This window comes from Culex pipiens, chromosome 3 (genome assembly GCF_016801865.2).
Source record: "Culex pipiens pallens isolate TS chromosome 3, TS_CPP_V2, whole genome shotgun sequence".
NCBI classification, from domain to species: domain Eukaryota; kingdom Metazoa; phylum Arthropoda; class Insecta; order Diptera; family Culicidae; genus Culex; species Culex pipiens.
In genome coordinates this window covers 178,806,729-178,878,817 of record NC_068939.1, presented here as the reverse complement: position 1 = coordinate 178,878,817, position 72,089 = coordinate 178,806,729, and the positions used below count along the sequence as shown (strand labels likewise).

Genomic DNA, 72,089 nt, shown 5'->3' with positions numbered 1-72,089 from the left:
CTGAACTTTTCAGCTTTCAAATGGATGCTGAAAAGAACTGTTATTTTTGGCGAAGAAAAGTAGGCCATTTTGTCATTCAGAAGGAGTTATTTTCTACGTTCTTGCAAATCAACTTTTCTTTGTTTTTTTTTATTTCGACGAAACTTTGTGCCCTATGTGCAAAGGGATTTTCTATCGATTCGGTGTTTTCGGCAAAGTTGTAAGTTATGATTGGGAATTTTCAGGAAAAATAGATTAACGGAAATAAACCCTATTTTTTAGACTTTTTATCACTAGAAGTAAAATTCCGAAAATACGTGTTTTTTTTAATTTCAAAATAGTTTTTTTTATGTTTTAGGTATCTTTTGCGGTTGAATTTAGGAAATATGATTCTTTCGGAAAGGGGTGATTTTTGGAGAAGAAAAACGAAAATGTTGTCAAAACCAAATTTTTGGGGGCAAATCAAATTTGCAGTCGAAAATGACGTTATACATTTTTTGATAATTTTTTTCAAGTTGTAGAAAAAAGCACCACAAATTTTTTTTTCAAACTCAATTTTCCTACCATTTTCTTTTGTTGACTTTTGTTGATCGGACTACTGGAGTAAAAATTTTGTGAAAAATTAGTCCTCATTCTCGGAAACTATTGGTTTGATTTTCAATGATGAATAATTTTAATTTTCTGCTCTTAAATTTTTTTCCGAAATTTTATAATCAAGAGTAACTTTTTTAAAGGGCCAAAAACACTTTTTTTTTCAAATGTACAGCATGTTTGTCCATTTCTTAAAATATTTTCCAAAAAGCGAAAAAAAAAGTCTAAAAAAAAATCTCAATACAGTCCAGACTCGATTATCCGAAGTTTCGATTATCCGAAGTTAGATTATCCGAAGGTTTGTATGGGACTTCGGGTATTTTTGCCTTCCTCACCTTACTGAGGAAAGGCTATAAAATCACTCGAAAACTGAACTTCTCAATTAGACCTGCTAGACCCACCTTCATGTATACCTATCGACTCAGAATCAAATTCTGAGCAAATGTCTGTGTGTGTGGTGGGATGTTGATCAAAAAATTGTCACTCGATTATCTCGACATTGGGTGAACCGATTTTGTCCGTTTTGGCGTCATTCTATCCGTTTTGGGGTCCCATAAGTGGTTATTGAAAATTATGCAGTTTAGTTAAGTACTTCAAAAGTTATGGTAAAAAACGATTTTAGCAAAAGTCCGGAAGATAGTAAAAAGGGTGGTTTTTGTAAGAAACCCCGTCATGTTATACATAACCGGCTCCGTGGCTTAATGGTTACGGCTTCTGCCTTACAAGCAGAAGGGTCAGGGATCAAATCCCGGTCGGTACCTTGGAAATTTGGAATCAGAAATTTGAACTTTGAATATGAACAAAAACGAAAATGAATCTGGTGGGATTCGAACTCACGCCTTTGGATTGGTGGTCTGGGACGCTAAGCAGTCGGCCATCAGAAGATTTACATTCTAGCAGTGAAATGATCCGTAGTGTTGAAACATATTATCTTCTCATATTAAATACGCGCTGATCCCTGATTTGCCTGGGGGATTGGAAGTCTAAATATAGATCGAGTTTCCTTCAGATGCTTGCTTCTATGTTTAGGCGGGGCCGAACAATGCCCAGCGACCTCGGAATTGGACCGCAAGGAGCTCTGTCATTCTTAAACGGGTCGTTGGAAGCAGCGCGAGGGCTATCACCACCTAATACCCGGGACTGAGATAAGTTGTATCAGCATTCGGCATATACACAGTCTGATACAAATTATACTTTCCCATAATTTCGCTACCGGTTAGCGGGTATTGGATTGGACCACACACACTCACACACACACACAAACCCCGTCATGTTATACATTTTTAGAAAGGCATTTCAATGACCTTTCAAACGGGACCAAAACATTGAAGATCTGACAACCCTATCAAAAGTTATTAGCACTTAAGTGTTATTTATGCACTTTTTGGAAGCCCGATCTCAGATATCATGATGAAAACGTTGTCCGGATCTATCATGCAACCCGTCGTTGAACAGGTAATCAAAAGACCTTTCCAACGCGTCCAAAACATTGAAGATCTGACAACTCTATCAAAAGTTATATGCACTTAAGTGTTATTTATACACTTTTTGGAGGCAAGATCTCAGATATTTTGATGAAAACGTTGTCCAAATATATCATGCGACCTATCTTTGGATAGGTAATTAAAAGACGACCTTCCCACGAGCGTGTTTGGATGGCATTACCCTTCAAATGAGAGGAAGGTACCAACCACCTAAGGGTGGATTAAGTAACGTTTTTTTTTAATTTTCTTACTTCAAACATCAAATTTGAGTTCTGTGACCCCATTTTAGTCAAATTCAAATGGTATATTGCCTGTAAAATAAAAAAAAAGGATTTTTTAATATTTCATCATCGCCATTTTGGCCGCCGTCTTGGATTAAAAAATTGTAAATCACATTAGAGTAGTTTGAGGGTCATAGCTTAACAATCAAAAATAAGACAGGGAAATTTTTTTTTTCGTGATTCGATTATCCGAAGTGAAATTTTGCCAAGGCCTTCGGATAATCGAGTCTGGACTGTAATTATTGTTTTCTAAAACTTTGGGAATCGGACATTTAGTTACTGAATAACCTTGCAAACAATTAAAATTGAGAAAATTGAGCTGTCACATTTGAAAAGCTTGATTTGTGATATTAGCAGAACAGATCTAAGACAAATCTGTCAAATTCTTGGTATATTATATAACATTATTAATTTTGATATATTTACTAATAATTTTAACATATCCTGTGCTTGTCCAGAGAAACGGACATCTACCAATTTTAATACAATATGAATATGAATTTGAGCAGAGCAATGGGCATGACCATCGAATTTGCGGAACGGGGCAAACCGCTCCTTCATTTTGGGGGGGTCTATTCGTACGGCTGTGGAGCACACATATCTGTTTGATGTGAGGTGCCCTTTCGGTGGGACCAGGATTCAGGAAAAACAACAACAGACGCAATATTCCGAGCTCGTGATGCCCAACATTAATTGATTACCGCGCACTCAACACAAAATACACACATATATGCAAAACGTTTGTGATTTCCGTTTTCAGAAAACGTAATAATTCATTTTTTCCTCCCCGTTTCCGACAATGGAGCAGTTTTGATTGTTTTTGCTACGGTTCTAGTGAGTGGCGCCAAATTAAATCCCTTTTTCCCTAACAAAACGGCAGCAAAACCATCCAAAGTTGGCTTAATTGGATTTGGTCCATCTGTGCGTCCACTTCTGTGTCCAGTTTAGATTTGGACTCGTGTACGCAGTGCAAATCGGCACCGGACACAATGTTTCCAAATAGGATTATTAAATTTTAATCCTTCCGGGTCAGTGCCAACGGATGCTGTGTAATAATGATGTGGTTCGTTGCCAGCTCTCGTTAGTGCTCTTGGACATTTTTGGTGACTTCTATGGAAACTGCCCATTAGCTAATGAATGGGTCAACTGGATTTGACTTTGGGGATTACGCTGGTTAAATAGTTAGATAAAATCTAATATCTTTGCGATATAGCGATTATTTCATTTGTTAACTTTAATGAAAAATAGTAAAAACAAAATTAAATACTTCACCGATCAGAGATAATCGTCGGCACACTCCCAACACTCGAAAGCGGTTTATCACGTGGACAAATCTGGCAATAAATCTCCGCGTGTCCCCGGTCAGCATCAAACGAGCGCGTCAAATTTGATTTTTATTATACACCGTGCTCGCAATAACAAATATTTTAAAAAGCAAAACTCTGCACGTGTTCCCTCTCGATGTGACAATCTTTGAATTATCCCTAGCCCAAAAGGCCTAATTTCACCCCGCTCAACCATGACGAAGCGTATGCTTGCCTTCAATTGTCACGCACAAGGAAAAAGTCACTCTCGTTTAGATTCCATCTCGTAGAGGGGTTCGTCCCGTGTAAATTTGTCGTCATCATCATTAAATAGATTTAGATTAAATTTACATGCTTAAATACCTAATAAAAGTGCACCCGGAGAGCGAGCGAGCGCGCGCTTCCTTGTCTTTCCCCCTCCGAAAGGACGATACCACGTGCAAGTGCGGAACAGGTCCTTTCACCGGGTGGTCGTAACGAGAGGGGCAGAGCAAGCAGTTTTGCAGTGGCGGTGACTTGCTTGCATAGATCAAAAGAAACGCAAAAGGACAATGAGAATGGCATGGAAAATCCTGGCTAACTGGCTGGCCTGTCCCATCCCCTGTTGGTCTGTCTGTCTGACTCGAGGGATATTAATAATTACGTTCGGTACATATCGTGCAGCTGTGGGTTGGTTTTGGGAAGGTTTTGGAGTGCTTTGGAAGTGAATATTTCGATTGAGTTTGTAAAAGCTTTTGAATGTTGAATGTTTTATAAAACTTTTAAAAAACCCTCAAGTCTCAAGTCCGAAAATCTCTCTATACAGCAATTCCCCAAGAAAACAGCATAATTCGAAAAAAGTTGTCCGATCAGGCGATCAAAATTGGACTGCAGGTTCCTTGGCCGAAATAGTTAGACCCGTATTTTTTTGTTTGGCCCTTAGGGTGTCCTACGCCGTGTTAGGGTGGTCCGAAAAATGCCAATTTTTGCCAAAACCACATATTTCAAAAAACCATAATTCCGCGTATTTTTAACCAATTTAAGTTCTCTTGGACGCAAATGAAAAGTGATTGATAGTTTGAAGTTTCAAAAATCTAGCCATATTCTTGAAAATGTCCTATGAAAACATGCGGTTTTCAACGTCTCGGGACCAAAGAGCCTATGTCTGAAACTATTTTTATCGAATTCCTCGGACAATGTTACATAACATATCTCATAATAATGAAGTTACATTTACAGGATTTCAAGACATGATTTTTTGAAAAAAAAACGTTATTAAATCCACCTTTAGGTGGTTGGTGCCTTCCTCACATTCATAAATTGAATACACTACACAGCCTCAAAAACATGTATAAATAAAACTTAATTTTATAAAAATATCTGAGATTCGGTTTCAAAAAAGTGTATAATGAACACTTAAGGCTCATAACTTTTGATAGGGTTGTCAGATCTTCAATCTTTAGGACTCATTAGAAAGGTCTTTTGATTACCCATCCAACGATGGGTCGCATGACAGATCCGGACAACGTTTTTTACAAAATATCTGAGATCCGGCCTCTGAAAAGTGTATAAATAACATTTAAGTGTATAAATAACATTTATAAATAACAGTTAATTATAACTTTTGTTAGGAATGTCTGATCTTCAATGTTTTCAATACCTTTCTAAACTCAAAAAAATGAGTTCGCGTAAACGTGAACAGCGTTCATGCCAACGGGAACTAGGAAGAAAACTGTTCACTTTCATGGTGCAATGCACTATACAAGTTGAACAGTTTTCTTCCTGGTTCCCGGTGGCATGAACGCTGTTCACGTTTACGCGAACTCATTTTTTTGAGTGTAAAAATGTATAACATGACGTGTTTTCTTACAAAAACCACCCTTTTTACAATCTTCCGGACTTAAGTCAAAATCGATTTTTTAGCATAACTTTTGAAGTACTTTTCTAAACTTCATAATATTAACTAGGATCTTGTGGGACCCCAAGACGGATCGAATGAGACCAAAAAGGTCCAAATCGGTTCAGCCAGTCCGGAAATAATCGTGTGCATATTTTTCGGTGCACGGACTTACAGACATACACACGCACAGACATTTGTTCAGAATTTGATTCTGAGTCGATAGGTATACATGAAGGTGGGTCTACGAGGTCGAATAAAGAAGTTCATTTTTCGAGTGATCTTATAGCCTTTCCTCATTGAGGTGAGAAAGGCAAAAACTGTGTCTATCGACGCGCCGCGCGCAAAAATGGGATATCTTCGAAAACGGGGAATAATCAACTTTTTTCACTAAACCTGCGATAACTTTGAAATTTTTTTGGTACCAAAAGTTGCATCTTTCAATTACGATTTATAATTTTCAATCGACTGATTCCTCTGCTGCAATTTTTTTAAAACATGTTAAGAGAAGGTGGCTAACCTCCTTTTTCCATATTGTTTTAAGCAGTATTGAAAAAAAGTAATCACTACAAAAATATTCAGATTTTAATAAATGGGCAACTTGATGTGATATTTAAAAATTATTTAAATTGTTGAAATAAAAAAAAAATCGTAGAATAACTGTAAGCATTTTTTAATTTTTTTGTGATACTTTTTTCATATTTCATTAAGTTATAACTTGAAAACGGTTCATTTTATCAAAATTTCACTGAAGTATTTTTTGATTGCACATTTGTATCGACAATAGATGACAACGAAAATTGATTTTTTAGAAAATCATCGGGGATTACTCATGGCTTGATTCCTTAAGCAAAATTAAGCATCTGTGCCAATTTTGAGCCAAATCGGTTGAGGTTTAGGGGTCGGTCATGAGCTTTGAAGTTTGTATCGAAAATGTTGGAAAAAAAATATGGAGAATAGCTAAAATTTGGTTGTGTTACATACTAATGTGAAATTTATTGCCCTGCAATTTTGTCCAAAAGTGCAAAGCGATCCGAGTGGATCCTGAAAAGTTATTAACAGTTTTAGAAAAACGTTTTTGTATGAATGGATTTTTTCACATAACTTTAACGAGCTATAACCTTAACCGATTTAACTAAAATTTGGCACAGATCTTTAATTTTGCCCTTTTTTGCCTAAGGAATCGAACCAGGGGGTATCCCTAAAATCTTTTTTTAGGCTCTAGTTATTACAGTAATTTTACTAAAGGGACCATCCATAAACCACGTGGACACTTTTTCAAATCTCACCCACCCCCCCTTCCCCCTCGTAGACAATTTCCATACAAAACAAATCTTTTATGAGCGTGGACAATCGCTTACCCCCCACGTGGTTTATGGATGGTCCCAAAAGAAAATCACCAATTTCAACAATTTTTAAATATCAAATCAAACTACCCAATCATTAACAACTTAATTAACAAATGTTTTTTAATTCTGAAATATAGAAAAGCTCCCTACATTTTGCTTTTTAAACTTTGTTGATAAGGCCTTTGATTGCGATATAACCATGCAAAGATAAAAAAATCAGGAGAATAATATTTTCTCAGAGTTGTCCAATAAGCAGCTCTCGTTTTTTTATCACCGAAAAAAAAAACTTATGGTTCGATTTTCAAGGTGAAAAAAAAATGTGAACTTTTATGCTCTTTTCAACAAAAACTATTTCAATTTTTTTTCTAGTCCAACATCAAAAATAAGTTTAAAAAATAGCCTTTTGAGGTTTTTTTTTATTTTAAGTTGGTCAAAGATTTTTTGCCCTTTCTGGATTTTTTTAGAAAAAATCAAATTTTTGTGACAGAAAGTGATCTAAAAATCTGAAAAAAAAATTGTCCGTGTATCTTTTTTTTGTGAAGACACCAAATCGAACATAAAATTCCTTCAAAAGAAACTGATTTTTGAATTTTCACATACCATTTTTCGACGTGTGACGTTACACTGCAAGTATAGTAGTGAAAAAGATGTTCCGCCGAATAATCAAGATGATGATTTGTTTAGCTTCCTTTTACGAATCTTTCGTGCGCGAGAGACGAGAGCCATGTTCCCTACCGATTTTTTTTCTTGATGAACGTTCAAAGATTTTCTTTTGATGATGATTCTTTCATCGCTGGTTCCGAGGGTATTCCTAGTTTTCGAAATAAACAGGAATCCGCATCACTTGGAACGGATTTCATTAGACATTGCCACCGTGATATAAATTTCCCATCCCCCCTCGTTGTTCCTCTCTTCTGATGGTACCTCCTTCAACAGCGAACTATAGCTTATTTTGGTCGCGTTTCCCAACCATCAGCAGTATCTATCGCAATAGTGAATCTCCAGCGCACAATGGAAATCAAGCGTCAAGTGCTTCTCAAGAGACTCGGGTCTGCAAATCGTGCAAGAATAAAGCAAAATGAAGCACATTGTGATTGTATTCTTGACCATCACTCCGAGAGGCAACAAAAGCGACGAATGAAAATTCCATGAATTAAATGGAGAAAATCGTTGTACATTTATTTATTATTAACAGACATAAATCACTGGGAAAGTCAGTTTGGCCTGCTCCACTCTCCATTCTACGGATCTATCCAGGGAGCATTTCTAGAATTTATATTAGCTTCACAGCAAACCAAAACGCTCGGCACAATGAATACAGCAAACGATAAATATCCCGATCGGCTGGAAATTGAACACACGCCAATTTTCCCCACACATTCCACAGTCAATGATGGTTGGTTGGCTGTTGTACAAACATTTTAATAACCCCGATCACAGAAATCAAATAAAAGCTAATAAAATAACCGAGAATAATTTGAAAGCAAATAATCCTCCCCTGTGTCGTGTACAACCAGCCAGCAACCCTCAAGTCAAGTCAAAAGCAAATAAATCTTGCATAAACTGGTCGGGGTGGTGTCACTTGCTGGGATGGCACAAGGGACAAACACTTGTGTGTGGATAAAGATGACAAACAATATGTTCTGGATTTCGCCCCTAATTTTCCGGGAAAGCTAATGAATGTCGTTAGTTTAAGGTGGAAAGTGAAGAGGGAGCATGTTTGGTTAGTTTTTGCACGTGGTAAAATGATTTTCTTTAATAATATTTGTTTTATGTGATGTTGATAACTTATATTCAGATACATTTTATAATTAACATTTGTTATATGAGGGAAAAAAATAAAAATAACAAGAAATTAAATTATTTATAATTTTCATTACTTTGAGTTTAGTCGTAGATAAGTAGATGATCAATCAAATTTAAAGTGGCCCATTGTATACATTTTAATCAGTGTTTATTCACTAGTCCAATCTAATCTAACATAAACGCAGCTCGTCCGATGAAGGCAGAGAATACTCGAAAATGCAATAAAAAAAATCTAAGCGGTCAGCCCCACTGCGTTGTGTTTGCCGTAGAGTGGATTCTGTGAACGGATCACATTTAACAGAATCTACAGGGCAGGAAGGATGCGTGGACATACCGTAACAAACCAACCCAGTTTTGCCTTTCTCACTGATGTAAGGCGATAATCTTGCTCTAAACATTTACTTTTCACTGAAGCTTGTTGACCCACCTTCATATGTATTTACTTTTCGACTCAAAATCGAAATCTGAACAAATGTGTGTGTAGAGAGAGAATATTTGTTTTTTTTTTTATCATATTCAAGATGCAGGACAATCGTCACAAAGTCATTAATAAAATCAACACTTGATTGCAAAATGGCTTCGTTCCTCCATTGCTCCAATCCATGCTCCAACCCCAGAAAGGCACCCTCGTCGACAGAGAACGGTCGGTTTGCTTGTGATAATGACGCCGAGATTGCCATGAATTTTCATCTTCATTACCCCCTGGGGGACCGACAGAACCAGCAGCGACCAGGCCACACCACCAACACCAATCACAGCCTCCGAGTTCCTGCTGCCGTTGATGATGATGCTGTGGATGCTGGGCGGCTAATGAGAGTCGGTGGGATGAGAATTCTTCGCCTGGCGGAAATCCACTCCCAATCGATTCTCCATCATCATCATCACCGTCATCAGCACGAGACGCAGCTAATGAAGCGGTTTACGATGACGAGGGAGCAAATGAGTTGCCAACCTTGCAGCTTTTCCCCCCAGAAACAACCCCCCCTTTTAGAGGGATCCCATTACGGAAAACCACCAAGTGTGTAAATATTGTTTCAACTGCTTTCGCTTGCTTTCCGTCTCACTCACACGCACACCAAACTAGACGATGAAAAACTATGAAAATACTCCGGTTTTTCCGAGGCTTTCCGAGGATTCACTGCGAAAAGAGTGAGTGGGAGTAATCGCTTACAGTTTGGAGGGGAATTTCGGAGAGAGTGGGAAAAAGTGAGCAATTTCGGGATAGGTAAAAATGATGACTGGGCGGAGCTTACTAGTACATAACAGTGGAGTTGAGAAAGAACATGGAATCGTTCGAGGTGATGCTGGAGCTGCGCTCAGACAGTCGGAAGTACAGCATTTGAGCTACTGTTTGTAGGTGGGTAAGTTAACAAATTTGTTGCTGGTTGTTTGAAACAATTGTGACGTGCTTTTTCAAACTTTGAAATTGAAATTTCTTATCAATTCAATTTCGGAAATTGTATGCCCTTTCCGATGGCAAATAAGGGACTTGTCGAGCAAAGTCCCTCGTACAACAAGTTTTTCCTTACGATGTAATTTTTTGCGATCTGTGGTCTCAAAATTAAAAAAAAGTTGCAAATTTAAGGGAAGTCTGTATTTACTCAAATGTCAAAATAAATAAAAACGATTCCTTATTGTATAAAACAAAGAAATATTCTAATAAATGGTTATAATTTTGTTTATTATCTCCTTTAGGATGAATTGTACTGGTCCTTTGGGCCGTTTTCTAAAATGTTGAATGATTGAGTTAAATGTCTAGAAAAAAAAACAAAAATACACATTTTAGAGCAACAATCTTATAGAAATTTAATCTTATGCTTTAGAAACCAAATTTTGCCTATTCAACATTTTATTTGAATTCAGATATTTTTTTCTTAATAAAAATATTATCTCCGGTTTACGAATAATCAATTTCAAATGCTTCAAATGGTTCATTGGTTCATCTGCAAGTAAAACAAATTCTTTTAATTTTATGAACTCAAAAAAAAAGTTGACAATTCGGTTGTTTCAAAGATAAATGCAAATTAGTGCTTATAGTCATAATGGCTGATAGGACCTATTGAAAATTAACCCGAGATATGTTCTTTTGGATTTCATTCATTTCCGGCATTGTTCTGTGGAAATGTTTTGGTGATATTGACCAAAAACCCAAATAAGAGGGCCGAGGTACCCCAACGGAATCCGGAATATCTCCGGTTAAAGTGGACCATATTTGTCCCCCATCTGACAGTTATAAATATAGACAAATCTGGATCTTTTGCAACCGGAAGCATCCAAATTGGTCAATTCTACCAAAAGCAATAAGAATTTGAAAAAAAAAGGTCAAATGACTACCCGAGCGTTGGAGTGTTAAAGGAACCAGCAACTTTGAAATTTGCCCATTTATTGTTTTGCTAGAAATATTTTGTAAAATAGCAGAGATAATTTTTTTTTCGTGAAATGAGCAATTCTCCTCCAAACCCGGAAATGGATATTACTTATATTTTTTTATATGGCTCAAACTTTGTGGGGGCGTAATATTGAATTTTTTGCACTTTTGAATTGTTAGTCTTTATTAAAAAAAAAATAAAATAATGTTTTCGGAAAACTTCACGAATGTTTCATATTTAAAAAAAAATGGAAATCGGACCATTACTTGCTGAGATATCGACATTAGAAAATGGAGGGTTGTTTGGATGAGACTTAAAAAATAGAAGTTTATGCAAAAGAGGATTTTTCAGCACGAGTCGTACATTTATCCAACGAGGTTCACCGAACTATTTAGGAATCTTTTTTGTATTTTTTTTGTCTTCTAAAAGTTGTTGTGTAGTAAATTTGTCGAAGAAACTAAAATATTATCTCGCAATTTACGCCTTCTACGACCCAATTTAGAGAAAGCATCTGAGCAAGCCTTCAAAAATCAGTTTTTTGAACTTCCCAATTCAGGGTTATGATTTAGAGAAAAGTGTTGTTGCAGGCACTTTTAGAGCTCTATAAAACAAAAACAAAATTTTGACAATTAAATTTGAACTTAAGGGTCAAAAGTTACAGCCATTTTAAGGTAAAGAAAGGTGCAAATGTTAAACTCAAATATCTCGAAAAGGCGCAAGCCAAATTTAGGCGCCAGGTTGCATTCGAAAGAGGCACGTTTTTCATTAAACGCGAGATATCTTCATTTTAAAATGTCTAGTTTCCAAGGGGAAACGATATGAGACACCCCTAATGAAATTCGAAAATTGTCCAACTATACTTTTTCCATGTAATTTTGCCAGCTGAATCTGAATCTGCCATCAAAATTGAGCTATATGTCAAAAAGTAAATTTTTGTTCATATTTTGGGTTTCTATGTAAAATTATCATAAAACCCCAAAATCTATTATTTACAATTTGGGTCAATTCTGAGGGCAGATACAGATGCAACCGGCAAAATTACATGGAAAACATATAGTTAGACAATTTTCAATGTCTCTTACACGAAATTGTTAGAAATTTTCTGAACATTTCGAAAAAAATATTTTCGCGAATGGAAAATCATAAAAACTATTTTAAAAAATAATAAAAAACGGAATATTTTGGACAAATTTTAACTTTGAAGGGCTATATTTTGAAAACGGTGCACATAATCAAAAAAATTATCAAGTACTTCTTCTTTGCAAATTCGATTTTACATTAAAAAATTAGGTCAAAAATTTTAAGTACAAGATTTCATATTTTTTTTAAATCACTATTTAAAAAAAATAATAACTCATCGGCAAAATTTTGGTCCATACTTCTGAATGAACTAAAAGCCGCGGGTTTTTGTCTCCTAAAACATATAAAAAAAAAATACGGAGTTTGAGAAAGTTAATTGTGCGAAAAAAGCTAATTAAAAAGTCACATTTTTTTCCGTGTACCCGTGTCGAAATCGGCCCATTTCGTAGAGAATTGCTCAAATTATGTTTTAAATCCAACAACTGCAATTTTTGAAACTTAAGTTTTTGTTTTGTTTACCCTCTCAACCAGGGTCGATGAACTTAAACTTTGGAATATATGCAACGACCTGAGAAGTTAAAATGATTTGAAAAATATTTGCATTAGTCTAAATCAAATAAATAAATTCCTGAAGGGATTATCTATCAGCCTTTCTTTAAATTAAAAATTAAATATATATTTGTGCACTACTAGATGTCCTTGTTTATTATTTTTTTTTTTAAATGGTGAAACATTATTTCCAGTCAAAAGCATAGGCAAGAATGCCAAAAAAGGCAAAAAATAGAAAAAAAAATTAAAGTTGGAATTGTGGGCAGCTGAATTAATCATAAACAGCAAAAAGCTTTTTTTTCTAAATTTTACCAGAAATTTTCTCGAATCGTTTGAAATCATCGGAAACTTTCCCTGAATCGTTGCAATTGCTGATCGCTGAACTTCAAATATGAAATTTGGTATTCGATTCGTTAATGAACCTGATAGCTTCAGTTCATTAGTGCTAAGACGCTGCATCAAAAATGCATACTTGAGATTGTTCAAATTCACCGCACATAAGCGATGCAGTCCTAATAGATACCACACATTCACAACTATCAATAAACCAAATCTCAATCAGGGAAGCATGAAATGTCGTGGCTTCGAGCATGCACACAAATTCTCGTCTATAACCATTGGAATGCCGCGTCGTTGTCGATTGAGAAATTTCACTATCCTTGTACCATTGAATCCGGCTCCGACCGATTCTGGTTCGCCTCTATCGACGATATAGAGTCGGCGTCGTTGGTTCTCACACAACCCCTTCGGCAGCAGAGAGTACGGCTCCGGCTGAGGACGCAACAATTATGGCAAGCGTTTTCCAGTTCATTTGTTCCCGGCCACAATTCCAACAACTCAATTACAATTTGCAAAATTAGGAGCTCATTTACACGCTCTCGGGAGCCTAATAAGACGTAAAGGTCTTGGCCCCAAGATGAACTACTTATGGAGGAGCCTTTCCTCCGCTGACGACGACGATGGCAGGCTGCAATTTTGTTACATAAACCCCATGCTGTCTATGTGTAAAGTGTGGCCCGTTTTATGTACGACCCGCACACAAATACATGTCCTTTTGGCAATTGCACTTGCCTTGCCGAGAGAGCTCGGTTCAGAGCAACCAGTCTTAGTCAAAGTTTCCCCTTCGGTGTAGGGGATGCGTGGAAAGTATTTCAATTAAAATTCTTCCGGTCTTTGATGTTTGGGTTGTGCACACCCGATGGTATTACCGGGGCATCTACACACGAGAAATTGAACGAAACGTTCCAAAACTTAATGATGCTAATCCTCCCGCAAAGCTGGCAGGTTGGGTGAGTGGTATTTATGAGCTGTGGGTGCAAAAAACAGGTCCTGAAAGCAGAAAATGAACGTTTTTTTGAATGTATTTTTTAAATGGTGCTTTATAAAATAGTTCTTTTGAAAATCTTTGTTTTATAACCTGGGTTTTATACTAAATTCAGTTTAAAAGTGCGCAAGTTGAATTGGCTACGTTAAATGTACCATTCTTAAGGTCACTTTGAATGTTTTATTTGGCTTACTCAGAATTCCGAAAAACGTATTTTTCATTGAAACAAAAAATACAAGAATAGTTTCAGAATTTTTGGCATTTATCGTTGCTTGACTGTAAAAAAAATTGGGACTTGTCATTTTATGAGAAATTCATTGTATTTTTCGAATCTGCAATAACCCAGCAGAGTAACTTTTTCCATTTAGAACAAAATATTTCATTTTAGAATTTCATTTGTTTTGTAACTTTGCTTGGTTATTTTTTAGAGTGTAATAAATTTCTACAAAGTTGGGAGAGAACAACCCATACATAAATTTCATGAAAAGTGATTTTTTTTTTAAATTTATCAATAAACATTTGAAACTTGTTTTACCTAAAATGCCTATAAGGGCTCGTGCATAAACTACGAGGCCATTTTAGGAGGGAGTGTGGTGGGGGTATCTGGCGAAAAACCACGCTGCATACAAAGAGTAAAAAATGTATGGTGAAAAGCCACGCAGCAATTTAAAATTTGAAGGCCGCGTGGTTTATGCACGACCCTGACCTTGATGATATTTTTGAATTGATTCAATAAAACTGAAAACATGTAACTTAGAAACTATTTTTCCTTGTTTTTATAGTGTAATCATACAAAGAATTCGAGAAAAAGAATCACGGATGGATTTAAAAATAAGCAATGTTTGGTGTGATTTTGTAGCTTATTATTATTTCGTGTTCCATCTCTTCATTTGAAACCAATTAAAAATAATGTATTTTAAAAATCATACTTTGTTATAACAAATGCTGTTAACACTAAATATAACTTTTAAAATTAGTTGAAAACTACTTTTTATGTACTTTGAACACTTATCAGTAAGATTCCATAGAATTCTGTTCCTATTTAATTCGTATTTTTATATGATTTACACAATCTTCAACCTATCAATGTCACCCCGGTTATCAAACTCATCAACTTAGAAGGTTATTACAAAAAAATCAACAAATGTATTCTAAAAAAACTTTTTTTCGAAAATGTGTCTTCAATACTTCAGTATTTATGTTTTCAACTGCTGCGAAATTTCCAAAATTACATTATTTAAGTAAAACATTCAATTTGTTTATATTAGAAGTTACTACCAGTTTTGCAGTTATCTTACCCCCTCTCTTCGAAATCAGCCTGAAAAAACAAAAGGTAAAACTATTTTTAATTTTATTTTTTTTTTTTGCAAATGAGAATTTAATCAACTGAAAACGGGTTGAAATACATTTTCCTGAGTTGATTATCAGTCATACCATGTAAAATTTCAATGTACCGCGAAAAGGTTTTTTTTTCGCAAAATTTGTTTGGTTGGTTCTTTGATATTTTTAAAACTTATCATTGCCAAGGCACTGGACTGGTGTAAAATACATTTTCATTTAAATATTGAAACCATGGATCGTAATTGAAATTTTTCAATATTCAATTTTTGTGTTGCTCTCCCCCTTTGACTGCGGTCAGAGGCGAGAGACATAAACCTCAAAAAATATTTGCAACTACAATCCAGACTCGATTATCCGTAGGCCTTGACAAAAATTTCACTTTGGATAATCGAATAAAAAAAAAAATTCGTTGACTTATTTTTGATTGTTAAGCTCAAGTATGACCCTTCAACTACTCTAAAGTGATTTAGAATTTTCAATTCCAAGATGGCGGCCAAAATGGCGATGATTAATGCATTTTTTTAATTTCGCAGGCAATCAACCATTCAAATTTGACTAAAATGAGGTCGCAGATCTCGAATTTGATGATTAAAGTAAGAAAATAAAAAAAATATACACAAAAAAAGTTTGGTTCGATTATCCGAAGTCCCATACAAACCTTCGGATAATCGAATCCGGACTGTATAAATAATTTTGCAAAAATATAAAAGAAACCGAAATCTTAACGGAATGACAAACGTTACATGCCTTTCTCTGCAGTGACACTTTTCCCGTCGGCTGAAGCTAACCGTTTAAAAGTTACTTACCAATCTACCGTCGGCTTGGAGGTTAAAATCTCAGTCCAACTAGACGAGATTGTTCACGCAATCCAATAACCTCCTTCAGAGTGAAAATGGCGTTTGAAAAGAACTTGGAAAATGGAGAGCACACTTTCCATCAGCCGCGACCGATAATGGTGGGAGGAAAGTTGGATTCTGCGCAAAAACTGATACTCTCTTTTAACAATATTAGCGTGGCTTTGGAGGGGAAAATTTTCTCTCCCACTTTTATTACCCATTTCAACGGTAACATCTCCATTAGGAAAAACCCAATTGAAGCACGCATACAGATTCAACCTGTTGTTTGGGGGAAAAGGAAGAAAACATTTGTGTAGGATGATAGGGAAGGAGAAAATCCATTTCTCTGTGGTCGGGGTAGAAATTGGCCACATTCTAAAGCTAATATTGTTGTCAAGTGTTATGATTTTATTTCATTCTCCCATTTTGCACCCCATACGCTTTTTGTTGGCTTCATATTTCATCTGGATTTTTAGGGATAAGAAATAGTTATTTGACAAAAGAAAAAAAATCTTTTCAATTTATAACGACAGATGACTGAATTACCAAAATTACCAAAATCACTAGTATTACCAAAATTACCAAAATATTAAAAAATACCAAAATAGAAAAAATGACCAAAATAACCACAATTATAATAATTTATAAAATTAACAGAATTAACAAAATTACCAAAAATTCCAAAACGATTAAAATGACTAAAGTTATCAAAATAACCAAAATGACCCAAACGACCAAAATGACAGGTTTACCAAAATGACCTAATGGTCCAATATTACCAAAATGACCCAAACGACCAAAATAACCCAAAACGACCGAAATGAACTGGATGACCAAAATTATCAAATTTACCCAAATGATCATATTAACAATATGATCAAAATGACCAAAATTACCAGAATGAACAAAATGACTAAAATTACCAAAATGCAAAAATGACCATAATTATCAAAATGACCAAAATTACCAGAATGATCAAAACAATCAAAATGACTAAAATTACCAAAATGACCATAATGAACAAAATTACCAAAATGACTAAAATTACCAAAATGACCATAATGACAAAAAGGACCAAAATTATCAAAACGACCAGAATGAACAAAATGACCAGATGACCAAAATGACAAAAATTACCAATATGACCAAAATGACCAAAATTACCAAAATGATCATAATGAACAAAATTATCAAAATGACTAAAATTACCAAAATTACCAAAATAACCAAAATTACCAAAATTACCAAAATGACCAAAATGACAAAAATTACCAATATGACCAAAATGAGCAAAATTATCAAAATGACCAGAATGAACAAAATGACCGGAATGACCAAAACGAACAAAATGACCAAAATGACCAAAATGAACAATATGACCAAAATGGCCGAAATGACCAAAATTAACAAAATTATCAAAATTATCAAAATGACAAAAATGACCAAAATGACCACAATGAGCAAAATTATCAAAATGACCAGAATGAACAAAATGATCAGAATGACCAGAATGAACAAAATGAACAAAATGAACAAAATGAACAAAATGACCAAAATTACCAAAATTACCAAAATGACCAAAATGATCAAAATGAACATAAAGAACATAATGAACAAAATTACCAAAATGACTAAAATTACTAAAATGACCAAAAAGACAAAAATGAACAAAATGACCAAAATTATCAAAATGACCAGAATGAACAAAATGACCAGATGACCAAAATGACCAAAATGACCATAATGAACAAAATTACCAAAATGACTAAAATTACCAAAATGACCATGATGACAAAAATGACCAAAATTATCAAAATGACCAGAATGAACAAAATGACCAGATGACCAAAATGACCAAAATGACCAAAATGATCAAAATGACCAAAATTACCAAAATGATCATAATGAACAAAATTATCAAAATGACTAAAATTACCAAAATTACCAAAATAACCAAAATTACCAAAATTACCAAAATGACAAAAATGACAAAAATTACCAATATGACCAAAATGAGCAAAATTATCAAAATGACCAGAATGACCAAAACGAACAAAATGACCAAATTGGCCAAAATGAACAATATGACCAAAATGGCCAAAATGACCAAAATGAACAAAATGATCAAAATTATCAAAATGACAAAAATGACAAAAATGACCACAATGAGCAAAATTATCAAAATGACCAGAATGAACAAAATGACCAGAATGATCAGAATGAACAAAATGACCAAAATGACCAAAATGAACAAAATGACCAAAATGACCAAAATGACCAAAATTACCCAAATGACCAAAATGATCAAAATGAACATAAAGAACATAATGAACAAAATTACCAAAATGACTAATATTACTAAAATGACCAAAAAGACAAAAATGAACTAAATGACCAAAATGATCAAAATGATCAAAATGATCAAAATGTTCAAAATGTTCAAAATGATCAAAATGATCAAAATGATCAAAATGATCAAAATGATCAAAATGATCCAAATGATCAATATGATCAAAATGATCAAAATGATCAAAATCGACAAATGACTAAATGACCAAACCACCAAAAATAAAAAAAAATTAAAAATGACAAAAATGCCAAACATGACAAAAATTATCAAAATGACAAAAATTATATGTTTTTCATATTTATGAATTTTAGAATTTTTGTTTATTTTGCTGCTTTTGAACACATTTTGAAATGGTTAACAGTCGAGCTAAAAGTAAAAGCACCAAACATGTTCATTATCATAATTTTTCAATGTTTGTGTCTCTTAATGTTTTAAAAATGCATGATAGAATGAAGTGTCAATCTAATTTTGAATAAATCAAATATTTAGCGAAAGTGAAAGCGACAAATGAAATTTGTTTTCATGATAACATCACTAGTGAGATAAAACTGAAAACAAATTAAGCGATATCCGAAACATTCACCTCCAACCTCACCCTCTCTGATGCCCTCTTTCCCTAATAAATAAAAACGCTGCCGACCGATTGTGGTAGGGGAACTCAATTTGGTTCTACCGCGAGAGCGAAAACGCTCTCTCCCTTCTCGTCATCGTCATCATCATCATCATCATCATCATCGATGTCGTCACAGCACATAAAATGCCACCCCCTTTCGATGTAGAAGACCACGTGCGTGACGGAGGAGGAGGAGGAAGGCATTACACATTTTTGCATAACCTCATCAACTTCCGTGCCGTAATGAGGCCCTGCCGGAGAAGAACCTGCTGAATGGCAGACCAGTCGGTTTCGGTCCGGTCAACGCGCAACACATACTTTCAGGAGCAGCAGCGAGCAGTGCAGTGAGGCTAGTCTACCTTTCGGGCGCAGCGCTGCTAGAACTAGAAGAGAGCTAGTTGTTAGACGTTCTGAAGTGGTGGTGGTTGATTTTGGGGGGCGAAAAGGTTGGAATTTTCATTTTCATTAGTGCTATATTTCTTGCGGCGGTCCCAGACGACAAATTCTTCAACTCTGAAACGAGCGCACACTTTTCCGGAAAACTGACCATCGTCAGACCAGTGCCGTCGGGGGACGCAGTGGACCGTTTTCGCCCAAGGATCAAGTTACGCCCCCAGATTCATTGTGGCTCGACGACAAGTGCGTTGTCTCCGCTCTCCAGACAGACACCAGGTCTCGGTTGCAGTGCCATACGGAACGGAACGCAAAAGTGGCTTTTGATTTGAGTGGCTTCTTCGTCCGCAGTTAACCAACCCTTGATTACGGCGAGTAGATTCCCATTTGTGGTCCCAGGCAGGGCCAGAAGCTCACTATTAGTTGCACACTTTGCAGTCTGGATTCCGTCCGCGCGTGGATTGGTAGTTCAACCCGTCCAGGAATGTGCTATTACTGACAACCAAAAAACCAAGGATTATTCAGAGTTTCGAAAGGGAGCGGTGTCAATTAACACTCAAACGCTCGGGTAGTCATTTGACCCCTATTTTTTTTTCTTAAAAATCTCATAACTTTTGATAGAATTGACCAAATTGGATGCTTCCGGTTGCAAAAGATCCAGATATGTCTATATTTTGAACTGTCAGATCGGGGACAAATATGGTCCACTTTTACCGGAGATATTCCGGATTCCGTTGGGGTACCTCGGCCATCCTATTTAGGGTTTTGGTCAATAGAACAAAAACCATTTCACAGAACAATGCCGGAAATGATGCAAAACTTCAAGGCATCATTCAAATACATAATCCTGCATAGATATATGACATGGTCAAGACCTTCGGGCACCGGAACAGGTTCCAACCAGAAACGGTTCACTGAGCTGATGTCGATTGGTGCCCAAATGGAACCGGTTCCGGTGCCCCGTAGGACCTAACCATGTCAATTATTTTTGTCGGATGATGTATTAGAATGATGCCTTGAAGTTTTGCACCATTTCCGGCATTGTTCTGTGCAATGGTTTTTGTTATATTGACAAAAACCCTAAATAGGAGGGCCGAGGTACCCCAACGGAATCCGGAATATCTCCGGTAAAAGTGGACCATATTTGTCCCCCATCTGTCAGTTCAAAATATAGACAAATCTTGATCTTTTGCAACCGGAAGCATCCAATTTGGTCAATTCTATCAAAAGTTATGAGATTGTTAAGAAAAAAAATAGGGGTCAAATGACTACCCGAGCGTTTGAGTGTTAAAGCACGCAACGCCCGATCCCGGCGATAGTGCGTTAATTAAGTGCGTGTGTGAGTACTTGAAATGAGTAATGAAATTTTGGTGGTGCTGAGTTGGATTTGAAAACGTGATTTACCGAAAAACCAAACTGGATTAAAAGGATTAAGTGCGGAGAGCGGTTGTGGTGCGGTTTGAATAATAAAGGTAATTAAACATGATGATTCAATTTGGTTCATTATAATGCATTCAATATGAGCTAAATCTGAGTGGAATTCTGAAAGCTTTTGCTGGTATTTTTTGTTATTTTACTGTTATATATTAAATCGTTAAAAATCATTTCAATCCACTTGACATTGTACAAAATGTCAGTAAGCTTACAAAAATTATCCTTTTTCCTGTTTTTCTTTGCTTTTTTGTCTTAATTTTAATATTTAAAATTATTTTTTTGTAATGTTGCGTTGAAAATTGAAAGCCTTTAACATTAAGAGCAAATAAAGCATATATTTTCAAAAACTACCTGTGAGAAAAAATAGCTTTAATTTAAAAAAAATCAGCTGATTTTCAAATTAAAAGAAATTAATAATTTTTGTAACTGAGAAAATCTCAGAGATTTCATAAATATTTTGCATGATATTAAAATGTGTACATTTGGTCAACAAACATTGTGTAATAAATTGTAAACTATCCAAAACTTTACACAAAAAATACAACAAGTCAAAAATCATTTGCTTGATATTTTATTAACACATTGGCAGAAGTATTGCTAAGGTCATGTCTCCAGCACTTTATGGTATGCTTTGCTTCAATTTCTTATTTAAATTTGGATTGAAATTTTTAATTCGTCTAGTAATCAAACGTCAACTTCGTCAACAAATGGAGCAAAAAGTTCAATTTCCATGCCAAAAGGTGGAGTTAAATGTGTCGGATCAATGTCAAATGTGAGAATATTGTTAAGTAAAAAAAAACATTCAATATTACGCCCTTTTGAAATGTTGCATTTTTTTTGAAATGCAAATATTTTTTGAAGGTTATGTCCCTCAACTCTGACCAAAGTCGAGGGCTGGGGGGGGGGGGGGGGGGGTTTAAAAATGCATTATACACCTGTTCAGTTGTTTTGCAATCATTAGTTACAAAAATATCTAAGTATTGACGAAATTTTTTTTTTTTTTGTCAAAAATAAAGTTTTTGCGGGACATTGGAATTTCATAAAAATTCCAAATATTTAAAATCCAGCCCAAACATGCTAAATATGATTAGACTATCAATGCAGAAAAATGCATTTTAGATTGTTTTCAGTTGATTTGACTTTTATTTTCATTAAAAATTTTAAGTTTTTTGAAAAAAATATTTTTTTTGCCCCCTGATTTTTTGGACCAATTTTGAAGGAAGGGGGGGGGGGGGCGACATAAACTTTGAAACTTTATCATGCACTTCATCAAAATTTCACTAAAGTCCTTTTAGATTGAAAATTTGATTTTACATCGAAAAATGAAGTTGATTTTTTTTGCAAACAATATTTCGATTTTTTGAAAAAAAAATCAGCATTGATTCAAAAATTCATAACTCGGTCAAAGATTTTTTGCCCGTTCCGGAAATTTCTGGAAAGTTGAGATCATAACGGAAATTGGAAACATATCAGAAAATTAAAAAACATGTGTTTTTTTGCAAATCAAGCTTTAGTGACAAAAAGTGAAATTAAAACCACCAAAAACAAATTTTTTCAGAGTAGTCCTTATCCCCTAGCCCTTACCTACAACTTTGCCGAAGACACCAAATCGATCAAAAAATTCCTTCAAAAGATACAGATTTTTTAATTTTCACATATCATTTTTGTATGGACAGCTGCCAAATTTGTATGGAAAATTATGTGGACAAACTAATGATGCAAAATGGCTTCTTTGGGCATACCGAAGGCTCCAAAAAAATTTCAGCCGGATTAAAAAATACAAAAAAAAAAATTGAAGAAAAAAGACCTATTTCGTAGAGAATTGCTCACGAGTTTAAGCATGCTTAATATGATTATAAACGGAAAAAATGTTTTCAATTGATTAAACTTCTATTTCAATTAAAATTTTGAAGTTTTTTAAAATATTATTTTTTTGCTCCCTGAATTTTCGGCCCGACTCTTAAGGGGAGGGGGACATAAACTTTAAAAAATATTTGCAACGGCTTTAAGTATTGGTAAAAAATGTATTGCAATATAATTTTTTAAAATGCACTTTCCTTATTTTGAAAATACCTCGCAAAATAAATTTATGACTCCGTCAACTCAAACAGCAGTTGCCATTTTTCGATATCTTGTGACGGAGGAGTGGTATGATCCCTCTAATTTTATTTTTTTTATAATTCGCAGCTTGAAATAGAGATTATTTGTTTGTTATTTGGCAAAAACTTTTACGTTAAATTAGATGCAAGTAAAAAAATATAAGAAATTGAATGTACTTTTCGAAGTCTAATCCTCTCATTCAGAACAAATGTTTTCATTTTAAAATTATGTTTTTTTGTTGTAGAACAGACAATTGTGATGTGAGGGGTTTGCTTTCAACTATCATACAAATTAAAAAATAACTTCCTTCTCTGATTGACATATGATCCGATACGTAAAACAGTAAACTTACAAGCTTTGAATTCCAAAAACAACACAAATCAGGTGCCTAAACGTCTTATTTTACGTGTCAATCTGATGTAGGGTTTCAGCTGTTGCTTCCTTTTCCCCAAATCAGCTCAAACCACATTATGAACCCATTCTAAACGGGCCAATTTGAAACCGGACACCTTTCCATGCAGTGGTAGTGCGTTGCACTTGCTACTCAGCATGAACGAGCGGTAAATTGCGGTTAACAGGTCGACTCGACATCCTATACGGCTTAGTTTAAATATCCAGCAGGGAAACAAAAGCGTCCCATTAGCACAATGAAATTAAATAAACCACCTGCGGAGCACCGGTGTAGGATCGGTTACTAGCACCTGATATCTGTTTCAATTGTGGCTTATGAGAGGATATAATAAGAATTTATGCATTCATAACTTTGAAATTGTATCTCTTGGGCTGTTAGTCATAATCTGCACAGCTCTATGGCTTCCTTCTGGTAGGTGCTTGAAGAATATGATTATTTGTTTAACCTATAAATAGTTTTGTCTCAAATTTATTTAAAACATATCTAGAGTTTTTGAATAGGTCCTATAAACATATGAAAGACAATAGTTTATAGGACTTTAAAAAAAAAACTCTAGATATTTGTTGCTTAAATTTCATTATTTTCAAAACTAATATTTTTGAGATCAGTTATATGAAAAACTCACAACAACAAAATACAATTTTAGGTAGGGTTTAATTTAGGGTCACAAGCTCAAAGTACTAAATTTGATGAAGTTTTGAAAAAAATAACATGGCAACTAAAACAAAACCTTTTTTTTCGGAGACTTCTCGAGATTTAAGAAACGAACCCGTTTTTCTGCAAAGAGCATCAAGCAATGTTAAAATTATCAGTTGAAAGTATCAAGTTTAATGCAGCTTGATTCATCTTTTGTGTATTCATCTTTCGTTACGGTCTCGTGAGCAAATGTAATTTAAGATTTAATCTTACCATTTCCTTATATTCTTCTACTAACGGAGACGCACTGTATTTCACTTATTTTGTTCTCCATTCTTGATACTAACTCAAAGCTTCGCTTGCTTTAATAGAGTCTTCGCCGTCGTGCAAACTGATTCGTTTCACTTTAACAAATTTAATATGTTCAGCGTCTCAATTTAGCTTAATTTGTCTCCGGCAGAAGCAGACTTTTCTTTTTTTATTCACTTCACTTTTAATTCAGCGCAACTTTCCACACTTTGACAATACAATTTGCCCTGTGGGGTAGCTAATTTGCGTCTTTTTTTTCTCTCTCTCTCTCTCTCTCTCTCTCTTTTTGCGTCTCCCCATTTCAGGACCAAATTTCTTCGTTCCAATGAAGCACACTTGATGAGGGTGTGTGTGTGTGTGCGTGGAGAAAGGAAAAGTTTTCAGCATCCCGCCCCAAGTTGAGTGTAAATTCTGCTTAAGCTGACCCTCTCAGTTGGGAAAACGGGGAGCTTTTCCTGGGAGACGGAGACGAAGGCGACGGAATAGTTTTCCATAATTAAGTTGTCCTAGCTCGATAAGTGGGCTTCATTATCGGAGAAAGTTATCCCAGCTGGAGAGATAGAGAGCGAGAGTAAATTAGCAATGATTCACCATCAGCCAGCGAAATACCACACGAATCCTTTGACACATTTTCTCAACTTACACAACTCGCATGCCACGGCAGCAGCGGCGGCGGCGGCCGCAGCAGCCGCGCTGGACCAGCATCAGCACATCCTGAACAACAATAACAACATCAACACCAACAACAACACCATCAACGCCAGTTCGATGAATGAAGAGAATGATAAGAGCCATGAACTGATGAGTGGAGCCAGCTTGGAAACGCACTCCCCGCTAATCGATACCAACGGAAGTGGAAGTGACGGCGAAGATGATAACATCGACATCATCGATGACGACGACGAAGAAGAAGACGAGCCAAGCGAAGAGGAGTGCGAAGAAGACATCCTGGCGAGGAGTCGAAACCATACGCCCAGCACCACCCCACTGGATGCCGACGGGATCGGGAAATCGTTCACCATAGCGGCCATTTTAGGGCTGAAGAAAAAGCAACAGCAGCAGGACGGTCACAGCTTGAACGATGTGATGAATCTCTCGCTGAACCACGCCGAGAGCCGCCAGTCGGCATTTCAGCCCAGAATCACCGTCCGAGATGCGGAATCAATATCCGACGGAAGTCCGTTGGAGTCGGTCAACGCGCACCACCATCCCGCGTCACAGCAGCCAACGAGCAACAGCAGCTTGGCGGCGCTGCAAACGTTGCACCACATGCACGTGGCCGCTGCCGGGTCAGGCTTTGCCGCGAGTCCTCACCAGTTTCATCAGCATCATCCGACGGGCGGTGGTGGTGGGGGAGGAGGGGTGAACGCGGCGGGAGGTGTGCCGATGCACCACCCACACCATAATCGGTTGAATGGTAAGTTAAATTTTTACAAAAGTAAAATAAATTACCTGTGATTTTCAACTGCATTTCCCATGTTACCAAATTTAATTTCGATAAAACGTCTTAAAAAAAGAGAAAAAAAAAATTGTTCGTGTTTGCAGTCTAATGGCATAAACATAATTTGAAGATTGGCATCATCTTTAAAATTTGATGTTCAATTGGTGCTAAATAAGTTAAACTGAATTGCTTTGGAAGTGGATCCGTTAATTTGAATAGTTTCTTTGTTGGATTACCACGCGCCTCCTCTAGTATGGAAAAACACGTATTTGCTGATTACCTCGCTTTCACCGACACAAAATTTTCTGTTTTTCGTAAAAATATTTGATGGATTTTCTCGGTTTATACATAGTACTTTGCATTAGCCACACCGTGATTTCTGCCTGAAAAAAATGATTTAACATAAATAGAGATGCGTGAAAACACTTGAAAACTTATTTTTTGCAATTCCGTCGTGAAACTACTTACTTTTCCTGTCATTCTTGAGCGACGAAATAGCCTACTTTTCTGTACCAAAAATAACAGAATCGAATAGCAACACTTTTCAAAATAAATGCTGAAAAGTTCTACTTTTCAGCACTGAAATGGGTGCTGAAAAGTTGAACTTTTCAGCACTTGTTTTGAAAAGTAACACTTTTCAATACTTTTTTGATTTAAACGATTTATTGACAAAATACATGAAAATTTGACTTAAAATTTCACTCAATGGGTGTTTCTCGGAACTGCAAAAAATGTTGTATGGAACTCGTTGCAAAACTTGATTTTTTCAGCACTCGTCGTATTTATCCAACTCTTGCTGAAAAAATCATCTTTTTGCAACTTGTTGCATAAACTACAATTTATTTAATAAATAATAAGTACTGTTAAAAGCCGCCGGCCAATGTAAAGAACATCGTCGCTGTCGTGTTAACTTGTCGCACGTGCATTTTGGGCCAAATTGAGTTAAGAACGCCATTTTGTGTAGCACACAATGCCTCACCTTTTGACCTTCACAGATCCCCAAAATTCGATTTCAATCCTGAGATATTCAATAAAAACCGAAAAAACTCCGTGCATTGTTGTCACTTTTCATTTGAAAGAAGTTTCAATCTTGAGTGCTATCTTGACACACTCTGAAAATTGATGTAAGTGCGACAACTGGCCAAAGGGATTTCAGATCAGAACGCGTTTGACGCACGTACAAGCTCGACTACCGTAAACATTATAGATCGGGACTTCGGCAACCAAATTCAACCAAACTTCGGGACAATCCACAGAATGGTCAACCAAACAAAACGTGTTTGTTATTGTTTACATTGCGTGCTCTCGTTTTTGTTTAACATTAAAACGCGTTTTTCTCGGAACGTCGAAATGGCGAGTGCGACAAGATAGCACGACAGCGTCGAAATGCTAACCTTTTGAGATATCACCATTTTTGAAAAATGGCGTATATCTCGAGTAGATCAAGAGCTAGAAATTTGGCGTCTTCAAACTTTCATGATATTTGCTCCTCTAAAACTTTCCCGAAGACACCAAAGCCCTAAAACGTCATCCAACAAAGTTAGATTTTAGTTGACACTCTAGAAGGTTGCTGTATGTCAATAACTTCAAAAGATAACCCTTATCAAGTCAACATCTCTTCCAAAGACACCATTTGGCTAGGACGCCAAATAAATGAATCACAGAGAAACCTCTTTTCACGCGGTGGCGTTACGCTTTTTATTTCTCTTTTTACGCTCTACAACCATACAATATTTTTGAAACCTTCAAAAAGCGTTTTGAAGATCTGCACAAAACCTACAAATTGCTTTTAAAAGATTGCGAAAAAGTTGCGTCGTTCCAGAGAAATCTACAAATTAGAAAAACGTTACGCACCGCGTAAAAAGAGGTTTCACTGTATCAATTTATTCCACTTAATTTTGCCATTCCGAACACTGTGCATTAAGACATGCTTGGAAATTTTGTACACTCAAACCCTGATGGTTTGACTCCAATTGTTGGCAAACAAACGGGGTCACTTTTTAGTTTTACACCCTCATTACACGGAGCTCACACATACCACCAAACAATTGTTTGATAGTGAGTGTATTAGGGTTTAAAGATGAAACTTCCAACGCAATTTGCTGCAAATCAAAAGCAAATGTTTATTTACCTACAAACGTGAAAAAACAATTTTCAACCAATTTGATTCTTCAAAAAGTAATACGGAGTGGCTGAAGAAAACCGAGATATCCCATCGGAGAATTATACGTAGAAAGTTGTGTTTTACCGGCCTGAATAATAATCTGTATAAATAAAAATATTCTGTCGGTGAAAATTGCGTTTTTTTAAAATAGGTTTTTGACCAGGTCAGTTCAAATTCGTACAAAGTCCATACAAAAAATTATAAATCCAAAAATTTATAAAAACGCGATGATTTTACTTTATGGGCCTATGTTTCGATAAATCTGGATATTTTTAAGGATTCTATAAACCAATTTTTATTACATCAAAACGTCAAAAAAAATAAAATTAAGCCTTTTTGAAGAAAAGCTTCAGAAATGTTTTACGTAAAAATGAGTATGAGGTATTTGTTTATATCCCGGACTACGATATAAATGCATTCTATACCAACTCACACGAAAACAGAAAGGGTTGCCTGGAGCTCTCTTCGATTGGCTAAAAAAAATGACCTAAGGTGTAACTTTTGTCCCTGATCACAAATCCGAGGTCCGCTTTCAAAATTTTATGACTGAAAGGCGATACGATCCCTTTCATTTTTGAATATTCGAAAGAATGTGTTTTTCAATCATTAGCAGCCTGCAATGGTGAACGGGAAATCTGGTGTCAAAGATGCTTTTGTGTAAAATGTTGCACCCAATTTGGCGTAGTCAAAATTACAAAAAAAATCTACATAAAAAAATACAAAATTAGTTGATACCTCTGTCATTTCTCGTTACTCAACTGTAAAAACCATGACCGTGTCAGAAGGGTAATTTAATGTTCTTTTCGTATTTCCAATAACTCAGATCGGTAATTTCTTTCATTTAGAACACAATGTTTAATTTTAAAATTATGTTCTACGAAGTTGTAGAGCAGACAATCACAAACAATGTGATGCATATTAGTATGGAGATTGTTTGTAGGTACAACGAGTTAAAGCGATTTATCGATAATTTTTGCAAAAATTTTCAAAGAGTAACAAATTTTGTAAACTGCAAATCAATTTTAAGGTTTATTTTCTGATACATAATGGCGACGATAATAATTATATTGCCAAAGTAGTGTGATAACGTTAATATTATGTCAAATTTGTAAAATATGTTTGCATTGAATTGTTCAATAAAGGTATGATTTCTCCCACAGACCATGCTCATCCACAATCTCCACAACAGCAGCAGCAGCAGCAACAATCGCATCTGCCCAACCATCATCACCACCAATTCAACCATCATCATCACCACCACCATCATCACCTGGCGATGGCTGCCCATCATCACGCGCAGAATCATAATCGAGAAAAGTACAAAGGTAAGAGCGACAATTCGCAAATATGTCTACCTAGGACCACGCGTCTCCATCAGCCTCAAATCTAATTCATTCTCCATTTGTTTGCAGATCTTGGCAAAAAATCTTCCCTCTCGGCGTCATCTGCTCTGAAGAGTAAACGCGTGCGGACCATTTTCACCCCGGAACAACTGGAACGCCTGGAAGCGGAATTCGAACGCCAACAGTACATGGTCGGACCCGAGCGACTCTACCTGGCCCACACCCTCCAACTAACGGAGGCACAGGTTCGTTGCTACAAAAGTCGACCAATTTGTAACAATTATTTACAATAATATCGAATTTCAGGTAAAGGTATGGTTCCAAAATCGGCGGATAAAGTGGCGCAAGCACCACCTGGAGATAACCCAGCAGCGGTTGGCACTGATACGGCAGCGACAAATTGCCAACGGAGTTGTCCCACCACAAGCTGCCGGACCACACAGCAACATCAACAGCGGTGACCAAGCGTCTCCATCGTCGTCCGGTGGGATGCCACAACAACAGCAAATGATGGCCGGTGGACGCATGCTGGTTGGCGGCTCGCCCGAATCGCCCGAACTTACCATCTGTACGGACTCGCTGGAAACGAGAAGCGTTAGTGAGAGTGATGATTAGAGGAGTACGGTTGAAACTTTATGAAAATGTAATTTAATACAGGGACTTAACGAATATAAGTTGTTCTTTTTAGTTTGTTAGATTGTAGAATATTACTTAACATTTATAACTTAATTTTGTAGAAAACAAAGATAATCACCTTAATGTAAGCAGTAGTAAATATGTGTATAAAATGTTATGATCTTGCGTGTTTTAATTTTATTTGAAAGAAAACTGCGTAAATCAGCTGATAATAAGTAATCTCATCGTACAAGTTTAATTATTTTGTAAAATATTCGAAGATTTTGTAAGTTGCCATTTTCATTGACAACCTACTGGCCTGTTTATTTTAAATTTGTTTAAACTTGAAAAATCACTTTTAATACATTGTGACACAATAATTTCGCTAAATGACGATTTTTGTGTAAACTGCTGTCGAACTGGTCGCAAGATATTTTAAGAGACATGTTTTTTTTAGATTTTAAGCTAAAATTTTATAATCAATGTAATATTTTAAATGAGCTCAACTCACTAAACTAAAAAGTTAAACAACGAAAAAATATATAAATCGTTTTTTTACATCATTCATAGGGAAGAATTTTCTCGATTTTCTGTCTTCTGCAAAGTTGTTGGACTCAAAAGATGAGTTAATAATGGCTATAACTCAACAATCTTTATAAAAATTTCTTATTTAAAATTATTGATAAGATGCATTACTTTTGGGTTATGGCTAACTTTAGCTCATCTTTAAAAGTTTAAAAGAGCTGAAATTCTTTAAATTGGCTCGTTTACGTTCTTCTAAAATTTTAAGAATAGGGTTTCTGTCGTGAATAACAAGGCCACGAACACACTTCGGGAAAACCAAATCATCGGATAACATAGACCTACACAAATTGTCAAAAATGCAGGCTTCACTCGAGGGGCCTCAAAACGAGGGGAAGCATAAACTTTGGGATCCCTCGAAACACGTGCACTTTAAATTTTTCAAAAGTATTTAGACAGGTTTGAATGAAATTTCTCCAAAGTTCGTATGGAGAATGAGGGTGGTTCGTCGCTCTTGCATGAAATCTGTAGGAGAACCGAACCGCACTAATTCTCCATACAAACTTTGGAGAAAAAAACATATTTTTGAAAAAAAATCAAAGTGAACGTCCTTCTGGGGACCCCAAAGTTCATGCTTCCCCAGGGCTGAGCTGTAGGTTAGTCGAGGTTAGTCCAGGGATCTGACACGCATACAGTTTCCTGAAGTCCCCGCCAGAGGCGCTGTCAATATTGTTTGCGTGTGGTTATTGAAAAGGTCGTATGAAATAAATACATAAATTTTGCTCTCCAAATATTTTTTTTGTTAGTTTTCTCTATCTTTTGCATATAGATATTTGCGAGATAATTATAATTACACTCAAACCCCGATGGTTTGACACCAACTGTTGTCAAACGAACGGGGTCACTTTTTAGTTTGACACCCCTTTTACACGGAGTTCACTCACACTATCAAACGTTTGTTTTGATAGTGTGCGTGAGCGCAGTGTAAAAAGTGACAGTTCGTCACTTTAAGTTTAACTTTGACCAACCAAACTAAAAAAGTGTCAAACGAAAAAGTGACCAACCACCGGGGGTTGAGTGTATTACGTAAATTTTTCCACATTTTACTTTTTAATTAGATCAATAAAACAAAGTTCTACTTGACGATTCAAGTAAACAACACAACACACTAAACTAAACTAAAAAACTGAATAGCTTCAGTTTCCTTTAAATAAAATGAAATTAGAATGATTCTTCCTTACCGTTGGTTTAAAATGAATTGCGCTTTTAGAATACTTACTAAATTTCACTAAACTAGCTGTCACTGAACACAACAGCGCTGATATGCCAACATTAGGTGCTTGACGGAAATAAATGCTGTTCCCCCCTTAGATAAAATATAAAAAAGAAAAAATTTTTTTACTGTATTTTAAGTCCGATGCGCATAAGGCTTTCTAGTCAGAAATTTACCAACACATTCAAAGTATGTTTACATTACAGCTGGAGGTTTGTTTGCATCAGGTTTCCTATCTCTTTCTAGCAAAAGTTTTTTGTCAGGCGACTTTTAGCTAGTTTTTTTGACTGACCGCCCGATATGTCAGCCAACATATTTCGCAGGGCTGTGACAGCTCGAGCTCGATCATTGTTTGCATCAGCACACTATGACGAGAAGTTCGTCATTTTTGGGTTAAATTATATTGTTTCCACTGAGCCTAAAAAGCCTTACACTGAACAAAAATGACCCTTTTAAATCAAGTGTTCTACCCTTGATCTGACCCTGCTATACAGTGCACTTAAAAACCAATCGCAAAACACTTGAATTTTGGGCAACAAAATTAGCTGTCAATTCAATAGCAAAACACTTGAATTTGACGTGTTGTGTCACATGAAATACTGTATTATATTTATTGGTTTTAAATGGCTTTTCTTTCTATAATCAATGCATGTTTGCATGTAATAGAAATGGATTTCGATTTGTTTTTAATTAAAGAAGATGTTGCGCAATGAAATGTTTTGGCTTCTTTTATTTTCTATCAACCTGGCGTGTAAAAAAATTGTTATTTTTTTCTTCCTGGTCGGGATCGGTTTGTTCGCCACCACTGCTTCCTGGGATGTTTCTCAGCGTCGGCGAGTGAAGCACCGGTGCCGGCGGAGATACGCATATCATGGCCCCTGAGTTGAATGCATCCAAATCTTGCTTCTCACTAGCACCGCCTACCTGGTACGGCATCTGCAGCTCTTTCGCATCCTTCCTGTGAATCATACAAAATATGTACATCCAAAAATCAAACCAAAACCCAAAAAAAAAATCTCTCCCCACTCACCAAATAGGTCCGGAAAGGAACTTTATCATCAAAGTTGGCAACTGCCCGGGAGACCAAGCCCTTCCGCTGGCCATATGGAGCCCGAGCCCGAGGACACAGCCTTGTGGCGATGCTCATCTTCGCGGTCACAAACCACAAAGCCATTTTTCTGGACTGGAACATGGCGGCAGCGAACTCAAGCGGTCTGTGAAAAACGAACACACCGGACCTCCAAAACTTTCAAATGAGGAAACGAAGCAAATTCCGACGAAGCTCTCGCGAAACTGGATTTCAAATCAAAACAAGATCAATTTCAAGTGTTTTGCTCATCACTTTGAATAGTTCAGCACAGTGGGGCAAATTCATGAGCAAAACACTTGAAAAGTTTGAGCCACCCAAATGAAAATAAGGTGTCAAAAAATACCAAAAAGTCAATCGCCAAAACACTTGAATTTAATAAGGGATTGGATTGAAATTTAAACACAAACAAATTAGATCTAAGATGCGGATTAATTGAATCATTCAAGTGTTTGGGCACTTGGAAAAAAAGGGTGGCGTATTTTCAGTGTATAGGACATTTTCAAAAGCCACGCGCCAAAAACTTGCACTGAAAATAGTATTTCATGTGACACAACACGTCAAATTCAAGTGTTTTGCTATTGAATTGACAGCTAATTTTGTTGCCCAAAATTCAAGTGTTTTGCGATTGGTTTTTAAGTGCACTGTATAGCAGGGTCAGATCAAGGGTAGAACACTTGATTTAAAAGGGTCATTTTTGTTCAGTGTGGTTCGATCTTGGTTCGATTTTGATTCACTTGCTTTATATGTGGATGACAGTCGTGACGTAGCCGTGGGTTAGTCGTCGACTAACAAGTTCTCAATAAAAAAATGTCGCCCTCCTTAAACAATTTGGCGCCCTCAGCAGGGCCCAAGAGAAACTTTGCATTTTGCAAATTTGCCAAGTTGCCGATTTGTGCTGCGCCCCCTCAGGAAGCCCCAGGGCGCCCAAAATGCCATTTTTGGAAATTAAAAAAAAGAGCCTAAGGGATCTTCCCCTCGATTTGCAGCTGCGCAGAAATTGTGTTAGATGATAAAATCGTTTTCTTATTTTTACTGTCGAGCTTTCAAAAAACCCCAAAAATACTCTAAAGTGATCTAAAATTTTGATTTTTTTAAATAAAATATTAAGAAAATGACGTGGAAAATGCATTTGGTATTCTAACATGCAATCAACCACTCAAATTTCCCTTAAATGGGATCGCAGAACTCGAATTTGACTTGATTTGATTGTTTATTTGTGCCGAGATCCTGTAAGTTTACAACTGTTAATAGAGTTATCTACGTGTGCATGTATTGCGTGTACGTACACGAAAAAGATTGAGGTTAAATTTTGTCCGACCAGCAAAATCAAATGGTGCGCTAGTGTGCGTACGCGAAACGTCATAAAGCTCTATTAAAAGCAAGAAAAAAAAATACTGAAGCTTTTTTTTGTTCATGACTTGACATCAAGCTTGACATACACGCTAAAAAGAAATTTCTTGAGCGGTTACATTTTCACCCACTTTCAACATGTTAACGCGATTATATTTTAGGAACAGTAGGGTGTTTTTTCTACAGGGCAGTTTCAACCGCAGACCAGCAAACTCGGCAACACTTCCCCGTTTTGACAGTTTGCGCTGTCATCACACGCGGATCAGTGTGTGCGTGCGGCCTCCCCTTCTTCGACTGCGTTTTTGAAAACAAACAGGCAAAATGCCTCCGCCAGTGTTTGTGTAATGTTCGTGCTGCTGTGCTGAAAATCAGACAGACAGACAGCGACAGGGGAGGCCATTATTTTCGAGTGTGGCAGCGAGCGAGTTGCCTTATTGTTGGAAAATTTTCCGCAGTTCTTCGGGTGATTCTTGGACGCTAAAGTGCGCTGGCAGGTTCTTGAACTGGGGTTGGTGACGACGCGCGACTTCCGGATCGGTTCGCGACGACGGGATTACGCGAAAAAGTGGCCACTTTTGTGGTGAAGAAAAAGAAGGTGTCGACGTCTGTTCGTTGTTGTTGTTGGTTGACCCTCTTTTTGGCCACAAAACCTCTGAAGAGCTGTTGGTCTGTTGTGTGTTGATTTTGGGGCCATTACCGTTCAGATGTTGGAAAAATCATCGATGATTGCTTGTGCAAGTGGTTGATGGTTGTGCCAGTGGCCAGTGTTGAAGCTGGTTTTCATCCGGAAGGGCATAGCTCCCGCTCCTCACGAAAAGTGGAGCACTCCCCAAATTGCGGTGGGGGGAGTTTAGTGCATCATAATGGCGTTTTAGAGAGGCCAAAAGGAGAGGAAAATAATTTTGTGCACACCTAACGGAACGAAGCAGTGCCGTAAATCGTTCATAAATTTACGCAATTACAAGTGGGGGATTGCCTTTATTAATTCCAAGTTCACCTCGTTTCCCCCGAAAGGGTCAGGAAAAATCAGTGTCTGTCGGGGAGCGGAAGCCTCACAAACGCAACCACTCCTCGTTTGACCTGCCCGGTTGTTCGCACACACACACTCACTCTCTAGAATTGTTCCGATGTGTCAGTGGTCCGGATTCCGGAGCAGGAACAGCAAAGCTGGAACCGTCTGATATTGGCCTGTGGGAAATGTCCTCCAGCTCGACTGGCCATCACGCGCTCCAGTCGAACGCGACGACGACGACGGCCAACGCAGGTCCCAACAATAGCAGCAACAGCAGCGCTAGCACCCGTTCGATGCTGTCCGTCAATCTGGAGGCGGCCGCGATGGCCAACGATCCGCTGCGGGATCTGTTCGAGGCGTGCAAAACCGGCGACCTGGTCAAGGTGAAAAAGTTGATCACGTCGCAAACCGTGAACGCACGGGACACGGCCGGCCGGAAGTCCACCCCGTTGCACTTTGCAGCTGGTAAGTTGAACGATACGCTGTTGTTGGTTCTTTATCGATTTGTGCACAATCAACACGAGAGGAGGGGCTGATGTTACGCTTAGGGAAATTAAATCTTGGCTCCTTTAAAGTTATATTTTAAGGGAAATGGGGAAAATTCTCATTTGTTTGGCAGGTTCAGGACTCGGTTCTAATTCGAACCAATTTGCAAATTCTTACTATTAAAACAAATAGTTTTGCAAATGGTTTGATAGAAACTTGCTTGCTTACTTCCCATTTAGCTTTTTTTGCTTGATATGGGTTGAAAACGCTTTTTAGAAGCTGTATTCGAACGCCAAAGTACTGATACGCCAACATCAGGTGCTCGATGGAATTAAATGCCGTTCCCCAACAAAAAATTCAGTAAAAAAAAACCATCACGAAAACTTCTTTTTCAAATACGAATCAAAAATAGTTGTCTACTTTCCGCAAGCGATTTTCCCTTAACGTGGTTTTTTGGTTTTGTGACCTAATGAAATGTTAAGCTCGATTTGATATTGTTTTGGTAGTGTCTTGTCATGATCCCTTTTAAACCCAAAATTTGGTCCCAGTCTAGTTTATCCTATGCTTAATTTTGTAAGATGAGATGAATTTTGATTTTCGAAACCAGTTTAATAGCTATCTTGTTTCACCAACCCACTCCTAACCAAACATGCATTTCATTGAAATTACTCGACTTCACCAAAAACATAAAACAAACACCGCTTAAGTGGCCCTAACTTCAGATAGATTTACCAGATCTTCAAAGCTTGTACCTCATTAAAAGGGTCAATTACCTATGTTCTCTTTTGTAATGTACAAAAATGTGTTTTACAATATATTCGGATGTAAGAATATATTGTAAAACACATTTTTGTAAATTACTTTAAAACTATTCTACAAATCTTCAAACAATTCACTTGCGATGTATGGGACCTAAACTAAGTCCACAGTCATCCCACAAACTCGGCACACTTTTGTGGTAATTTAACAAAACGATGCCGAATGCAACTATTCTGTCGACCTTACTATTGTTATGACCTTGTTTAGCCCATTCTATTGCTACATATCTCATAAACCAAAGTAGTGCTGGCAGCTGCTTTTCAAGACTATTTTATCAGACGTCCAACTGGCCTGTACCATAATTCATTAACAAAATTTCAAAACAACATTCAAAACTGTGCAATTTTAATCAAATCCAATTTCCTCAAAAATGGATAAAAATAATTAATTTTGTCAAAGCTTAATAGAAAATACAGTCGACTCTCTGGCTGTCGATCTTCTCGATATCAATATTGCTCCATCATTTTTTTTTCAGACCCTTCTAATAGCATGCTTTGATTGTTCGTTCTATAATTTGATAACTCCCGCGCTGGACGGTCCCTCTAATATCGCCTTAGAAAGAGGTCACTGTAGCATTTATTCCATCATACCCAACAATTTGAAATTATATGTCTAGTATATCTGCTATTAAAAATGAAGAAAAAGAAATCACGCTCTTTTGAAAAAAGTGCCTTAATTTTCGACCTCCATAATTCGCCACCAAACCTACCAAAACAAAGCTGTCACCCGTCAGGTTACGGCACAAAAGAGAAATAAACAAAGGTTTCGCCGTTATTTTTTTTTGGGTTTATTTATCAAATATTTCAAAATAAAAGTGTTTAAAAAACTATTTTATCATTGTGAAACGTTACAAACCGTGCCAAGACGGAATTATTTTTAAAACTTGTGTCTATTTTTATGTTTATAAATATACACACTAAGATTTTCTTACCGAATTCGATAAAAACATACCGAAATTCTCTAATAAAGTTCATTATTGTTCATCATACAACCGAAATTCGGTAAAATTTTGTCCATGTTGACAGTTGGTTTACCGATCTAACTTTACCGATTTTTCAATTACCAAATTCGGTAAAAAAAATCTAAGTGTGTAACTCATAAAATTTCCAACAAATTTTAGTCTCAAATTTGTTTTTGAAAAATGAAATTGCAATTTCATACTTTTCAATGCAAATAAAAAATTAACCCAAAATTAGAATACAAAAAAAAACGGCAGGATCAAGAGGGGCTATTTTCCGACATCTTGAGAGCCGAATCGTCATATTTCGTTGGGGGGTCTTTTGCAACTTTATCAATATAGGGGGAGAGGGGGTAATATGCACCCCCGAGGCAAAATGCACCCCCTGCTTATCTCGGTATTTGGAAGAATTTTCCGGGGGAAAACTCATAGAAATTGGAAGCTTAACATTAATAAACCATTCTGGAATATACATTCTTTTTTATAAGCACTATGGACACCACTTCATGCTACGAGAACTCGCTTTGTCGCAGCCCCAGGGCTTAAGCGTTGACCGATAAGCTGTCTTCATGAACTAGGTAGTTCTCCGATAGTGAAAATATCACAATTGCACAAGACACCGCTGCTTCTGTGACTTTTTCACTATCACAATGTGGGATTTAGGGTGTTGCTTAGCATTTAAAATAAATCTGTATGCTTTCCAAATCTATTTGATGATAAATTTAGTTGCAATTGTTAAGTTAGAGTAATGCTGTCAATAAACTTTGATTGATGTAGAATACTAGGTTTTCTTTTATGTCAAATTGTCCATAGAGTCTCGATCAATCAATAATGTAATGATATCAGACAAAATTCGTTGATCTGTTGAACTAACGGTTTTCGGATTATGGTTGTATTGACCATTGTTGCGAATCGAGGAACTACGGATCTTTTGACGTAAATGGTCATTTCTTTTTAAAATCGCGATTTCTATCCTATTTGTATATCAGTTCACAATTTTTTTTATTGTTTTTTGATAGAAGTAGTACTGCAACAGTTAAAGGAACGATTAGTTTTGAACATTAAGTTTAGAAGATTTTAGATTAAAATATAGATTTTCAATCCAAAGTAGTTAGCAAATGAATATTTGGACTTAAATGAATAATTGAATAAGTTGGACTTATGCATAACACACAACTGTACATTTATTCTGGAGTCAGATCCATACAGCGTCAGTGTTTATTTGGTCGAAGTGTACTAGGGGGAGAGGGGGTAATATGCACCCCCTAAGGGAAAACTGTGATTTCTCAACCATTACAGCATTACTGGGGAAAAATTTTGTTCGATGTTCTAAAACAACTATTATTCTTCGTCATCCATGTGAAAAAGTCTTAAAAAACCTCAAAATTGTTCGAAAATATCAAATTTCTAAAAACATTTTTGATTCATTTCAAACAACCATGCGGGGCAATACGCACCGCTACATTGGGGCAAAATGCACTACAACAACGGGGCAAAATGCACCACAACATGGGGCAAAATGCACCGGGTAAAAGCAGTTTTCACTAGTCACCACTAGATGACACCGCTGTTTTTACAAAGGAGCTTCACAGCGGTGCATTTTGCCCCGACCACGCTTTTTGCAGAAAATTTATTTAAAAATGCATTTTTTGATGTTTTTGGACTCATCTATCCACAGGATAAAGAAGATTATGGCAAAAACTATACACCTCAACACTTACAACAACAATAAATACTTATTATATTGTCCAAAAATCATAATGAAACTTCAATGAAAATTAGATGAAAACACAACATTTTAAAGTTTTGCAAATAACTTAAGCTGTTTTCATACTACGATGCTCAAATTTTTCCAGCATGGTTAAGCAATGTTAAGCTTCCAATTTCTATGATTTTTTCCCCGGAAAATACTTCCTAATACCGAGAAAAGCAGGGGGTGCATTTTGCCCCGGGGGTGCATATTACCCCCTCTCCCCCTAATTCATTGGCAGATCTGATTCTAGTTGTAATGTACGACAAGACTACTGACGGACGTGACAGGACGAGGGTCCAGTTTAGAGGTTTCAACATCAACGATGTGCGGCTGGACCAACCACCCACCCAAAAAAAAAAAAAAAATCATTGAACTTTCATTATGATTTTTGGACAATATACACTAGCGTGCCCAGGTCCTCAAGGAAGGTGGGACAAAAATATTAGAGTTTTGAAAATTTCGTCGTTTATGGACACCCCCTGCCCAATTTTAGAACAAATTTCCGAGGATGGTGGGGCAACTGCCCCATGTTGCCCCACCCTGGGCACGCTAGTGACAATATAAAAAGCATTTATTGTTATTGTAAGTGTTGAGGTATATAGTTTTTGCCATAATCTTCACTATTCTATAGAGATGAGTCCAAAAACATCAAAAAATGCATTTTTAATTAAAATTTCTGCAAAAAGCGTGGTCGGGGCAAAATGCACCGCTGTGAAACTCCTTGGTAAAAACAGCGGTGTCATCTAGTGGTGACTAGTGAAAACTGCTTTTACCCGGTGCATTTTGCCCCATGTTGTGGTGCATTTTGCCACGTTGTTGTAGTGCATTTTGTCCCAATGGGACAATATGTACCGCATGGTTGTTTGAAATGAATCAAAAATGTTTTTAGAAATTCGATAATTTCGAACAATTTTGAGGTTTTTTTAATACTTTTTTTACAATGATGACGAAGAATAATAGTTGTTTTAGAACATCGAACAAAATTCTTCCACAGTAATGCTTTAATGGTTGAGAAATCACAGTTTTCCCTTAGGGGGTGCATATTACCCCCTCTCCCCCTATATTGAAAAACTCTGAATAGCATTGATGCCCATATTTGAACACCACTGAAATGATTTCAAACTCATAGTTTTCAGTTTCCTAGTTTTCTGTGAAATTACAAAAGTGAATGATTTTCTAAACAAAGTAGAAAAAAACCATTGTGTTCAATGTTGTAACTTATCGTAAATTAAAGTATTACTAGAATATGAATTTGAGCATTTCAAATTGCTTAACATGGAAAATTTTACCAAAATATTATAAATAATCTACGAGATTTTGGAAGAAAAAATCAAATCTAGAATAAATTTTCAAAACAACCTATGAGTCATGGGTTTCCTATGCAGATAGGACCTTTTGAAATTTAATCTAGAAATCCTATTGCCCGATTAAACCTTAGTAATTTTTTTTTTCAAATGTAAACACAAATCTAGTGAGTAGAAATTTTCCATCCATACAGCCCGAAACCGCCAAAATCGCTACGGTTGTGTGATTTGTTGCGTTTTTCCAATTTCAATTTCAGGCCGGAACCGCAACAAAGTGTGGCCCGCGTTCGTGCGTTGTGTGGTCCGAATTTGAATTTAAAAGTTTTCGTTTTCTTTGGGACCAATGTGAAATCTCTCTGTTGTATATATATCACTCTGATTTGGTGTTTGCGCTTCCTGGGAGAGGAGAGCTCACTTTTGGTGCGGATTTTTCTTCAATCAGCATGCTTTCGCGGTGCTCTCGTCGATTGTTCGCTAATTTATCAATTTAATCAATGTTAAGAGTCCGGATCGTGACTGGCAAATCGATAGCGAAAGCGTTGCCGTAGACTTGGGATTAGATGATTGCGAGGTCTGTCGTGGGAAAGGGGGTGTGAGTATAATTTCAATCACGTTTTTTTTAAGATTGGAAGCAATGCCTTGAAGTGAGGCTTTGTGGTCAACCTGGGAACACTTTGGGGTTTCTCAATACGTCCTACTAAACTTGATTTATTATTTTTAAAATAAAATTATTTAGCTACACTACAAAATAATTACGCTCAGCATTACATCTTACGAAACCAGCTGACTCATTCTCGACCTCGTGCACTCTAATGGCGGTCGTTTTGAAGCCTCCGTGCGGACGGACGAACCGGAGCATTATAGGTGAGACGAAAAAAAAACGAAACGAAACTATTGGCACTACGCCCCCCGGGGCATGGCCTTCCTCTAACGTGGGATTTCTGCTCCAGCGCCTCTGACGAGACAGGAGAAACCGGGACCGACGTTTTACTTCACCATCCGATAGAAGCTCAGTGGATAAGGCGGGAATCGAACCCGCGTCTCATAGCATCATCGGGATCGGCAGCCGAAGCCGCTACCCCTGCGCCACGAGACAATAGGAATAAATCGAAGCAGCGTCCGTTGATGGATCCTTTACTTGCTGGAGGAGTTTGGCCAGCAAAAAAGTGAAAGCTTTGAATCTGCCTCTCTGATGGGGTCCGCGCGAATTGCGGCACGTTGAAACAAAGAATATCAATTACCCGCGCAAATCGTCGTCGGGCCGCACAGCTTCAAGTCTCAGAGCTTTGAGTGTGCTGTTCAGTCAAGGCACCTCAAGGTGCAATGTGAAGTTTGCTGGCAAAAGCCATGGAGCTCGTAAAAAATTGATCCTCAAAATGATGATGCTCGAAGAACCTTTTAACTCTTTACAAAAGTTCTGATTGTAAATTGTTGAAAATTAAAAAAAAACTTTTTATATTAGCAAATAATTTCTATAAAAAAAACAATTTTGTAAAGGCTGAGGAAAAGTGAAACCTCCTCCACACCGACACAGCAAGAGCATCGCTACGTCAAACGCCCCAAGAAAAACGGGGGGTCCGTAGGTCGACCACCAACTGGAATAGAGAAGAGAAGTGTGTCAGCCAGGCCAGCAGCACAACTCAGCTCGGGCATGTACAACGCGGTTGAAGTTGGTGGTGCTGGCGTTGTGTGCATAAGACGGTCAAAATCATAGCACGGAGAGCATAATGAAACACGGCTCTGAGCCAGGGGAGGATTGCATGAAAAGTTCAAGGTCCCACGGCAAACGGTGAGCTTTTTTGGGTTTGAAAACTGTGCGGTTTAAGGTTTAAAATTGGGATTGGTAATGATTTATGAAAAAGCGTGTAGAAAAGAAGTATTGTAAACAACTGAACTTTAAACATTTTATGGCTATATTTTTCATATTTTTTTAAGTAAGAAGTTTCGTGTTTGGCGTTTTAGAAGTCATAAATTAAGAGGTCGTAAATTTTGATTTTGCATTCGATTATACGAAGTTTTAACAAAAAGTTCATTTGGTATGATCGAACAAGGCAAAATTATTCATAAATCAAGCTTTTGGTACGGTATGTCCACTCATCCTTCCTCCTCTTTAGATTCTGTGAAATGTAATCCGTTCTCAGATTCGTCTCTGCGATGAACAAAATGCAGTAGGACTGACCGGAAAATTAATATTTAGGAGAAAGTGCCAAAGAGGTAGCTTTCCTAGATTTTTCTCGGTTTGTTTTAAAGGTCGTCTAGAGGCGTTTCTTACAAAATTTAAAAATAAAAAAAAATAAAAAAATAACTTTAGGCAAAAAAAAGTAACTGTTACAATTTTGAGCCAAATCGGTTAATGTTTAAGGGTCGCTATTAATCGTTGGAGTTTGTATGGAAAAAATCTCCAAAATGTATATGAAAAAGTGGCGTTAAATGTTTCGGATCATTGTCAAGTGTGAGACTCTTATGTAAAATTTTATAATAGACATCTTTGTCGAAGATCACAATACGATCAGAGTTAACCCTGATGAGTAATTAGCGATTTAAAGAAGACGTTTTTGTATGCAAAGATTGTGTTTCAATAACTTCTTCGATCAATAGCGACCCTTCAACCTTAACCGATTTTGCTCAAATTTGGCACAGTTACTTATTTTTGCCTACGGGATTAAGTCAAGAGGTATCCCTGATGTCGTTTTTTTTATTGTCACCCTATTGCTATTGGACACTCAATATTATATTGTTCTTGTCTGAAAAAAGGAAAATCGTGGTAAAAAACATTAAATTTTTGTTTGTCAAATTTTGTTCAGTTTCTGTTTCTTTTTTTTATATATTTACGTGAGGGTTGGGTTAGGAAGTCTAATTAGCGTAGGGAGTTAACTTTTCAAATGATTTCAAAGTTTTTGCAACAGCTAGTCTGCCGTTCTACGCATAATTGTCCCATGTTCAAAAAAGTGCAACTGAGAAAAACGCGATTGAAATATTTCGACCGATTTCTGTGTTTCTACGCATAATTGTCCCGTGGGTTCCTATTCGCCCTATGTGTCCCTAATCACCCCGGTTAACATTTTATAACCCTTATTTGTAATCCTCTTGCAGGTAAACAGGTTAACAAGATAAAATGCTTCGTAAAACTCATGATTTCGTGATAGAAAATACTTGGTGGGACAATTATGCGTAGAAGTTCAACGATGGGACAAACAGACTTGGTGTTGTTTTTAATGAGTTTCCGAACAAAGTACCAGATTTTATGTGTTTTTCTTAAAGTACACATCAGACTAAACTTAAAAATGTCATAAAGTCAAAATCGTCCAAAACTGACATGGGACAATTATGCGTAGAACGGCAGTAGTCTCAACTGAAATTTATGATCTGAAATTATAATATGAAATAACGTTGAATTCAAACAAAACAGTGATTCAATCAGAAGCTATTGCATTTTGTAATAATTTTAGAGTTTTCTTTTTTCGATGCCATCAATTCAACAAACTCCGCACAGTAACGATAGTGCTCCAATTGTCTGCGACTGCTTGTGGTAGACACTTATTGCTTAAATTTTAGTGCATGGTTTTGGTTTTAATGTAATCACACCCCCATCACCTATCCACCACGTGGAACTAAGCTGGCCGAGGTTGTTTCTGTATCGAGTGCACCAAAACAAACCGCACATCGAACCGCGCTGTTGTTGTTTGAAGAAAAAGTGAAGCAAAAGCAGGTCACGTTCCACACGACTAAGACGGCCCAACTCACTGCACTGCGCTGGTACCTACTTTTATTACAACGAGCAGAGGGTAGTTCACGGTGTATAGAGTGCAAGAGGCCCATGGCTTAACCGATCCGCGGCCGACCATCATCATAACCAGCCGACTCAACTCAACTCCACGCGGTGAGACCTCGCCAGCAATATCATTAAGCATCAGGCACAATGTTATGGGGTGTTATATGAAAGATTTGCTGGTTGGAGTTGTTTGGATATCACACAGCTGGGCCAGTAGGGCGTTATCGATCTCGTTGCTTCTGAAGCCAACAATCTTCAGCCAGCTGTTCGTGATAGTAAAAGGTTGTTCTAAAACTCAATTCCATGGTGACGGCATGTTGGCGTACTGTTTCGAATAATGAAGAAATCTGATGATTAACCAAATCAAGTCGAACATTCAACAGATTCTTGGAACCCCGAGGGATATGCAGGCGATTCTTGAAACTCTGAGGTAGAATGACTAAATGTGTCGCTTAAATTTAAAATTACTACCCCCTGAAATCAAAGATTGATCCATCACTAGCCTTAATTCCAAATTTGAGCTCATTCTGACCAAAAAAGTGTCCACGTGGTTTATGGATGGTCCCATGGAGACTTGTATGGAAAAACTAATGATGAAAAATTGGTGCTTTTGACATTGGGAATGTACATACATATATACATACAAGTTTCATTAAAAAAAACACAAATTTAAAAATTGCGAAATAATTTGCGAAAATCTAGAGAACTACTCACTTGTAAAATATGACATGAAATCGAGAAGAACTGTTATGAAACTTTGATAAAGTGTACCGTACTGATTCTTATTTCTGAAAATAGGCGATAATAATCCGCTGAATAATATTTTTTCAGAATAATTATAGGATTAATAGCTTGCAGGATATCGTCTATTTAGCTTAGTCTATTGATCTTATTTAAAAAAAAAAATCTAAATTTGATTGAATACATCAATATTATGTTAAATTTCCAATGCATTCTCTAAGAATATATATTTTGATAATGTAGTATTTAAGATTCAAAGCACAAATATTAAAAAACAAATCACAAAATATCGTATTTTTCGAAAATATGGTTGGTATGCTTTTTCATTGTTCTAGTATTTTTGGAATGAAATGCTCTAGTTTCCACAAAATACCGTATTTTCCGAAAATACTCAAGGGGGATCGCAGTAAGCCGCGCGCGCGAACGGTTGGGGAAAAAATCGCAGCACGATTTTGACGGTTCGAAATGCTTCTAGAGAATTTAAAAGTTGTCGTTTTTCAATTGTTTGCAAAAAGTTCACATTTTCTTGTGATAAGATTTTGTTTAGTTTTCAAAACAGGCCATAAGTGCAACTTCTTTGTTAGAACCACCGAAACATGGGGAAATATTGGTTGGAAGCGGACATACTCAGTGCAAAAGTGAAAGTGTTCACGTCAAACGATCGGCCTGTTTCCTGAGAAGAACCTGGAATCTGACGATCGGGATACCACCTCGCGGCGTCTTTTGAAGATTTGAGCTTTATGATAAAGATTTGCTGTTTCTTGGTGAGAGCTTTCCATCATAAGTTGTTAAATTATTATATTCCCCTATATTACGATATTATTAAATAACCCTTCTATCCCTTCCACATTATCGTTTTCCCAATTCCCATTTTCCCCAACTTCAATTGCCCAATTCCACTTCCCTCCTAAAAATATAATTATTTGCCAATTTACACTTACACACCACACCTAACTGATTCGGAGCGTTTGGTACGGTATGTCCACGTATCCTTCCTCCCCTGTTGATTCTGTGAAATGTGATCCGTTCACCGAATCTGTCTCTGCGGTTAATGCAACGCAGTAGGCCTGGCCGCTTTAATTTTTGCTGTACATTTTTGGGGTTACTCGGATGTACTGCAATTATGAATATTGACAAGAAAGGACTTGAGGCGTAATCTAACCGCAAGTTCTTCCAGGATGCTTTCTTCGGACAGGCTGCGCTTGTGTTCAATTAGATTAGATTAGAATACCGTATTTTTCAAAAATACTCAAGTTTTCACAAAAGACCGTGTCTCTTCGAAAATACTAAAACTTTCAAAATTAGCAATATGGGTATCCAACGAAACGGAATTTGGTATGCTTTTTCACTTTTACCAGAGTTTTTTTTTTTGTTAAATATTTACTCAAATTTTTACAGAATACCGTATTTTTCGAAAATACTCAATTTTTTATAATTTTGCAGCATGGGTAAAATTTGGTATGCTTTTTCACTTTGATTATCCTTATTCACTTTCATTAGAGTTTTTTTTTTGTCAAATAGAAAAATTTTCACATAATACCGTATTTTTTCAAAAATACTAAAATTTTTATAATATGCAATAGGGGTATAAAACGATTTGAACTTTTGCATGTATTTTCACTGTTTGAATGAAATACTAAAATTTTCACAAAATACCGTCAAAATATCATTTAAAAAAAAATCTAAAACATTAAAATTGCATGCAAAATTTCAATTTAAAAAAAGCGGTATTTTGTAAAATTATGAGTATTTAACAAAACAAAATTCTAATAAAACTGAGTTCTTCGTTGATACATATGTTGCAAATTATGAGTGTTTTCGAAAAATTACAGTATTTTGTGAAAATTGGACTTTTTTTGAAAAGATACGGTATTTTGTGAAAACTACAGCATTTCATTCCAAAAAGACTAGAACAGCGAAAAAGCATTGTTGAAAAGGATTTGTTGCCGCCAATTAAGCAGAAACACCGCAGTTTTGTGGTTATCAGCTAAAAGCTAAAACATTTATTAGCACGTATTTTAAGTATGAATGATTAATCTTACAATCGGTTGTCCTGGTCCAACAATATCCCACCAAAATCGTCAAATTGCCAGATTGTGTTCCTTCATGTACTTGTTGTTTCCTTATGAACGGTACGCGCGAAAATAGCAAGCAAATTTAATAAAATGCTGGTTTCCCTCTAATTAGTTCTGTCGCACAGAACAACAACCGTCAAAAACATACAATTGTAAAGTAAATCACGGACAATAACCTCATACACACGAGGGGTGTTTTTAGCACATCTTCGCAAAGTGGAATCGGCACTTCTCGTCGCAACAAGCATACTAAATTTCGCTTCGTTCGATACTCATATTGCAAATTAATAAAAATTTAAGTACTTTTAAAAATACGGTATTTTGTAATTTTTTGGAGATTCTACTCTGAAACTTATTTTCAAAACAATATTTTCTAAGAGAAAACTTTGAATATTTAACAAAACGTGGTTATTTAACATTTTTAGAAATATACAGTAGTTGTTCGGTAACTGGGCGTTGTTTAACTGGGCTGCTTTTTAACTGGGCGCTCGATAACTGGGAGTAGCCCAGTTAAAAAGCAGACAAACGTCAAAAAACCAAAACAAACCGTAATCACCGAGGGGTTAATGGATGCAAAAAACATGTAAAACAAATAAAAAAACTTTTTACAAACTTTTATGTAATTTCAAGTTACAATTAAGAAGTATGGAAAGTAATCATTGCAAATAAAATTGAGTAACTTTTATTTTTATATTTCACCAAAAAAATATTATGCGTCGGTAGTCCCCTCGTTATTTTTCGTTCAGCCCAGTTAGCGAACAGCATTCGGTGACTGGGCTACGTTCTCAGCCCAGTTACCGAACAACTACTGTATTTGAAATAAGTTATCGTCCATTAGGGACCATCCATAAACCACGTGGACACTTTTTTGGGAATCTTTTACCCCCCCCCCCCCCCTTCGTGGACAATTGTCCATACAAAAAAAACTTTTTTGTATGGATCGTGGACAATCGCCATACCCCCCCCCCCAAAGTGTCCACGTGGTTTATGGATGGTCCCTTATCGAACCTCGATAATTTTATCGTTAACAACCTTGATAAATTTCACATTTTTTTCGCTTGTATTGAACACCATGTATCAGCTGGGCGCTGTGGTTTGCGATACCGCAGCAGGGATTATCAAACAACAACGGATTGTTTTGCATCGCAAATTGGATTTCTGCAGCTATTCACGACGGCGGTTTAGAAGGAATCGAACTTTATTGAATTATTTATATACGGCACCCTGATTGGAATGGGTGTGGTAAAGTGCTGACTTGGCCACCACAATTGGGTTTTGAAATTGTCTAAAACTTTGCACTCCTCCTCGAAACAAACGCGCTGTTGATGGTGCGATTATATCACGTTGGAAATTGCAGCAATTAACTTATCACTCTTTTAAAAACCATTTTCTTCGTTTATAGGTTACGGCCGGCGCGATGTGGTCGAGTTCCTGCTGGCGAACGGTGCCTCAATTCAGGCCCGCGACGACGGCGGTCTGCATCCGTTGCACAATGCGTGCTCGTTTGGCCACGCGGACGTCGTGCGTTTGCTGCTGGAGGCCGGGGCCAATCCGAACACGCGCGACAACTGGAACTATACGCCGTTGCACGAGGCCGCCAGCAAGGGCAAGGTGGACGTTTGTATTGCACTGTTGCAGCACGGAGCGGATCCTAACATACGCAACTCGGAGAACAAGATTCCGCTGGATTTGGCGGACACGTGCACGAGGCCGGTGCTGACGGGGGAATACCGGAAGGATGAACTGCTGGAGGCAGCGCGATCGGGGTCGGAGGAGCGGCTGTTGGAGCTGTTGACTCCGTTGAACGTGAACTGCCACGCGAGTGATGGACGGAAGTCTACTCCGTTGCACCTGGCGGCCGGGTACAACCGGATCCGAGTGGTGCAGATCTTGCTCCAGCACGGAGCGGACGTGCACGCCAAGGACAAGGGTGGCCTGGTGCCGCTGCACAATGCCTGTTCCTATGGTCACTTCGAGGTGACCGAACTGCTCATCAAGCACGGTGGCAACGTCAACGCCAACGACCTGTGGGCGTTTACGCCGCTGCACGAGGCCGCGTCCAAGTCGCGGGTCGAGGTGTGCAGTCTGCTGCTGGCCGAGGGCGCCGATCCCACGCTACTCAACTGCCATAACAAGTCGGCCATCGATTCGGCGCCGACGCGGGAGCTGCAGGAGAAGATCACTTGTAAGTTGTGCACTTCGAACGGTGCATGTTCGCGATGTTCTAACACGGATTCTTTCTCTTATCTCTTCCAGATGAATACAAGGGCCACTGCGTGCTGGACGCGTGCCGTCAGGCGGACATCCAACGGCTGAAAAAGCACCTCACGGCCGAAACGGTCAACTTTGTGCATCCGTACAGTGCGGACACGGCGCTGCATGCCGTGGCCCAGTCCGTCTATCCGAAACGCAAACAGGTGCTCGAGGTGCTCATTCGGAAGGGTGCCCTGCTGAACGAGAAGAATAAAGACTTTCTGACGCCGTTACACATCTCGGCGGACAACTCGCACTACGAGATTATGGACGTGCTGTTGCGTCACGGTGCCAAGGTGGACTCGTTGGACGGACTCGGTCAAACGGCACTGCATCGGTGCGCACGCGAGGACAACATCCAGGCCTGTCGACTGCTGCTCTCGTACAACATTGACACCAGCATAGTGTCCCTCCAGGGTTACACCGCGGCTCAGCTGGCCACGGAGAACGTACTGAAGATCCTGCAGGATCCACCCTCGGACACGGTCGATCTCGAGTGCCAACTGCTGGAGGCGGCCAAGGCCGGCGATTTGGACACCGTCCGCCGGATAATAATCTCCAACCCGATAACGGTCAACTGCCGCGATCTGGACGGACGACATTCCACTCCGTTGCATTTTGCCGCCGGGTACAACCGCGTTCCGGTGGTCGAGTTTCTGCTGGAGCACGGAGCCGAGGTGCACGCCTCGGACAAGGGCGGTCTGGTGCCGCTGCACAATGCCTGTTCCTACGGTCACTACGAGGTTACGGAGCTGCTGGTGAAGCACGGTGCCAACGTGAACGTGGCCGATTTGTGGAAGTTTACGCCGCTGCACGAGGCGGCCGCCAAGGGCAAGACCGAAATCGTAAAGCTGCTGATCAAGGTGAGTTTCTTCTCGTAGCTGTTACATGGTGTGGAGTAAGCAAAAAAAAATAGAATTTTCAATGGAAAATTGATCACTCGATCTGAGAAATTTTATCGTGATCCAGAATATTTTTATTCATTGCCGCAAAGGACATTTTGAAAATGGTTTTGATGAAATATTTAATAAATACATTTGGTAATCTAAAAAAACTCGATTCAAAAATTTCTATAGCATCAAGTTGGAAAAAATCCAACTGTGAATAATCAAGTTACAATGAGTTCATTTAGATACATAACAGAGTTTTGGTGTTCCTTTCAGCTGTGTTTTACATCGTAATTCAATCGTAAACATTATAACTTATAATTGGGTACTAAAGCCCTATGTAAATTTTTATGTACAACGTTAAAAAACACGATTAAAAACCATTTCTGATCACTTTTTTTTCATTTTAATGCAAATTTTTTTTTTGACAAGACAACATTTTTTCGATGGATTAACTATGGTCCCCTTGGAACGAGCTGTCAAGTAGGAGCTTTTCTGTCAAGAAGGACCGCGAGGTTAATTTTTCAAAATTGATTTAAAAATCCATTTTAAACTCTTTGTTGTTGTACAAAGGGTCATTGTACTCAGAAAAGTAAGCTTTATCGCTGTAAACAATAATATCAGCAATCTAAGCTTCATTTTAGGACCCAATTATGGAATATACAAGAGTAAGAAAAAGTTTTCAAAAAACTTACAGAAAATCAGAAATAAAAAATTGTAATAATTCTGAATTTTAAAATAAATTTTACAACTTCAAATTTTGAATTCTAAACTGTTGTTTTTTTGAATTAAAAAAAATAATAAAAAATTTTAAAAATTCAAGTATCTAACAATTTCCAAATATTATAATTTTTAAAGGAATTACAAATATCGAAATTCAAAAAAATTTCAATATTTAAAAATGCATTTGGTTTGGTCTAAAAGATCTCGATTCCAAAATTCCGAAAGCCTCAAATTGAATAAAAATGATCGGAAAATTTAAAATTTGTAAAAATTCAGAATTTAAAAATGAAAATCAGAATTTTGACAACTTCAAAATTCAAAAATTCCATGATGTTGATTTTTTAGAATTTAAAAAATGTTATAATTTTCAAAAAATCAAAGATCTAAAAAAATTAAATTCATTAATATTCAAATATTGAAAATAATATTATTTTTTTCATCATCATCATCATCCCGGTACGAGCATTGAACTCACGACCTCTGGATTGGGAATCCAGCACGTCGCTTGTCGAAACCCATCCCCTACCGGTCAGGATTCCCAGTGAGCAGATTTACTCTTTGAAGGGATCTGACTTTGCCGAGCCAGACAGGAATCGAACCCATCACCTTCCGCTTACAAGGCGAAACCGTAACCTTACGGCCACGGTAGCTCGGCATAATAATTTAATTTGGTAATCTCGATTCAAAAATTCCGAAAACCTCAAATTGAAAAGAGATCAGAAAAATTCAAATTTTTAAAAATTCTGAATTTAAAAAATTTTTTTTTTCGAAAATCCAATTTTTGACAACGTTTAGAATTCAAAAAAATATTATGATTTAAAAAATTCTTAGATCTAAAATTTTTAAAATTCCTGAATATTGAAATATTGAGAAAAAAAAAATGCATTTGGTAATCTAAAAGAACTCGATTCAAAAATTCCAAAAGCATAATCAAAAATCAAATTATTCGCTCTACAGAATTGCCTTGGCGTTCTCGATTACGAGATTCCTACTCGAAACTAGGTGTCCGAAGGCTTGATTGTTGAGGCAATTGCAAACCTCTTTTTACACCTTAGCTTCCATCCAGTGGATCCACCCCGGGATTCGAACTGACGACCTTTGGATTGTTAGTCCATAGTCCAACTGCCTACCAGCGACTCCACCGAGGCAGGACCCAGGGAGACGACTCCTACACCTGGACTGAGCTAACGACCTAACCTCTAGGTTAGACCGGGGCCAACATTTACTTCCCCATCCGACGGAAGGCGTGATCAGGCAAATCTCGTCTCAAAATTTGACACCGGGACCTTCTGGGATCAAACCCAGGCCGACTGGATGAGAGGCAACCACGCTTACGCCTTCACCGGCCAATTCAAAAAGCCTCAATTTCAAATAAGATCAGAAAAATTAAAAAATATAAAAATCTGAATTTTTAAATACAAATGTTTAAAAAATCAAAAATTTTACAACCTAAAAATTAAAAAAAAAACTAAAATGTTGATTTTTATAGAATTCAAAAAAATATTATAAAAGCCTCAAATTGAAAAACTGTAAATACCCAGAATTTCAAAAGAAAAAAATTCAGAAATCAAATTTTTGACATTTAAAAAAATCAAAAATTTTAATTTTTTAGAATTCAAAAAAATATTATATTTTTTAAAAATTCAAGGAACTAAAAATTTCATAATTCAAAGATTCCAAAAGCCTCGAATTAGAAAAGACCAGACAAATCAAAAATGGGAAAAAATCAGATTTTTTAAATACAAATATTTTAATAATCCAAATATTTACAACTTCAAAATTCCTAAATGTAATTTTTTTGTAATTAAAAAAAATAATATTTCAAAAATTCTAAAAATATTAAAAAAGAAATTTATACTTAGGCCGTTGAATTTTTTTTTCAAAGTTTATGTCGAAATTGGTTAAATTTTACCGAAATTCGGCAATGAAGTTCATTATTTTTGATTTTCGGTAAAATTTTGTTCATTTTGACAGATGGTTTACCGATCTGAACTTTACCGATTTTTCAACTACCGAATTCGGTAAAAAAAATAAGTGTGTAAGTTAAGATTTCTTGAAACATTTTTTTTTAAATTTTAGCAATTATTTAATAAAAGAAATGGGAATTTTAGTAATTTTTAGAAACCTGAATAATGTTTATGGAAACGTAGAAAATTGCGCGCTATCAATTGAGCTGTTTATTTCAATATAACAAAAGATTATTGAAACTAGACTCAACACCATGTATCCTAAACCTACCTTCTTCCTTTCCTCCCACGCAGCACGGCGCCGACGTCACGAAGAAGAACCGCGACGGCGCCACGCCGCTGGACCTGGTGCGCGAGGGCGACCAGGACGTGGCCGACCTGCTGCGGGGCAACGCCGCCCTGCTGGACGCCGCCAAGAAGGGCAACCTGGCGCGCGTCCAGCGGCTCGTGTCCGCCGACAACATCAACTGCCGGGACGCGCAGGGTCGCAACTCGACGCCGCTGCATTTAGCGGGTAAGATGGTTTGTAAGAGGGTGTAATTTTGACGGGGACTGATGGGTGGTCCATTTTTTGTTTCTAGCTGGATATAATAACTTGGAGGTGGCGGAATACCTGCTGGAGCACGGTGCCGACGTGAACGCACAGGACAAGGGCGGACTGATCCCGCTGCACAACGCTTCGTCGTACGGCCATCTGGACATTGCGGCGTTGCTGATCAAGCACAACACGGTGGTGAACGCCACCGACAAGTGGGGCTACACGCCGTTGCACGAGGCGGCCCAGAAGGGACGGACTCAGCTGTGCTCGTTGCTTGTAAGTTGGTGGTAGAGTTACTTGAAGTTCATGAGTAAAAATGTTTATTTTGTACGCAGCTCGCCCACGGTGCCGACCCCTTCATGAAGAACCAGGAAGGTCAAACGAGTCTGGATCTGGCGACCGCCGAGGACGTCAAGTGCTTGCTGCAGGACGCCATGGTAGCTTCGCAGGCTTCTGCCACGGCCAGTGGCACCACTGCGTCGTTGGGAACCGGTGGTGGCGTGATGACGACCACTTGCTCTCCAACGACGGAGACCGTCACGTTGCCAACGGGCGCCTCCATGACGCTGTCGGTTCCAGTTCCGCAGGTGGGACGAATTGTTTTAATGAGTTCGAGTTGAATTTCAAAGGTAACGTTGATTGTTTGTTGCAGCTCCCGGTACGTAGCTGTCTTAGTCCGGCGCAGGGCGCCGAGTCGAGCGTCGACGGAGTCGTCGTGCACGACGACGACAAGCTGCAGCAGGTGGTCTCGGTCGAGTCGTCCGTGTCCGCCTTCCTCACTAGTCTACAGTTGGAGCATTTGATTGAGCTGCTGGAGCGCGAGCAGATCACGATGGACATTTTGGCCGAAATGGGCCACGAGGACCTGAAGCAGGTGGGCGTGTCGGCGTACGGCTTCCGACACAAGATCCTCAAGGGGATCGCGACGTTGCGGGCGACCACAGGTACGACAACAATTCCCCGTCCAAAGTCAGCCTTCAATACCGTTGATCCGTTTCAGGTCTGGGACTGACACCGAACCCGGGCACACTGCTGGTTGATCTGCTTCCCGACGACAAGGAGTTTCTTGCCGTGGAGGAAGAGATGCAAGCGACGATACGAGAACACCGCGACAACGGCCACTCTGGCGGTTACTTCACTCGATACAACATTGTCAGGGTGAGTTTCGTGTAATCTCTCTCTTGAACCTTCCTCACGGGTTCCTTCTGTTTCAGGTCCAGAAAGTCCAGAACCGCAAGCTGTGGGAGCGGTACGTGCACCGGCGGAAGGAAATCTCCGAGGAGAACGGCCACCAGGCCAGCGAACGGATGCTGTTCCACGGGTCGCCCTTCATCAACGCGATCGTGCAGAAGGGCTTCGACGAGCGGCACGCGTACATTGGCGGCATGTTTGGCGCCGGCATTTACTTTGCCGAGCACAGCTCCAAGTCGAACCAGTACGTGTACGGAATCGGCGGCGGCATCGGCTGCCCGGCGCACAAAGACAAGTCGTGCTATCAGTGTCACAGGTGGGCGTTTTGAAAATTCCTCTAAGAAGCCAAAACAAAAACAATTAAATTTTGCAGACAACTACTGCTCTGTCGGGTGGCCCTCGGTAAATCGTTCCTGCAGTTTAGTGCAATGAAGATGGCGCACGCCCCGCCCGGACATCACTCCGTCATCGGACGGCCCTCGGCCGGGGGGTTGCACTTTCCGGAGTACGTGGTCTATCGTGGTGAACAGGTAGGATTTGAACATATTTTTGAACTCGGGGTACAAGCTTAACCGTTAAAATAAAATCAAAACCTTTAACGGTGCACATCAACCAGAGCTTTTGCACCCAGATTTTGTTACAGAAATTTTAGTATCTTCAAAACTACGGGAACTATCGATATGATTTTTCATTCATCCCCTAAAGTACTGTCCACAAAGTAATCTACAACAAAGTTTGATTAATTTTACAATCCCGTTGTTGCAGGATTGGGTCCGTAAATTTGACAATTTTGGAATAATAAGACAACAACTTCCATCGTTGATGTGCACCCTTAATGTATTTTTTTTTTATTTTAGTTTGGGCAAATAAAAAAAAGCTCTTTGAAAATATTTCAAAAAAATCCTTAGCCCAAAAACTGCATATTTATGTCTAAAAAACATAAAAAAATGGGTTTTTAATACCTAAAATTTATTTAAAAAAAAGGAGTTATTTTATCCTACCCAACCCTTTTATAAAATCCCTTTGATAATTTGCTTTTTGTACAAAACGTCCTATCAACATAAAAAAAACTCGTGTCGAAAGGACGATTCATAAACTCAAAAATTCAAAATCTAAACATTCAAAAACTCACTGAGCCACAAAATCAAAGAATTAACAAAAGTTTCAAAAAACTAAAATTTTAGGTTTTTAGATATTTTTGTAGTTTTAAACTATTGAATTTAAATGAATTCAAGTAAAACCATGTAAATTGGCCAATGTGAGTTTGTAGACAAAAAGGGTATCCTGCTCATGACAGTTTTTGTTTACAGGAAACATTCTTTGTTTAAAAACTATCATTGGCTTATTTACATTGTTTTGCTTGAATTATCAAGTTTTCAAATGTTTTACCAATTAAATTTAATAAAATTATTGAATTTCTAAATTTTTGTTTTTTTTAATTCATGAATTGTAAATAAAAAAATTACTATTTGAAATTTTTCGATTTTATTTTAAATTTTTAATATCTTTAAAACTTGATTTTATGAAAAATAATATTTTTTTAAAGTTTTTGAAATTTTTGAATTGTTTAAGAAAGTTAAAACTGTTCAAATCTGATTTTTTTTTATTTTAAAGATCTATCTTTTTTTATTTTTAAAATTAAGAAAATTTAGATATTTTTTATGTTTTTTTTTTTGTTAAAAATTTAGATATAAAAAATAATAAAACTAAAAACTTCTAAAATTTCACGTCAGTGGCATTTTTTGTTTACAAACTCACATTGGCCCATTTACATTGTTTTGCTTGAATAATAGAACTTTAAAAATTTTGAGCAATTAAATTTATTAAAAAAAATCTAAACTGTTAATTTTTTTTAAGCTCTTATAATTTCGATTTTTTTTCAAAATCTTCGATTTCTTTAAATTTTAAATTTTTTAACTGTTCAAATTTAAAATTTTTTAAATTAAAAAATCTTACTTTTTTTTGTTTTTGAGGTTTAGAAAATTTTCATATTTTTAATTTTATCTTGTTTAAATTTTAGAAATTAAAAAAATAAAACAAAAAACTTTGGAAATTTCACGTCAGTGACATTCTTTGTTTACAAACTCACCCATTTACATTGTTTTGCTTGAATTACAGAATTTTAAATTGTTTAAGCAATTAAATTTAACAAAATTATTAAATTTCTGAATTTTGGTTTTAAAATTTTTCAAATTTATCATTTAATTTTTTAAACTGTTTATTTTTTTAAAGCTCTTATAATTTCGATTCGAGCCTATAAAAAATCTTTAAAACATTTTTTTTAATTTTTTTAGTTTTTAAAATGTTTGAATTGGTAAACAAAATTAAACTGTTCAAATTTCCTTTTTTTTGTATTTTAAGAATCTTAATTTTATTTTTAAAGTTTAGAAAAAAATCATCTTTTTTGTTAAACATTTTTAATAAAAAAAAATATAGAAAAAAAACTTTTGAAATTTCACGTCAGTGACATTCCTTGTTTAGAAACACACATTGTCCCATTTACATTGTTTTGCTTGTATTATAGAACTTTCAATTCTTTGAGCAGTTAAATTTAATAAAATGATTGTATTTGTAAATGCTCGTTTTTTTAAATTTTCGAGTTTGTCATTTAAAAAAAAATAAAAAATTAGAATTCTTTAAAAAAATTAAACTGTTATTTTTTTAAAAGCTCTCATAATATTAATTTTTTAAGCTTTTGAAATTTTTAAAATCTTTAAAACTTTTGATTTTTTGATTGATTGAATTGTTTAAAAAAAATTAAACTGTTCCAATTCGATATTTTTTTTTTAATTTTTAAGATCTTGTTTTTTTTATTTTTGAAATTTAGAAAATTTTGATATTTTAAATTTACTTTTGCTAAAATTTTAGAAATCAAAAAAAAAAATTATAAACTTTTGAAATTTCACGTCAGTGACATTCTTTGTTTACAAACTCACATTGTCCTATTAACATTGTTTTCATTGAATTATTGAATTTTCATATTTTAATAAAATTACTGATTTCAAAATTATTGTTTTCTTAAATTTTGCAATTTGTTATTTTTTAATTTTGAAATCTTTTTTTTTAATTTTTGGATTATTTGAAATTTTCTAAACTGTAATTTTGTTTAAAATATTAAAGATCTTAAAATTTCTATGTTTAAAAATTTGTAAAACCTTAAGTTTTTTTTTAATTTTTGAATTGTTTAAAAAAAATTAAACTTGTAAAATTTGATATATTTTTTAATTGTTGCCAAATAAAAAAAATGCGGCCGATTGCAAAGAAAACTGCTTTTAATTTCGTTTTTTTTTTTGTCAGTTTGATACGAGAATTCAATGAATTTATTTGTGGAGCAATGACTGTCAATGATGATTCTGAATTCAGGGTCCAGAAATAGTAAATTGAAATGAAAAATCAATCACCATATTCAAAATGCTTCTAGAATCAATATTTTTAAAAAAATCGATTGATGCATTTGCTAAAACAAAAATGGCCAACCGGGAATGTTAGGTATCATTCAGAACCTTAATCGTCTAAACCCTTGCAGGCCTACCCCGAGTATCTGATCACGTACCAGATCGTCAAGCCGGACGACTGTGCCAGCTCGGAGGAACCAGCGAGATGATGGACAATCTCCGCAGTCACCAACATCGGTCAGAACAACAACATTCTTTCGGCAACGGTCCCGGGAAGCGGCGGTTTGAGCAACAACGGAGGAGCATCGGCAATCGGGGGCATTTCGGCGGGCGGCAGCAGCAACTTGGCCGCGGTGCACACCAGTGCCACGTCTAGCTTCACCCGGATCCGCTCGACGACGCGCTCGACGATGGCCAAAGCGACGGCCGTTCGCGTTTCGACGGGGAAAAAGTTTAGCCAGCTGCTGATCATCACGCCGGCCGTGGCCATCGACAACAACAACGACGGAGGGTACAGCGGACCATTTACCGCGCACGACAGTGGCTGTGGAAGCAGCGGAAGCGATGCCAGCTTGGAGCAGTGTGACGACGGGGGCAGCGAACGAATCTCGAGCGATCGGAGGAATAACAATGGGAAATCGACCCGGTCAAAGCTGCTGCCCAAGGTAAGACAACAGATTGTGACCACCGGGTCTTCGTCGGGGTCGTCGTCTTCGACGGGTTGCGGTGGAGGCAATCCGGCCCAATCGTGGCGCTGGTGCTCGATCATCTGCTCGGCGGTTCGATGCTTCCGGGCTGCGACGAACTCTCAGCCACCGTTCGGAACCATCCATTACAGCTCGAGTGGGGTGACGACGAGCGACGGGCAGACGACGGCGACCGGTGGCGGACGTTCCGTCCGAAACGGTCCAGCCTCGACCAGATTCAGCACCAACCATATCTACGAATACACCATTAAAAGCTATCGCGCCGACTCGACCTCCAACGACCACATCAATAACAATGGCAGTGGCAGCGGAAGCCGCGGGGGAAGCGACGCCAACGACCGGAACGTCATGTACAAGTTGTGACGACATACGACGACGACGACGACGACGCTGTTTGTGCAATATTACAACTACAATGGTTCTTTCATGCTAACGAAACACGACAACAACAACAACAACATTATACTGCCAGTTGTTACTTTCGTCGCGATGGGTGTGTTAAGCTTCTTGTATTAACCTTTTTGTGATTGTTCTGCTCCGTCTACGAATCGACGCACACGTACATACATACATACATACACACGAGACGGCATCGAAGCTGCGGCAATCAATTATTTAATCTTCGTGTGACGCGTGCGTGTGTGTGATCAAATAATAATCAACATACAATAATTGGATTAAAGCATAAAATATCCCCCAAATTGAAAAAAACAATCCTCCCTCAACCGTATCCTCTCGGCGTACCGCTAAACCGAATGTTGTTCTGATTCGAAAAAAAAGAAACATCAAGACAGATCGCATAAAAAAGTGATGCCTAGTACTTAAGTTTGATCCCCCCCCCCTCCCTCCCCTTTCTTTTCTCCTCTTGAGAACTGAAGAATTTGAAACGAATCCCCAACTCTTTAGTATCGATTTCGTCCCGAATAAAAAAAAATCAAGACCACCTTCTCCCGAAAGGCGTCTTGGTTTTTGTGTGAGTGCAAGGATTATTCGTTTCCGCTACATTTATTATAAATATACTCTTTAAACAAAAAATACCACGTATAACTGGGCAACTCTATTATACACCAGAAGGAAGTAGAAGCTTGAGTCGATCATTGAAAGAAGGAAGAAGAAGATGAAAACTGACAAAGTGAATACAAAATCAACCGCAGAATGACAGTTTTTTTTTGCTAGAATAATAAATTATCGAAAAATGTGCAAAAACTGAAGCAAATAATTTATTTTGATGACATTCCACCATTCAAAAAAAATAACATTCACTACCTACCTCTTCGGGATTTGAACTAACGATCTTAGGATTGTGAGTCCATTAGCGACTCTACCAAACAAGGCTTGATATTTCGACCTGTTTTGTAACTAACCTCTTAATTAGGCCGGAAAGTGGCGCTTGGCGTTTTTCCGCGCGGTGCTTGTTTGCAATATGTTTTGATGTAAAAATCAAAGAAAGGCTTATCAAAAGTTTCGATTTTCCGAAGGTTTGAATGGGATTTCGGACAACCGAATTACGAGCAAAGCATTTTTTCATTTCTTATTTTCTTACTTTAATCATCAAATTCGAGTTCTGCGATTATATTTTAGTCAAATGTGAATGGTTGATTGCCTATTAATTAACAACATTTTTTTTCAAAAAAATTTACCGCCATTTTGGCCGCCATCTTGGATTTAAAAAATTCTAAATCGCTTTAACGTAGCTCAGGGGTCATATTCCAACTCGACAACCAAAAAAAGACAAAAAAAAACTTTTTGTGGTTCGATTATTCGAAGATTCGATTTTCTGAAAGCCTTCGGATAATACAGTCTAGACCGTACTCAAAATTTCAAAATGATTTATTAATCAAAAAGTTCAAAAATAAAGAAATTCAGAATTTCTGAAATTTTGAGGTTAAAAAATTGTATGATTCAGAAATTCCTAAATTATAAAATTTAAATAGGGAAATAGTTAAAGATGCATAAAAAAAACGAAAATAAAAAACAGGAATTACTAAATGAAAAATAATAATGAAAAACAAGGATTGCCCAACGAAAAAAAAATCAATAGTTCTAAATTTAAAAAAAATAAATTCAAAATAAAAAAAAACTCGCACTTGATTATCTTAAATCCTCGCCAAAATTTCATTCTTAATTTTGCTCAATATTTGGGTCTCTTACCTAAAATATTTGTTCAAAAAGCAGACCTTCAGAGTTTAGGATTTTACGAATTCAACGTATTCAAGAATTAAAATTAAGGAATTTAGGAATTTAAAATTAAAGAATTGAAGAATCTAAGAATTTAAGAATACATTAATTTAAGAAGTCCAGAATTAAAGAGTTAAAGAGTTAAATAATTAAAAAAGAAAATGATGAATTAAGGAAATGTTACTTTGAAAAAGTTAAGAATTTATTTATTCAAGAGTTTAAGAGTTTAAAAGTTTACGAATTTAAGAATTCAAAAGAACCTAGGAAGATAATAATCCAAGACATTAAAACTAAAGGATTTGTTAAGAATTAAGAATTAGAAAATTAAAAAAATTGGGAACTAAAAAAATATGTTTTAAGTTTTAAATTTAAGAATATATTCAATTCAATTCAATTAGTGTTTATTAGAATTTGCAATTCAGAGATTTGGAGAACCTTTCAACTGAGATCAATTCATAAGCCTTAACAGGGAGGGTACAGATTTCTAAGTTTAGATTTTGCTAGCTGAGTGCTCTTTTAGGGAAAATATTGTTTTAGAAAAAATCCTAGATTTAAGGATCTAATAAGAAAATAATTAAAAAGTTGAAAACCTCAGGATTATTTTTTTAGGTTTCAATTAGGCCAATGCTAATATTTTCAAAGTTTTGGCTCTGGCGGGGGTCGAGGGCAGGGCAAAAAAAGTGAAATAACAAGCCATAGTCTCAACATTTGACTGCAAAAAGTGTTTTAAAATGCATTTGACACTAGTTCTGACCTAGAATCAGTTGTTTTGTAATCATTAGTTTTCAAAAAAGTAAGATTTGACCTGGGTGCAGAATAGTTGTCCGCAAAGCGGCCTCAATTTAGAACTGTCAAAGCGGAACCAATTTACTGTTCGCATAATTATACCAAGAAGTGGCAAGTATTGTGATCGATCTATAATTTATTTAGTCAGGAATAAAAAAAAATCGATGGCTATTGAGGTATTCGAAGTCAAAACATCTTAATAAGAGGGTTGAAATTGAGATTGGCATAATTCGTCGCTAAAATTTTATAATCGCTATGTCTCACGCAGAACCTATTTTATGACGCTCTTTTAAAAGTTAGCGACGAATTATCAATAACTATGAATAGTACTTTCCAAATAATATTGGATAATCTTACTCCGATATTATCACTACACATCAAAGATACATAATCTCGGAACTTCCATTCGGTTGCTCTTCTGATTCACGAAATTCCACCCACTTTTGACACAATTTTTCATCACGTGGAAAACAAAAATAGGCCTCTTTTGGCCGCCCATCGTTTAGTCTACGAAGAAAAAAGTGCGAAGCACTTAATTTTTCATCGAAAACATCAACATCAACAGATCCAAAATGTTTTATAATAATTCACTTCAGCAGCAAAAAATATGTCACGCTTGAGCTTGAACATAGCCTTCTACTTTGTTTATGTTTACAGCTGTAGTGCAGTTGTATTAGTGGGGAGCAGTGGGGAGCTTTCGAAAATCACGTTACGCATTCTGTCTTTTCAGCACCCAGGATTTGACGAAAACAAAAAAAAAAGTGAAAAAAAACTTTTTGCGATACTAAAGATAAATTTTTTTCCAAAGTTCAAAAGAATTTTAAACAACCCAAACATGCTAAAAATGATTCTAAACGCAAGGGAATGCATTTTAAATTGATTTCAGCTGATTGCACTTAAATTTCCATTAAAATTTTGATGTTTTTTGAAAAAAAAAAATTTGCCCCCTGATTTTTCGGGCCAACTTTGAATAAAATTTGTACCAGCCTTAATTGAGAATTGAAAAATTGAAAAACTTAAGAATCTAAAAAAATATTTTTTTGGCATTTTAAGTTTTTTAAATTGTTGAATTTTGATTTATTTTTTTGTGTGATGGTTTTTAAATTTTTGCATTGTTGAATTTATAATTTTTTAGCATCGAAAATTTGAAATTTATCAGTTTTTTTTTGTATTTTTATTGTTTGATAAATCTCTAAATTTATGTTAATTTTTTTTTCAAAGAACTTATAATTAGCTGTAATTTAACGTCTAAGTGCTGATATATATCAACATTAGAGACACAATAAAATTTGATGCTGTTTTCTTAATTGAAACCAAATATCATTAATTTTAAGAATGGAGCATTTGAAAGACGTGTAGATGAACAATCTCAAGCATTTTTGAAACGTGTGTTTCGTAAGCAGATCGAAAATGGACTCTGTTTACCAAAGTATTCTTGCTTGAAAACGCCTGATGTTACGTCCTACTGTAAAATTTCATTAGAAAAATAGGACGCATTCTGGAGAGTTCAGAAATGGCTTTTAGTGGACAAACGAAAGTCCCCAAAATGTCATATTTGGGGACTTTCGTTTGCCGATCGTTCAACAGGTAATCTAAGTTTCACTAAATTTGATTTTTACCAGAAGTGAAATGACTCAAATTATTACAATCTCCTCAAAAAATATCTCCTCATTGAATCGACTTGAAAAAAATATAATAAAAATATCTAGCTCACTTTTTAGGATCATTCTATCATCACGCTTACAAACTGCCATCCGTTGTACATTTCACCCATACAGCTGCGACGCCATTCTCGCTCGTAGAGCAAGAAACCCAAACAGAACGACACGACTCACGCGAGAGCATGCGTACTATCGATCGCAGCAGTTGTTCATTCGTCGTTAGTTTGTCAGGCGAGGTTCAAGAGGTTCCGTCCAGAATAAAAACAAAGTGATGAAGCGGCTAGGAATCTAGTGTTTTTCCGGTGTTTGAATCCCGCAGGAATCTCCTCGAATTGGGACTGTTTAAACTTTCAAAAAGATTAAGAGTGTGATCATAAACTATAGCCGGGTGTGAGCAAATAGTATAAAAAGTGCACGGCCTTGAAAGAGAGTGGAAAAAGTTTGTAGACAGCAGATTTGCTTCCAAGCCATCAAACACGTCACAGAGTGTTCTTCAGAAAGAGCAAGGTCCACATTCGTCGGCTGTTAGTTATTACATCAGATTTCAAAAAGGTAAATAAGACAGTCATGCTTATTTTTAATTAGTTACTCATTACTACTACCAGACTAGACAGCGAAGTGATCGTCATTGCTTTCCACGTAGTCTAAATACGCCACACAAACATGTCACACTCTAAAACCCTGATATGAAATCAGCAATTTAATTTTCTAAATGGCACAAGTTGTGAAACATTTTTACGACGATCATGCTCGAAGCAGGATTCCGATGAGTCACCTCGGAACGTACATTTCGGGTTTCCTTTGGAGAGGATCATATTACAAGTCCCCACCAGAGACACCGTGTCATCGCGTGAACTCAGAATGGGCAAACATCATGCCATGGGTTGTTATCACCGGGCAAACACTGCATGAAGAACAGGGACAAGTCTGAATGAATGTGCCACCACGAGTGAAGTGGAGTGGTCTGCAACCTGTTGCTTGCTGTTTATTCAACTGTACGCTGTGGCGGATGTCTTTTCGATTTTGATTTACGCTTCAACCAGCAGTTTTGAAAGTGCATTTCTGGAGTTTTTTTTAAGGGTCCAGTAATGTTTTATTATTTTTAGATTTTTAAGTGATTTTTTTTTTATTAGAACGGTTGTACATTTATCCAACGAGGTTTTCCGAGTGCTGAAAAAATCAAGTTTTGCAACGAGTTGTTTACTACTCAATCCCGAAAATCGCTTCTTGAGTGGAATTTTATGTCAAACATTCATGTATTTAGTAAATTTAACGTTCAAAACAAAAAAAAATATTGAAAACTGTTACTTTTCGATACTAGAGTTGAAAAGTTCAACTTTTAACCCTCTCACGCCCATGGTTACTCCAGAGCACCCCAATTTTTTGACTTCAAAATTAAATTTGTCTGCAACCTTGCATTTTTTCAACCTGGTTCAACATGCATTAGTTTATATAGAATGTTAACTTATCACCATTAAAATTTCATCCAATTTGGTCCATCCAGTTACGAGTAAAGAAGAAAAACGAAAAAAAATCTCGATTTTGCTCTGGGCGGGAAGGGGTTAAGCACTCATTTAAGTGCTGAAAAGTAGAACTTTTCAGCACTGGTATTAAAATGTATTAATTTTCCATTCTGTTTTTTTTTTTGGTAGGGAAAAGTAGGCCGTTTCGTTTCTCCAGAAGAACTGCTAAAACTGACAGTTTCACAGCGGAATTGTAAAATAGTAGTTTATGCCACAAGTTGCACAAAGAGGATTTTTTCAGCACGAGTCGTACATTTATCCAACGAGGTTCACCGAGTTGGATAAATACGACGAGTGCTGAAAAAAACAAGTTTTGCAACGAGTTCCATACAACATTTTTTGCAATTTCGAAAAACACCCATTGAGTGAAATTTTAAGTCGAATTTTCATGTATTTTGTCAATAAATCGTTTAAATCAAAAAAATATTGAAAAGTGTTACTTTTCGAAACAAGTGCTGAAAAGTTCAACTTTTCAGCACCCATTTCAGTGCTGAAAAGTAGAACTTTTCAGCATTTATTTTGAAAAGTGTTGCTATACGATTCTGTTATTTTTGGTACAGAAAAGTAGGCTATTTCGTCGTTCAAGAATGACAGGAAAAGTAAGAAGTTTCACGACGGAATTGCAAAAAAGATTTTTTTGCAATTCCATCGTAAAACGACTTACTTTTCCTGTCATTTTTGAAAGATGAAAAAGCCTACTTTTCTGTACAAAAAATAAAAGAATCGAATAGCAACACTTTTCAAAATAAATGCTGAAAAGTTCTACTTTTCAGCACCGAAATGGGTGCTGAAAAGTTGAACTTTTCAGCACTTGTTTCGTAAAGTAACACTTTTCAACATTTTTTTGATTTAAACGATTTATTGACAAAATACATGAAAATTTGACTTAAAATTTCACTCAACGGGTGTTTTTCGGAATTTCAAAAAATGTTGTATGGAACTCGTTGCAAAACTTGTTTTTTTCAGCACTCGTCGTATTTATCCAACTCGGTGAACCTCGTTGGATAAATGTACGACTCGTGCTGAAAAAATCCTCTTTGTGCAACTTGTGGCATAAACTACTATTAAATATCAAACAAGTTTCCTGGAAAAAGGGAAACATGCAAAAGAAAAATCCATTGTGAAATTTGTCAAAAAACATCCAATAAAAAAAGCAGAAAATAACTTTAAACAAGGCTTTCTAAATATATTACAATGGATTATGGAAGTTTTTTTTCAATAACATTTTTGTTATTGCCTTTCCTTCTAAAGAAAGCAATTTGCTTTTGGATTTGACTAGAAATCAATCTTCGTATTTAATCTTGTATTTAATAGTAAATTTTTCCCCTAAAATTTCAGGGAAAACATTATATAAGGAGGAAATAAAATTTGCATTGCCCAAACTGTAACAGTGTAAAAAGCATTTTGTTATATGTAGAAAAAGAATTTAAAAAATGCAAAATTTGTAATAGCCTGACTGCGAAAATATAAATCATAAAATTCAATCCCTAATCGTCAAAAGTTGCTTTCACCACAAGTTTTGATTGAATTTTCAATTTTTTTTTTAATATTTCGAAAATTTTAATTTTTTAATAACTTTTAAAAGAGCCGGACTATTAGTTTCTGAGATAAACTCATTTGAAGTTCTAAAAAATACATTTTTTTTGATTTTTTTTAACATTTAATTTCAAGAAACATTTCTGGAGTTTTTTTTAAAGGTCCACTAAACCAAATTTTTATTTTCATTCAAAAACACCCAAAAAGCAAAAACTGGAAATTTGGTTTATTGGACTTTTTCAAAAAAAGGTGCAGGTGGTTATGTTCTACATGACCAATATGATAAAGAACTTTGTACAAAACTCCTAAAAAATATTCTATTTTATTTTATATTTTTAAAACATTGCCTATGTATTTAATCCTAAATAATTTATTCCTATTAAATGTTTTCAATCTTTGGCACCTCTGTGGAAATAAATTGCCAAAACAAGTATGGTTCGGAAAATGTCCAATCAAAATGGCAATTTTCATGTCCAGTATCAAAAACCATGAATTTTGATACCCATATTGCCCCAAGTCGTATGGTTCGATTAATGTCCCCCCGGTAGAACATTCCCGAGGGCACTGGCCACTCCGGGTGTGGCCAATATCCTATAAATGTGGTCCCAAGCCCATTGCCCCAAATCATTCTGGTCTGGTGACCGTCCTTACAATCTTCATAAGAACAGAATTCCTCCCAATTTGGTGTACTAACTGTGTCTTTCAATGTTTGCGTGTGCGTGTGTGTGTGAGCAATAAAATTACCACCGTGGATCCGCCTTTGTCGAAACCTCGTCAGGCACTGAATTTTTCTGAGGCTATCTGTTAGCTTAAATAGTTCGCATGAAATGTGGCAACAGTGGTGCAACATTCTCGCGTGACAGTTCCACGAAAACAGGAGAGAAGGCAAAATTTGCTAAGTGCTCTCAGCCAATCAGCAGCCGGTATTTTTCCTGCATTCATTTTTTATTTTCATCTTAACTTTTGAATACATTAACAAAGTTTGATCAACTTTGTGAAATAGTCTTCTTGCAATTTAAGACTTCCCCTTTCGTTTGGTGGATAAAGCATGCAGATTGCTTGAATTGGGTGGAAGATATAAGCGTTTAAACAATTACACAAATCGTTACACTTTCGCTTCGCGAAATTTTGGATTGACACCCGTAGACAGTGCCCTTAGGACAAAGTTCTTTGTCAAAAAACTCCAGATTTCCAGATATGGTCAATCATGGCCACTGTTGAATCAAATCGTAAAATTATTGTTAAAAAAACAACTTTTCGACTACAAAAGAAAAAAATGTTTTGATAAAAGCACATAATTGTACCAAAATTTGAATTGTTAAGACTTTTACCACAAAGTATATATGTCTGGGCGTAAAAGGGCCAACAAGAACAAATATTTATTAACTTCCAAACATCCAGATATTTTGACAACCAGGCCATTATGAGATTGATTATTTTGAAATGCCTGTCTGCTTAAAAAATTGTAAGACATGTCTTCATTTTTTTTTATGTTTGAGATAAGGCCAATGCAATTTTATCATTTTCAAGTTTTTGTCTCCCATCCTTTAAAATTTTCCCAAAAATCAGGGAGCAAAAAATTTATTGCTGCAAATTTAAATTTCCATTAAAAAAAATTACTTCTTGAAAAATCACTTGTAAACTATTTAGAACAATTCGAATAACTTTTATGTATGAATTTTTTATTCAAATAAAGGTTTATTAAGCGTTTAATAAATTTTATATTTGTAAATACTGATCGGAACAAGATGTGAATCTAGAAGAGTTTTTTTTTTTCAATTATTCATTGATATTTTGCAAATTTGTGACAGTAGCATAACTGTGATGTTGTATAAAGCACCTTGTGATACTTTCTAATTGTTTTTTTAAAATAATTGTAACTATTATAATTATTGTAATATTTTATAACTAATAATCTAAAACCCTTTCCAGATCGCTCCACGCCAGCGCGATGTTCAGCCGAACATCATCATCGGAGCGCCAATGGGCGCAAACGTTCGCCACCATTCAGGGTGCGCACGACCACGCGTATCGCACCATCGAGCGGGCCATCAAGTTTGAGGAGCGCGAGCGGCCCGACTTGGCACTGCAGGACTACAAGAATGGCATCCAGGCGATCGATGAGGCGCTCGCGATCCCGGTCGAAATTCCGGACAACTTCCAGAAGGACGAAAGCTGGGACAAGGCGGTTCGGATGATCCACAAGATGAAGTGCACTAGGGGGGAGGTGCTGCAGCGGATTGGCCAGATTGGGGGCAAGGTTGATCGGGAGGATGCTGAGGGGGCGAAGAATGGCGAGAGTTGTGAGGGTGGATTGCGCATGAGGACTTATACGGAGTTGGCGCACGCGTTGCAACAGATGCAGGGCAATGGCCAGCAGGAGGAAGGGGCGGACAGTTGTTTGGAGCTGTTGTTCTCGTGCGATGGCGTTAAGATGTACTACATTGAGCCTGATGGTGTGGTTATGAAGACGCTGGATGATTCCACGTTGCGCATTGTGAGGATTGAGCGGGATGACGTTCGGAAGCTGGATAGCACGGTTTTCATCCAGGTGATTCCGACGGCGGCTTCTACTCGGATTCAAGACGCTGAGCAGCCGCTGGACCGTGGCGTTGAAGCAATGGAGGGAGTTGAAGTAGCGGATACCGTTGAAGAGCACCGTGGAGTTGATCCTTCTTTTATCTATCCGCTTATTCCGGGCGTTTCGCCCTGCTATCGTACCGAGTACGGTGCGTTCATCATTCCGGACTTGACCAGTGACAATGGGACTACGATCGGACTGGTGATTCCTCCGGATGCGGACGACGTGGTGTTGGAGATTTTCGTTGCCTTTCTGCACGGAATCGTCACACAGGGAGGCGCGGTCCAATTTGGCGGCGAGCGGGAAAAGCGGAGTACCAGCGCAAGCGTGTCCGCGAATATCATCCGAGGGGCGTTCTACGTCTCGAAGGGGCTGGTCAAAGGCGCTGAAAAAACGGGCGAATTCATCTCGTACAGCACTCCGTACGTAATATCCAAGATTCGCAAGTCCCCGGAAGAAGCGCCAGCGCAGGTTCCAGGCAACGTCAAAACCGGCATCGAAATCGCAAAGTCCGTGTCCGGCACGGCGGTCAACGTGACGAGCTACATCGCCGGCAAGGTCGGAACAGCTACGATGGCTTTGGGACGATTCTTGGCACCGCACATCCAAAAGCACGGCTCCAACCTGCTCTCCTACAGCACCGGAATGAGCGCGGAAGACGCCTCGGAGAAGGTTCACGGTGCGCTCACCATCTGTGCCGGCGCCGTCGAAGGTTTCGGCGAGGTTTACGCCGGGCTGGAAAAGTCCGCCTCGATATTGGGCGTCAGCTTGAGCAACAGCACGGTGCAAATCGTGCAGCACAAATACGGCAGCGAGGCGGGCCAGGTCGTGGGCAGTTCGCTGGACACGGTCGGAAACGTGATCAACGTGAGCCACAACATGAACTACATGACGCCGAAGGGAATTGCGAAAAGGACGGCGAAAAATGCCGGGAAGGCGCTGGTTGCCGGATATCGGCCTGCGGTACCTGAGGTGGACGAAGCTGCCGGGGAGGGATGCTCGAATGGAGCGTCGCAGCAGCAGCGGGTAGTTCCGGCGGCTGTTTTGTATCCCGATTTGTCCGGGCTGGCCAAAGAGTTGCAGAAAACTGAGTGAAGTCAGGTTGCTTTGATCGGGGGAACAATAATAAATTGTCTAGAATCTCACAGAAAGTAAATACGAATGTCCTCAAATATGATATTTTTAGCTTGTGAAGATGATAATAACACAAAACGATATTGATCGTAAATAACTGTAACAAATAAAAATATCCTCAAAATGTTATTAGGTGAGAGAAGTATTTATTATCCTTTTATACAACTTCTATATCAAATTTATCCCATCAAATACGAATATTTCAAAGGATTAAATTATGTAAGGAGTAATATCATTCAAACGCGGTGTGATGTGACTTAGTGATAAAAATATACTGTTTGATGTTATTTTTTTCCTTTTTATTATTCAAGCCGACATGAAAGAAAATTCCCAACCAGCAGCGAAGCAGTCGTTCGGTTCCGTTGATTTGCTCGAACCGTTCGAACATGAGGTCGATCGAGGCGACGAAGGCTGCGAGAAGGAAGCAGCAAGCTAGACAGGTAGTGGAGCAAGTTGCCAACATGTAGTGCGTCCATCCCGGGAATTCCCGGGACAAAAATCCCGGGATTTTTTCAAAACCGGGAATTCCCGAATCCCGGGATTTTTTAAATTTTGTCCCGGGAATTCCCGAAATTAAAAAAAATCAAATTTTGGCTTGGAAATTCAGATTTGGTTGTGGAAATATATGAATAGTTGAATACTTAGTACTCGATAAGAATTTTAAAGCATTAAAATTTGTAATCGGCATGTATCAGCATTAATTTGGCTTGTTAGGGAAAATTGCTGAAATTTTAGTTTACAGATCCGCAAAATGCCTTGCGCTTTCAATATTTTCTATTAAATTTTATTTATTTAAAAAAGAATTGGTATTATATTGTCGTATATTCATGGCTTCAAATTTGAAAAAAAATCATATTTAATTATTTTTCATTAAAAACCGGCATCTGTAGCAAATCAGGACAAAAGTAAGGAATTTTGACAGCTGTTTTAGCCATTTTTTAACAAAATGTTCTGATTGTTTTGATTGATTTTAGTTACAACAGGAATAGAACAAAACAATTAGTACACCGATTTCCAAATTTATTGCTCTAAAATCTCCTGTATCAGACTGCAGTCCCGATTATCTCCAGTTGGCGGTAGTGACTAGGGATGCGGTTATCCGCATATCCGGATATCCGAATATCCGGATAATGATCCGTGCGGATATCCGTTATCCGGATCACCGGATATCCGGATAATTATCCGCACTATCCGTACTATCCGGATATTTTCAACAAAATTTGGTAGTTGTGGAGATTTTTGCACACCATTGACATTTTTTGCACAAAAGATTGCAATTTCTGCCCTAAATAGGATTTTTTCAGGAATGTTTATACTCAGCCCTCTCCGATATCAATGAAACTTTGTAGATATGTGATTCTAGGCTAAGCCAGGATACCGTAAAATTAAATTTTTCAGATTTATATTTTCTTAAATTTTTTAAAACTGTGTTGCAGATAGCTCTGAACTGGGCTGTTTGATCATTATTTAGTACTTTCCGATCAAATAAAAATTGGAATTAATGAAATAAGATATACTAAATTTCTCAAATGCTTTTCAGGAATAGGGCTTTATTTTTAAACAGAATTGTTTTCAGACTTTCCTTGCATTTTGTTCATTTTTATTTAAATAAATTTTACAGAGATTCGAAAATAAATTGCTCAACTGCCTTGGGTTTTTTTTCTTTGCTGTTTTTAATATCGTTCTTTCACATTCTTTGTGAAATGTTAAAAAAGAAAAAAATGTTCATGATTTGAACATCAAATTGTGCTATCTAAGGCATGTTTCAACCAAAGCTTATTTAGTTGAAACTTTTCCTAAAACCTTGTAATAATATAATATTTTTGAAAATGAGTTTCAAAAATGCTTGTTAACAATCTTGTGGATTGCCTGAATGAAAAACTCAATGTTCAAAT

General features: G+C 37.1%; 4 protein-coding genes across 4 annotated transcripts; 3 read left to right on the top strand and 1 right to left on the bottom strand.

The window, feature by feature from the left end:
• The first annotated feature begins 20,798 nt into the window (after positions 1-20,798).
• Positions 20,799-30,157, top strand: LOC120432404 (homeobox protein goosecoid-like). Its single transcript, XM_039597607.2, has 5 exons — positions 20,799-20,997; positions 24,722-25,833; positions 29,182-29,346; positions 29,434-29,609; positions 29,671-30,157. Exons 2-5 carry the CDS (start codon positions 24,999-25,001, stop codon positions 29,977-29,979), a joined length of 1,485 nt encoding a protein of 494 aa, XP_039453541.1. The 5' UTR covers positions 20,799-20,997; positions 24,722-24,998; the 3' UTR covers positions 29,980-30,157.
• Positions 30,158-32,207: 2,050 nt separating this feature from the next.
• Positions 32,208-33,340, bottom strand: LOC120432406 (uncharacterized). The gene is made up of 2 exons (XM_039597609.2): positions 32,805-33,340; positions 32,208-32,732 (listed from the first exon to the last, which is right to left on the bottom strand). Exons 1-2 carry the CDS (start codon positions 32,876-32,878, stop codon positions 32,504-32,506), a joined length of 303 nt encoding a protein of 100 aa, XP_039453543.1. The 5' UTR covers positions 32,879-33,340; the 3' UTR covers positions 32,208-32,503.
• Positions 33,341-34,548: 1,208 nt separating this feature from the next.
• LOC120432403 (poly [ADP-ribose] polymerase tankyrase) lies at positions 34,549-58,357 on the top strand. Its single transcript, XM_039597605.2, has 11 exons — positions 34,549-35,691; positions 48,537-49,319; positions 49,391-50,250; positions 53,259-53,478; positions 53,546-53,778; positions 53,838-54,089; positions 54,155-54,446; positions 54,503-54,660; positions 54,717-55,009; positions 55,067-55,223; positions 58,220-58,357. The coding sequence occupies exons 1-11, from the start codon at positions 35,412-35,414 to the stop codon at positions 58,295-58,297; spliced, it is 3,606 nt and encodes a 1,201-aa protein (XP_039453539.1). The 5' UTR covers positions 34,549-35,411; the 3' UTR covers positions 58,298-58,357.
• A 5,252-nt stretch (positions 58,358-63,609) lies between these two features.
• Positions 63,610-70,481, top strand: LOC120432384 (protein spartin). Its single transcript, XM_039597577.2, has 2 exons — positions 63,610-63,972; positions 68,412-70,481. The coding sequence occupies exon 2, from the start codon at positions 68,431-68,433 to the stop codon at positions 70,153-70,155; it is 1,725 nt and encodes a 574-aa protein (XP_039453511.1). The 5' UTR covers positions 63,610-63,972; positions 68,412-68,430; the 3' UTR covers positions 70,156-70,481.
• The last annotated feature ends 1,608 nt before the right edge of the window (positions 70,482-72,089 follow it).

Excerpts from the sequence above, each read along its gene's own strand:
- LOC120432404 (XM_039597607.2), top strand. The coding sequence starts at position 24,999 with ATGATTCACCATCAGCCAGCGAAATACCACACGAATCCTTTGACACAT. Across the intron at positions 29,347-29,433 it reads TAATCGAGAAAAGTACAAAG|ATCTTGGCAAAAAATCTTCC; the intron begins GTAAGAGCGACA and ends ATTTGTTTGCAG. Across the intron at positions 29,610-29,670 it reads TCCAACTAACGGAGGCACAG|GTAAAGGTATGGTTCCAAAA; the intron begins GTTCGTTGCTAC and ends ATCGAATTTCAG.
- LOC120432406 (XM_039597609.2), bottom strand. The coding sequence starts at position 32,878 with ATGGCCAGCGGAAGGGCTTGGTCTCCCGGGCAGTTGCCAACTTTGATG. Across the intron at positions 32,733-32,804 it reads TTCCTTTCCGGACCTATTTG|GAAGGATGCGAAAGAGCTGC; the intron begins GTGAGTGGGGAG and ends TATGATTCACAG.
- LOC120432403 (XM_039597605.2), top strand. The coding sequence starts at position 35,412 with ATGTCCTCCAGCTCGACTGGCCATCACGCGCTCCAGTCGAACGCGACG. Across the intron at positions 49,320-49,390 it reads GCTGCAGGAGAAGATCACTT|ATGAATACAAGGGCCACTGC; the intron begins GTAAGTTGTGCA and ends TATCTCTTCCAG. Across the intron at positions 55,224-58,219 it reads TGGTCTATCGTGGTGAACAG|GCCTACCCCGAGTATCTGAT; the intron begins GTAGGATTTGAA and ends AAACCCTTGCAG.
- LOC120432384 (XM_039597577.2), top strand. The coding sequence starts at position 68,431 with ATGTTCAGCCGAACATCATCATCGGAGCGCCAATGGGCGCAAACGTTC.